At 37.0% G+C, this 72089-nt stretch overlaps 3 protein-coding genes and 2 long non-coding RNA genes across 5 annotated transcripts; 2 read left to right on the top strand and 3 right to left on the bottom strand.

The window, feature by feature from the left end:
* Nucleotides 1-28746: 28746 nt before the first annotated feature.
* On the bottom strand, nt 28747-31919 carry LOC132622437 (uncharacterized). Its single transcript, XR_009575900.1, has 3 exons — nt 31015-31919; nt 30050-30115; nt 28747-29130 (listed from the first exon to the last, which is right to left on the bottom strand). It is a non-coding gene; the product is annotated as an uncharacterized LOC132622437 (long non-coding RNA).
* Nucleotides 31920-34353: 2434 nt separating this feature from the next.
* Nucleotides 34354-38805, bottom strand: LOC132622436 (chitin elicitor receptor kinase 1-like). The gene is made up of 12 exons (XM_060337039.1): nt 37809-38805; nt 37396-37435; nt 37305-37312; nt 37030-37194; nt 36705-36904; nt 36394-36483; nt 35895-35985; nt 35647-35798; nt 35474-35565; nt 35247-35385; nt 35049-35147; nt 34354-34702 (listed from the first exon to the last, which is right to left on the bottom strand). The coding sequence occupies exons 1-12, from the start codon at nt 38431-38433 to the stop codon at nt 34538-34540; spliced, it is 1866 nt and encodes a 621-aa protein (XP_060193022.1). The 5' UTR covers nt 38434-38805; the 3' UTR covers nt 34354-34537.
* A 2865-nt stretch (nt 38806-41670) lies between these two features.
* Nucleotides 41671-47791, bottom strand: LOC132622665 (lysM domain receptor-like kinase 3). Its single transcript, XM_060337314.1, has 12 exons — nt 47170-47791; nt 45917-45950; nt 45806-45813; nt 45359-45517; nt 44824-45023; nt 44304-44393; nt 43624-43717; nt 43363-43514; nt 43192-43283; nt 42327-42465; nt 42151-42249; nt 41671-42074 (listed from the first exon to the last, which is right to left on the bottom strand). The coding sequence occupies exons 1-12, from the start codon at nt 47789-47791 to the stop codon at nt 41910-41912; spliced, it is 1854 nt and encodes a 617-aa protein (XP_060193297.1). The 3' UTR covers nt 41671-41909.
* Nucleotides 47792-49410: 1619 nt separating this feature from the next.
* On the top strand, nt 49411-51722 carry LOC132624066 (chaperonin-like RBCX protein 1, chloroplastic). Its single transcript, XM_060338902.1, has 7 exons — nt 49411-49682; nt 49956-50047; nt 50377-50494; nt 50876-50892; nt 50985-51047; nt 51299-51408; nt 51472-51722. The coding sequence occupies exons 1-6, from the start codon at nt 49535-49537 to the stop codon at nt 51380-51382; spliced, it is 522 nt and encodes a 173-aa protein (XP_060194885.1). The 5' UTR covers nt 49411-49534; the 3' UTR covers nt 51383-51408; nt 51472-51722.
* A 1427-nt stretch (nt 51723-53149) lies between these two features.
* LOC132624807 (uncharacterized) lies at nt 53150-63121 on the top strand. Its single transcript, XR_009576544.1, has 3 exons — nt 53150-53812; nt 55488-55562; nt 62667-63121. It is a non-coding gene; the product is annotated as an uncharacterized LOC132624807 (long non-coding RNA).
* The last annotated feature ends 8968 nt before the right edge of the window (nt 63122-72089 follow it).

Here is a 72089-nt window from a genome sequence, read left to right as displayed (position 1 = left end):
TCATGAATAGTAACTGGTAAAAGTGACCATTTGCAGTTTCTGGACGAAACGGGAACTGCGATTTGAGGAGCGTAAGGCGCCAACCAGGTATGTAAAGCCTACCTCTCATTCTTTTGGCATGTCCTAGACCTACTAGGTAAATTCCAGAATCTCGGGAATAACTCTGCTCCCGGAAATCGAGGTTCAAGTTCGAGCACTATTCATTCAGCGCGATTGAAACCTTTTGGTCCCATTTGGGTAAAAGAACGCTCGTACCTCCATAACTTGTGTTGTTGAGTCCGAAACTCTTCGAAACTTTTGTAAATGACTATATGAAGCCAAAAACCTGCGATTTGTGTCCGCCGCCTCAATTTGACCCGAGGTGGGCCCGCGAGCCCCGAGGCTCCCCTTATCCAGTTTGATTGATTCGTTTGTGTCTGTTTTAATCTGCGACTGTTTGTTTATGACCCAAGGATGCGTTGGAAACTTCCTGTGCCATTAATGCACGTTCTGTACTTGGGATGATGTGAGGATTCCGAAAGAGTGACTCATGAACAGTGTTCTTACGAATTTGACGGCTCGGAACTTCGTAACCTCTATATGCCTACTTTTATCAATCCGATTCCTACTCCGAGCCTCTTGGTGTCAGTGTATACTTATATGTAAATTATATGTTGAGTCGGTAAATTATTTTTGATATGCATATGGTTTCTGCACTACTCTGTTCGTGCTGTCGGCTATGATTTCGTTCGTCGGTACCCGGGCCGACTTTGTGATCGTGCGCACTATGTTATATTCGGGAGTTATGATGTGTTACGGTTTCCGAGGCCTCGCCATAGGGCCGGTTACCGTTTATGGAGTTATGATGTGATATGGCATTTGATATGTTCTGATGATATGATGTGTGTGTGATATGATGTGTCTGGAGATTGTACGGAGATTTGAAAACTTCTGGAGCTATGATGTGTTGTGGCACCAGCGTCGGGGGGTGACCACGTTCCTAAACCCTATACATGATTTGATTTGCATTTGTACGTTCGCCTCCCGCACAGGTTTGCTTTGTTTGCGATAACGGTGTGTTTGTTCCTTCTGACTCCCGCTGTGTTTGTGATTTCTGTACCCTCTGCTTTACATACTCAGTACTTCTCCCGTACTGACCCCCGTTTCTTCGGGGGCTGTGTTTCATGCCCGCAGGTACAGAAGCTCGTCTGGGTGGTCCTCCGATTTAGGCTACTCAGTCTGCTGTGTTGGAGAGCTCCCCTTGATCCGGAGCCTACTTTTGGTACATATCTTTTGTTGTGTCTGTATTCTGTATACTTGGATGAGTGGGTACGGCGGGGCCCTGTCCCGTCCTATGTTCATATGTCTTATGTTCTGTTTGTCTAGAGGCCTGTAGTCAGATTTGTGGGTCGTGGGTCCGGTGTGTTCGCATGTGAGTCAGTTTTGTGTTCTTAAGCGGCCCGTACACTACTATGGCCAAGTCAGCCTCTGATTTTGTATGTATGTGTATGCTTCTGGGGGCGATGTGCATTCCGCCACCCTTCGGATGTGTGTGTGTGAAAATTTGGCGATGTATTTTCCGCCTCTTTTCTGATTTGTGATTTGTTTGATTTGTACGGGCGACTGCTTAGGATAAGTGTTCGGTAGATGTCTGATTACGATGATCTGGGTGTGAGTTCGTTTGGGGTGTCCCAGTAGGGCACCAGTCGCGGCCCACGGGGCTGGGTCGTGACACCAGATAAGCTTCTTATGAAGAGCTTCATCCTTATGCTCTGGTCTCTTCCCACTCCAACCAGTTTGTCACAATAAGCCCTCAAGTGTGTATGAGGGTCGCCTATTCCATTGAACGTATCAAATTTTGGCGGTTTGTAGCCTACGGGTAAATCGACGTCAGGTTGAACACAGAGATCTTCGTATTCTACACTTTTGGTTCCCCTAGCGACTTGAAGGTTTCTCATTGCTTCTTTGAGACTGTGGATCTCTTTTAGCAATATGTTATCTGCCCCTGCCTTTGCATCCTTTTCCATTTCTTCGTATTGATCTACCTCAGGTTGGAACCTGACCGTTACTGGGTTGGTAAAGGCTTGTGTTTCTGCGGCATATACCGGAGGAACATATTGTGAATTAGGGGTGACAAAGTGTGCCCCGTGTATATGCTGGGTTGGATAAGTTTGGACGATGGGGGTGTTTTGGACAAGAGGTGGTGTGTTATAATTGGTGTTTATAGGTAGTTGATTTGGTGGGTTTAGAGGAGTGGTTGTGGGTAGTGGATTAGTGTTGGTGGGTAAAGGAACATAGGGAGTGTGAACTAGCGATTGATTTGGTGGGTTGACGGGTGGTGGATTAGGAGTAGTATAGGTAGTGTAGGTGGGTGGCTGATTTTGTGGAGGAGTATAGTTAGTGTAAGTGGGTGGTTGACTTTGTGGGGGAGTATAGGCGGATGATGGATTTGGTGGATTTGCGGGGGTGATCAGAGGTAAGTTGTTGTTGGTAGGTGCATTGTTTTGGGGAGGAAAATGCTCAGGAACTGGGGATTCGAGTGATGGGAAACGAGGTGGTTCTGGCGCAGTATTTCTAGGTTCAGGAGGTGAATTTTGGAGTGTAATGGATAAATTGGTCAAGTCCCTAACCCGATTTAGTTCTCCACGTAGATTCTCAATTTCTTGAGTCAGGCGGGCGATATGTTCATCCCGTTGAATAGCCGTTCCGTGTTCGGAAGTCTCGGGCGGATCGCTAGAGATCACGATGTTTTCCATACCAGTTGAAATAGACGCGGCCGGATCAGACATGGTAATTTCATTTCCTTGAACAACCCAACTACGTTCAGGCAACGACGACGTCTTTGACCTTGTGATGTAAGGATGGTCGGCCATCGAATGTCAACACGAATCAACTCTCTCTTTTTGGGAATAAGAAAAAAGAAACATAAAGTATAAACGATGTTAGTCTCATGAACATATTTAGGTAAAGTCACGATCACGTAAAGTCAAGTAAGGCATGTAGCAAATAATTCATCAAGTAGAGTCAAACAAGTTGTCAAACAAATGTAAACGATTACATCAAAACAAATAACGCGTCCTAATATGCATGTGACCTCTTTGTGCCAGAGGTGGGCCTAACGTTGTTTGAAGGATAAAGTGTGTCATAATATGTCATCCCGTTGCTTTGATTAATTAAACAGATTCTATTTCTCAAAAAATAAAGTACAAAATAATGTAATATTTATTACATGTCAAATGAATACAACATAAAGTGTTTCCTAATCTAAATAAAGTAAATAAAATTTCTATGCCTAACTTCTAGCTCCATTTGTGATGCCCTTGATCTTCGTCATTTGTTGTACTCCGATGCAAATGCATACCTGTCATAGAAACGTTAGTCATTCCCTCCTTCCTAAAGTTTAATTAATTAGAGTAAATAGTCAATATTTAGGCACAGTTATCCTTCAAATATACACATAAAGTATGGTTGGTGTCACTCGGGGTTGTGAACTCGCTTAGACGTTTGGGTAAAGTCATCTAATGGGCTTAATACACCAAGGGTATTAAACCTCCTACGACATGAAATGTATGCTCTTAATAAAAGGTGTTTGTTTAGCTCTATCCTAGGTTGACTAGGAGTGGGTTTACTAGACGCAAGGTTCCCGAGCGGACAACTCGAGTGAGAAGGCTACGCGGTCCCCGTTATTCGAGCACCCCGCGCATACGCCAACTCTCTTAAAATTTGGATTCTACGAAAGAAATTTGCGGGTGCGCAAAACACACCTCGCGTGTATGTGTGATAGTGTGAGTTTCCAAAAGTGGAAGAAATATGAACGGAATGACAATTTATCAAAGCAGTAACACGTAAACAGTTTATATCGAACAAATAGTTTATATCAAACAAACAATTAATAGCATGTAAAAAACAGTTAACAAACAAATAAAGTAATCAAAATAAGCACACAAAGCCTATTTAAACTAAGTCCGTTATGGTTAGAACCTAGGTAGATTCCCCAGCAGAGTCGCCAAGCTGTCATACCCCCTTTTAACCAGAGTTAAATTAGAGTACGACATATTGGAGATTCCTGTTTTGTTTGTTGTTAAGAGTCGCCACCTAATTATTTATGGTGAATTAGGACACCTAAAGTTTATTAAAGTTATATTTAATGTTAACTCTGTTTAAGGTCTGCGAAACTTAAGATTCTAGGTAAGGGTTCAATTAGTCTAAAGAGAAGGTATTAGGCATCCTTTAAGACCCATTAACAATGGTTAACCGACCGGACTTATGATTAGTTAGGCTAAGTGTAAATATAGTATTATAGGAAAGGAAATAGCTTTGTAAATATGACTAAAGTTGTAGATAACCATGTGAGAATGCTATTTAAAATAAAACTTGTATAAAAATAATGATTTGTATAAAAGAGTATTTCTAATGTTATTTTGTAAACATGACTTATAAATGTCGTCAAGGTTTTAAAACGAAAGTGTAATAGTGTTTTTTAAAATAATACTTGTAGAAAATGTAATAATATGCGTAAAAGAAGATTCTAAATGTTAAATAAGACTCAAAAATATTGCTAAGGCCTTAAATGGAAAATATAGTAATGTTATTCGAAAATAAGATTTGTAGAAAAATAGGATAATTTGCATGAAAGAGGACACTAAGTTTTATTTAAAACTAAAACGTACGAAATACTATTAGTTCAATTATGGCTATTCAAAAGTTGTTTTAACCAATACATGTATCAAGTTTTTGAAAAAAAAAAAAAAATATATATATATATATATATATATATATATATATGTTTATGTGAATGATTTTGAAATCAGACTTAGTATTTTTTTTATTAAACTCGATTGCTTCAATCATACATTTAAAGATAGTCGCATGCTAATCTTAAGCCATTATGTCATGTAAAGAATATCAAACACGCCCCCAACGAAATCATTCAAAACACAGTGTCAAACAAAATAATAAGCGGAGTAAAGAGTTGAAAATTTAATAGAGAAACGGGGATCGCCCTAGGCGAGCCTCAAGCGAATTTCATTGTTTTCTTGATGTGTATGAAATTGAGGAATAAAGACCGTGTTGACTCCATGCACGGGCAATGTATTAAAGCCGAGTCTCAATTTGAAACTCCATTTTGAGTGAGTTCCGAATTAAGACTCCGTTTGCTCCAATGTGTACATGTGAAAGGAAAATATAATAAGGATTAGAGTCGTACGTAACTGTTAAATAAAGAAAAAAACAAATATGATGTTAAACTTCCAAATACACATATTGATAGTAGACATAAAGAAAATCGCAGCAAATTTTGGCTCTTTAAAATCTGCCTGAATACAGCAGTTACTTGGTCGGGGACGCAACAATAAATCAGTCCCAAAATGAGGTGAAAATAGCCTAAAACAAAGTAGAAAAATGGCCAAAAGACGCAGGCAGTAAATCAGTTCCGAAATGGGATGAAAATGGCCTAAAAAGTATAGTGGAGAATGGCCAAAAACGCAGCAGTAACTGCAGCCGCTGTTTGGCTTAAATCAGTCCCCAAAAGTGCAGCAACACTAGGTATAAATTGCAGTAACTGTTTGGTTGTAATTGTGTCCTAAGAATGTGGCATTTTCAGCCACAAAAATGCAGCAATCAGTTGGCTACGATGCAGGCTCCGAGGGCAAGTACAATAGTTTTTTTTTTTTAAACGCAACAACAGATGGCTCAAGAACGTTGCAGCAGTCTATCTTAAAATGGCATACTTTGGTTTAAGTTTTACAAACAGTTCAAAATGACTAGAAAGTCAGGTTTCAGATCAGTCCTTAATATGAGTAGGTCCCAAAACCATAAACCAAGGAGGATGAAGATTAACTCTTTAAATTCGAAATCTAGGAATGGGATTCTAGATTAGCAAGACCATTTATGAGGTTTCAACACACAGTGTGAGAGCATTTTAAACAAGGTTTGAGCATGCAATGCATCCAACAGGGAACTAAATTGCTCATGTGGACATCTCAAGCCTACATAAACCTTGTTTTAGCTATAGGGTTCAACAACTCACTCACTTAGCAAAACAGAAAGGCAAAATTGATCTAGAATGCTTCAATTCTAACCTCAGACCAGTTGTTAATTTTAAACATCTTTATTACTCAGACTTTGAAGATGGGACGAAAAGAAAAAAAAAAGAAAAAGGGCAAGGCAAACACATACATGCCCAGTGTCATTTTTTGACTCACCTATCCCCACCATTTACCATATGCAAACTACTGCCAATCAAACTATCATGTACAACAAATTCAAGCCATCCCTTAAACAGTTTTAAGCATAGAGTGATCATATCGACAATAATCTATCTTTTACTCAGTTGGTATATCAACTACACCAATTTAAAACTTAAGGAAAATACCATAGCCAACTCTAAAAGAAAATAAGTAGGATGTTAAACCATCACTGTTTATTCTTACACAGAGTAGCGAAAAGAAACTAGAAATTCCTGTCATAATCTAGAAAATGAGCTATTCTCCTTCCTTCTTATCTCAACAAAAGAGAAACTTAGGGATAGATATGAATGGTTCGAATCAACACTCTTAATGATCAAATAAGCACATACAAAAAAAAAACTCATGAACCATAAAATGCTAAATCATGTAAACTTTGAAAAAATCTTTTCTGGGAACATATTTGGAAGGTGTGTTAAATACTGACATCTCATTTCCAAATAGGGGGACGAGTAAATTCTTTTGGTTAGAAATTTCAGTCATATTTCATATGCAGTAGTTGAAATAACGAATCAAAATTAAAATGTAGTCCTCTTGATAAGTTACCAGTGACTATTGTTAACTATGCTCAAAACGGTTCTTATCATTGGTGCGATGTATCCTCTACAAATGAATTGACTATTCACATGCATGACAACAGTAACTAACTATGCCCTTCATAGCACGAACATGAACAAGGCTCAATCCGATTCATCTTTACCCTATATTAAAAATCATCACCTGCTTATATTTTTTATATAATGCTATGGCAAACGATCTGCCAAAATCCATATTCTACCATTTATGTGACCATACGTTGACTCTAACATAAACGTGATCTCGTGGTATTTTGAAATGAATACCACTACTCATAGTCGACTAAGTAATTATTAATTCCTTCGAGCGTAGTCAATTTCCTTGACCATTTTTTAGGAGGCTAGAATTTAGAACAAACACGGCCATAAACAGGTTCAGATCCACAGAATCAACAACCAACCACAACCATTGACCGATCACATTTCAGTCCATTAAACCAGAGGTGCTTGAACGACTACACTTCCATTTCTACTAAAATAAAGACGAAGAGAAGACGAATGGGATAACATACTACAAATCGACAATTTAGCATTAAACCTAACTAAATTAATCTAACCAAGTAAAACTAAAACGAAAGTGAAATTACCTTTTTCGAGTGCAGCGAACTGGGCGTCGAGATCTCAAATCTACACTCGAACTCGAACGAACCCGAACCCCGATTAAGGTAACTAAAGTTCCAAAACGAGAAAAAAAAAATAGAGTAATTGTTGGTCGCGGCTAAAGTTCACCGGAAAAGGAAAGATCAAGTGTGGAAGATAGTTTGTATCCCTCAAAACACTGAATCATTCCCAAAAATCTGATCCCCCAAACAGTTTTAATTCTTGTACCTTTATAGAGTGAAGAGAGAGAGGAGCGTATGATAGAGAGACGAAATAGTGGGCGACAGGCGTGGGGAACAGCAGTGAGTGGAGCAGGTAGGGAGAACGTGAGATGTAGGGGTGGAAGAGAAGATGAAGGAGTAGAGAGAGAGTAGTGAAAGAAAGTGGGGCGGGCGGCTCGTTTTAAGGAGAAAAAGAGGGATTAGGTTTCATTATGTTTAAGGAAAAAAAAAACAATTGGGCTGGACCGATAATTTTGGGGTGGATCGGGTAGGAATAGGTAATGGGCCGCTGATGTTGAATGAATAGTGGGCTGAAAATGTGGGTTGGGTATTAAAATGTGGGTTGTTTATTTGGGTAGGGAAATAATATTGTATTTGTGTTTTGGGCCATTAATTGGATGAAAAATATGGATCCTTCTTCCTTTATTTAAATTATTTTTTGGGCTTCTAATTTAATAACTGGTACAATATATACTATGTAAAGACAATTAATAATTAATGTAAAATAAAGATTTTTCAAAGTGTTGTCTTGTAATTAATTTAACGATTCCAAACCCGAAAAAATGAAATGATGACGAATCATTTAAAATTTGTGGTAAAGTAATACTTGTAATGTTGAAAATAAAAGTAGCAAAAATAATAGTAGTGAAAATAAAGTATTTAGTTCGTCAGTAAATTAAGAAACCCGAGTAAATAAAATTAAATAAAGGAGGGACAAAATTGGGTGTCAACATAAATCTTTTGCACTTGATCACACTGGCGGCGGAAATGAAAATGATGCCCCATCACTGCTAGGCCCTGCTCCCGCATTCCCTTATATTTTCCATTTGAGCCCACATCTCGGGAGTGACAACCATGGTCCAAATCTTCCACCATATCCGCCACTGATCATCTTAATCACTGGAATTTGGGGAACGAAACCCATCCTACAAAAAAAAGAAAAAATATGATCTCCAAACTCGACGTGTCATGATTAGGCGTGGATCCTTCTATCATTATCATGTTACACATAATATGTTTGTTGGTCGTTGGGTTATGAAACCCGTCGACAATTTGGTAGGTTTCCCAAATGTGGAGTCGATACCTAGGACCGACCCACCTAACGTTTATGCATGCATGACTTAAATAGAATTGGTGGCATAGCTCTATCTTAAGTTTTCTAAGATTTGACTTACTAGACACAAGGTTCCCGAGCGGACTACTCGAGTGAGAAGGCTACACAGTCACCGAAAATTCGGACACCCCGCGCATATGCCAACTCTCCTAAATTTTGGGATTTTTTGAAAAAATTTGCGGGTGCGCAAAACACACCTCGCGTGTACGTGTGATAGTGTGAGTTTCCAGAAGTGGAGAAAATATGAACGGAATGTTAGTTAAGGAAAGCGATAACAAAAATTCACAGAAAAGAAATAATTAAAGAAAATAACAAAATATCACATAAAATTCTTAAAAGAAACACATAAGAGCATAATAACTTAATTGACCTAAGTTTGCTCTGGTTAAGAACCTAATGATCCCCAGCGGAGTCGCCAAGTTGTTATACTGCATTTTAATCGGGTAAAATCGGAGTACAACATATTGGTGATTCCTAATTATTTAATTTAAGGAGTCGCCACCTAATTATTTTAATGGTGAATTAGGGCACCTAAGTATTAACTAAGGTAAAGCTAAGCTAAACCTCCGTCAATGATCTGCTTAATTAATGTGATTCCAGGTAAGGGTTCTTAGTTATCCTAAAGGGAAGGGATAAGACATCCTCTAAGATCCGTTAACTACGGTTAACTGGTCAAACTTAGGTTAATTATATTAAGACTATAAAAATACAAATATAGCATTTTAATCATTTAAGAAAATAGCTTGTCAATATTATAAAGCTTACAAGTGGAAAATATAAGGATGCTATTTAAATTAAATAAGATAGTAATTTGTAGAAAAGACTTTAGTTATAAGTTAACCTAAAGAAAGCGTGGGATCATGCAACGTTTTTATAAACAATCGAAATAACTCAAGGGCTAGGTATCAATTGATTTTAACGACTTAGAAATATATTGAGTGACCAGATAAGATAGATGAATAGCTAATATGAATTTAAAAATAACTTTATAAGCAGACTCTTTTCTTGGTTAATTTAGGCACTTGGCGGAAATGAAGGCTTCGAAACATTGAAAACTTATTTTTCTTTCAAAAATGCGCTAAAATACTTCACAAAATGAATTAAAATATCTCTATTATTATACCGAAATAACGTCCAAATTAGCTTATCCGATTAAAAGCTCTCTTAGAGTCATAAAATGAACCAAAATATTTTCGTTATTATACCGAAATAACATCCCAATTAGCCTATCCGATTAAAAGCTCTCCTAAAGTCATAAAATGAACCTAAATATTTTCGTTATTATACCGAAATAACATCCCAATTAGCCCACTAAATTAGGTGTTCTAAAGTAGTCAAATAATCACACATAAGAACACAAACAAATTAAGCAGAACATAAGATGCTTTAAATGTAGTAGCCTTTCTTGTCTTCTCTCCTCTTCATATTGATTCTGCCCTGATTGTTTTCCGAGGGGAGAAGGAGAGACCCGAATAAAGAGATTTCATCTCGATCGTCACTGGAATTTGTTTTGGATGATTTTAGTGAACTAGAGACACAAAGTGGAGCAGTGAAGTCGTTTTGATCTAGTGGCGAAATCGAGTCACATTTGAGACTCCTCATAACTCCGGATGTCATGCAAAAGAAGAAAAGAAAAAAAAAAGAATTAGAGTGGTGACATGATCTTATAATATACAAGGTTTTATGATCGACAACCAACATAATAGAGCAGTTTCAATATTCAAGACAAACAAGTGACTTATGTACACATCATGTATATTTGAGTATACTTCGTGTATACACATTCATAAGGATACTTAGAAGGTTAATATTGGAAAGCCTTTGCCCCCGTCTTCCCGATGTTGCACAAGTTCCAAGGGATTTCCATGAATCCCAGGCATGGCTAACATCGGGGAGGGTTCAAGCTTAATCCATAATGACCAATTAATCTCCCCATAAATGTACTAACTAAAGCATACTCTAGATATACACACGTATACATACTTTAAACAAAATGTGCTTGCAACACATGCAGAATTTAAACAAAGATATATACTGGTAATATAGAATATATGCAGGACTAACTAACACATACTTTACTCACACGGAGATGCACAGGATCTGGACTAGGTGTATTTTGCAATAATCAATCATTTAAAGAACTCAAATAAGGCATTTTTGCATATATAGCATGTGCAGAGCTTAAACAATGTATGCTGGGACCATACAAACACATACAGAGCCTAAACATGCCATATTTGCAATATACAAACACATACTGAACTTCAGAAAGGACATTTTTGTAGTATTCAGGTACACACAGAACAAAACAAACAAGCATGCAAGTGTACACCATATACAGAACTCAAATGAGGCATATGGGGAATATTCATGCATATACAGGACCCAACAAAGTTTTCTAGAAATTGATGTCAAAACACAAAGACTTACAGATATGCTTAATGTGCATTTAAATCAGAATATACCAATCTCTCACACATAAGTAAACAAAACAGTCCATTAGATGATCAAATATATAGGAATTAACCAAGCTGACACACTTAACAGATATCTGGGCCAAAGTATAACTTTAAACAGGCATCACATCAGTTTATCTAGCAATGTTTGGAAATAAGGGTTTGCACATTCGAACAGGATTTAACTTCAACAAAATAAGAATATGATTTCGACAGGCTTAGACTTTTAATAGTGCCATACTCAAACCATTTATAGGGTCACTGTCCTATTTAAACTAAACTAAGAACTACATCTAACACAATCCAAATTAAATCACATGCCCAGATGACAAAGGAAACAAAAACTGGACTAAAACAACAAGATTTAGGAATAACAGTGTCTTGACCATGCCATTATTATCAACTCAACTATCTAAACTTCATGCAAAACAGGTTCAACTTAACAAACTGACTATCACATGAATATGCTTAACTGAACCGACTAACTCAACAGAAGAGCCAAACTGGATAAACATCTAACTTGGCTAACCAAACTAAACTAACACTTAAGTGTACTTAAATAAGCTAACTATCATGCTTGACTAATTCAATCTGACATGAACATGCTTGTAAAGACCAACATGTAAGTAGTTTGAACTAAAAAAAAAAAAACTAGACTAAACATGCTCTGTTAAACAGACTGAACCTTCGTGCTTAAAATAGGCAGATTAAGCTAACACAAGTATGTTGTACAAACTAAGCTAAACTAGCATATAAACATAATTAACTTAAACTAAACATCATGCTTGAGCTAACACAAATATGCTTATCCAGACTAAACTAATACATTAACAGATTAAGATGAATCAAGTTGGGCTAGACATGCTTAGCTTAAGCAGGCTTAATTAACTACTTAACAAAGCATATTAAAACTAATACAAGCATGCTAGACAAACTGAGCTTACTGACATAGGTAAAAATTCAACAGGATAGATTAAGATAAAGATAATACTTGAGACATGCTTAACAACCAAACCAAGGCTAACACCTATAAGTGTACTTGATTAGATACAGATTAGACTAAACATCACATAGCCAACATATTTTGGAAAACCAAATTAACTAGCATACATAAACATTATTTAACTACTAAATTAACCCAGAAAAAACATGCTCAGTTACACTAACATACCAGACTAACTAAATCCAAAAAATACTAGAATACAAATAGGTCTTTCTGTTAAGCAAACTAATTAACATGCTCTAATAACAAACTAACACATAATAACTCAAGAAAATAGAAAGAAAAATGCAAAAATAAAAGGTAAGGAAGAATTACGGACCTTCTTCAGGTGCAGCGAAGTGGGGCTTTGAATATTCGATCTACGCTCGATCGCGATCGATGCGTGGATCTTTTCGAGCGCAGTCTTTGTCCCGAATGGAACTGAGAATTTGCTTCCAAGATCCTCGACACACTCAACCACAGTGAAAAAAAAAAAAGAAAAATTAAAATTTAGACCCGATAGAAGTGCCACTGGAAACTGGATTTCTAATTAAAATCAAGACTAAGTTTTAAAGCTTTTAATCAAAAATTTCAGTATCTGAAAAGATATCTCGACACTGGGGGTGCGGTTCTTTATATAGAACCCCGAAAACCCTAAATTTCCTCTTCGTTTTAGTGAGGGGTGAGTAGAAATGGAGGGAAAAATCCCTCCAATGCTGAACAACCAATCACAAGTGAGTATTCAAACTAACAAATGGACAAAACCCATTAAAGGGTTTCAGATCAAAAGCAGAAGGGAGGGAAAGAAAACAAAATAACCTCTTTAACGGCTGAAATTCTGATGGAGGAAGGACGAGATCATTAATTTCTTTCCCTCAAATAACCGCACACGACCTGTAAGAGGCGAAAGACCTCTGCGATCTTTCCATTTTCGTTGAAGAAGAGAGAGAGAAGGAGAAGAGAGAGGCGCCGCTGGGTTTATTTTAGGTTTAGGGTGATGACATAAAGAGATATGGGTCGGGTCGGTTCAAACGGGTGCGGGATGGTGACATTGGGCTGGTCTGGAAAACATTTGTGGCCGATTGGGTTGCGTTATGGATAGCCAATGGGCTGTATTGTTGAAGCCCCCTTGGGATTTTATTTAGGAAAAGATTTTGGGCTCAGTTCTTGGACTGAAAATACCTTTCTTCGTATATTTCTTTAGGCTTCTAAAATTAACGCGTGCTAAAATATTACTTAATATAAAGACATATTTATTATTACTCAAATAAGATTACATAATATCGAAATAATCGCGTGATAATATTTAATGAGTTTAAAAAAAATAAGTAACCAGATAAATGTGATGCATTTGCATAAGATGATAAATAAAAATGTTAAAAGCGATCATGACGATTATAATATTGAATGATGGCAATATAATAATAATAACAATAATAGTAGTAGTAGTAGTAGTAGTAGTAATAATAATAATAATAATAATAATAATAATAATAATAATAATAATAATAATAATAATAATAATAATAATAATGGCGGTAATAATAGTGATAATAACCGATGACTATAGTCGGATAATGGAAAACGACGATATTAATAAAAGTTAATTTGTACTAAAATATTAATCATTATTCTTAAGTCATCAAAATATTAGAAGCGCAAAGAATGTTTCAGAGGAAAGGCGGGACAAAATTGGGTGTCAACACTGATCCTGATCCTCATTCCCCATCTAATTCTGCTCCTGTTACATCGACTGCATCTCTTTTCCCTCCTTCTACATCTTCTTCCAGCCTCCTTTTTCCCTCTCCTCCACGGCTCCACCTGCCACTAACTTTACTGTTGATCCTATTCCTGCTGTTAGATAGTCTTGTAGGTCTCATCATCCTCCTGTTTATCTCAAAGACTTTCATTGTGACCTTCCTCCCTCTGTCTCTTCATCTGCTGTTTCCTTAGCTACTTCCTCTGAAAATCATGTGTTTGAGCCCAATACTTATTCTCAGGCAGCCTCCATTCCTGAGTGGCAACATGCAATGAGTAAGGAATTTCAGGCCCTAAAGGCTAATCATACATGGGCCATAGTTGATCTTCCCTCTGGTAAGAAACCCATTGGGTATAAGAGGGTTTTTAAGGTCAAGTACAAGGCAAATGGTCACATTGAAAGATACAATGCTAGGCTAGTTGTTAGGGGGGACACACAAGTTGAAGGGATAAACTTTCATGAAACATTTTCTCCTGTGGTTAAGATGTCCACTGTTAAGACCCTGGTTGTTGTTGCTATCAAGAAACAGTGGCCTATGTTTCAGTTAGATGTCAACAATGCTTTCTTACATCGAGATTTGGATGAAGAGGTTTTCATAAAGTTGCCACCTGGATATGTTCCTCCTTCCTCACCTTCCTATGCTCATCCTGTTTGCAAACTTCAAAAATCACTTTATGGCTTAATACAAGCCTCTAGGCAATGGTATGCCAACCGTTCTCAAGCCCTTTCTACCAGAGGTTACTCTCATTCTCTGAATGATTATTCTCTTTTTATTTCTAAGGATTCAGTTATGATATTAGTTGTCTATGTTGATGATATTATATTGACTGGTACTGATGTTGATGAGATTTCCTCTCTTAAAACTTTCCTTCATGAGCAAATTCAAAATCAAAGATTTGGGGTACTTGAATTATTTTTTAGGCATTGAGGTCCTTTCTTCCAGTTCCGGTGTATTACTCCATCAGAAGACGTTTGTCCAGGATTTGTTACATGAGTTTCATTTCCCCAATGCCTCTTATGTTCTCTGCCCTCTTGAATTGAATGTCAAACTTAAAGCTCATGAAGGTGATCCTCTTCCAAAGCCTGAGGTTTATAGGTCCTTAGTTGGAAATTTGAATTTTTTTAACTCACACCAGACCAGACATTTGCTTTGTTGTTCAACATCTCAGTCAGTTTATGCAAGCCCCTTGTCTTCCACACATGACTGTTGCACTTCATCTTTTGAGGTATTTGAAAGGCACTTCTGAGCATGGCATTTTCTTCAACAATGGTCCAGAGTTGTCTCTTGCTGCTTATTGTGATAGTGATTGGGCCTCATGCCCTGATTCCAGGAGGTCTGTGACTGGTTACTGTGTTCTTCTTGGGGGCAGCCTTATTGGTTGGAAGGCCAAGAAGCAGTAGATTGTTTCAATGTCTTCTGCTGAAGCTGAGTACAGGGCTATGAGCAAAGTTGTAGTTGATCTTGTTTGGCTTTCTCGACTACTCACTGATTTTGGTTTGTGCTCTTCATCTCCAATTCCCTTGCTCTGTGATAATCAGGTAGCCATTCATATAGCCAAGAATCCTGTATTTCATGAGAGGACCAAGCACATAGAATTGGACTGCCATCTGGTTCGGGCCAAGCTTCATAAGGGTCTCAGTCATCTTTCACATACATCTTCTGCTACTCAACTAGCTGATTTGTTCACTAATGTTCTTCCTGGTGTTGTTCATCATGGTCTTTTACCCAAGTTGGGGATGTTAGCACCCTCCAACTTGACGGGGGGTGTTGGACTTATTCATACTAGCCCAGATTAGTCTTAGTCCACTTGGGCCTTTTCATTTATTTGTACCGGGTCGGCCCAATGTGGTCAGGCCCAGTTGTATTATTGTTTTGTTATCTTTGATATATGTACTAAACAGAAGACGATTTATTCATTCAAGATAATACATTCTCTCTCTTCTTTCTCTCTCTAAACTTTGACCTCGTTCATCAACTTCTTCATTTTGTAAGTTTTTCCGCTGTTAACATAAAAAGATAGAGCAAGTAGAATATGTCTTTCTATCAAAAATATTTTATAAACATATACTTCAAAAATTGTCAACAAATTAGGAGATATTAACTCTCGGGAGAGTTGCATGAAAATAGTTTTTTTTTATCCCACCTGGTGCCCAATTATATTCGGATTCGCACCACGTAGGGCTCATTTCTGGGGGAAACGCTTACTACCAAGGATTTTTTCATACCTAGAGCTCAAACACGAGACCTCTTATTAAGGGAGAACAACCTCATCCACTGCACCACGTCCTTTGGTGCCAGAGTGAAAATGGTTTGAATTGAAATAACAATCTTTTAATTAGTTGGATGGGGCAGTTGGTTTTGCCAATTTAGATAACTTTATTTTATTATCTCAGAAGGCCCACAGGGAATGGAGACATAAAAGTGGAACTGACAGCGTTAGTTGGGGCAGGATGGTGAATGGATAAAAGTCAGGTCCCCTGCAAAGATAAAATAAATGGGAATTTCATAATAGCTATGTAGGAAAAAGCAACAAATTATTGTATAGTTTTAATGCACCTTACAGATATTTGTAAAGAATATTTCGATATTTTCAGTCAGCAGATCAGAGTATGAATATGTATTCATCTTACTTGTTGCTCAATCGTCTCTTGATATAGTACAATCTAAAATTCATATCCATGTCAAGTAATTAACAGGAAATTGTTTTTAGTTTAACTACTTCTCTAAGACTTCTTCTATCATCTCATCTGCCTCTCTATCTTCTCTTCTTTTTTTTTCTCGATTTTATTTTGGCGGTTGAGGAAGTTTAGGCAGCTAGGGATAACAAGGAAATATAAAGACCCAGTTACTTAAAAGTTGTTTTAATTTTCATAGGAATAGTGTAATTTATCTTTTTGACAGTTTATGTTCAGCATGTCAGAATTATCCATCTAACCATGACCTATTTTTTGGTGAAGTATTGGATATATATACAATCTATATATACTACTATAAAGCTAGACATAAACAAGACATCTCTCTATGGCCACTATTCTTATTTATCTTTTTTCTCCTTTTTTACTCCTTTTTTTCTATTTCCCCCCTTCATGTGTTATGATAACAAGACTCAAAAAAATACTCTTTTAATTCTCTTAATTGTATTAAATGTGTTATGCTAAAAATAAAAAATAAAAAATAAAAACTGAAAAGTAATGTCTTTTAACTCTTTCAATTATGCTGCCATTTCAACCGTTTCCTAAATTGATCCTATGTATTCCAAAAACTGATCATTTTAATCACACCTTTTCGGTATCTATTTTTGTAGCTGGAGTCCACAACTTAAATGACTCAAAAAGTGAATTCGCGTAACAAAATAACCCAGTTAAAAAAAGTAATCAACCTACCCTTTGCGCACTAATAGGACTAAACTGTAAATTTACAGTTAAGTCCTATTGCGCACTAAATTAGTGCGCAATAGAGGTTATATTTTTTTTTGTAGAATTTTAAAGTTCTCAAATTCATTTTTTTTCATACTTTGACCAAAGATTAGTCATGTTTTAAAACTCTGAAATATCAATATTTTATATAGAACTTGAAATCTTTTTTTTGTGGATAATAATGTCGGCTCATTACATCGAGTATACCTAAATGTTTGGATCGTCGTTTTAGGGGTTGTAAAGTGCCTCGAAGTAAGTTTTGTTTGTTTGAATCTTGTTATCTTTAGGTTTAAGCAATATGTGGACACTTTTTACGTTTTATAGTGTTCACTAATGCTATTTATCTTGTTTTCTCAAATTGAATTTCCACCATTGAAATTGACATTCAAAACTTCATTACCACGGGATTTCCGGAATATCAATATTTTATATAGAACCTGTTCTGCGAACAATAATGTAGGCTTAATATACATCAAGTATACCTAAACATTTGGTTCATCATTTTAGGGGTTGTAAAGTGCCCGAATTAAGTTTTGTTTGGTGACTTGTTATTGTTAGGTTTATAAGTGTTTTATTTTATTAAGTTTTAAGGCAATTTTATTTTAAGGAGTAGTGGGAGAAAAATAAGTTGTAAATTGATGAAATTTTAAACGGTCATAACTTTGCGCTCGGTTGTCCGTTTGACGCATTTTTTTTTATTTTGCGTATTTTTTTGAGATCTAGCGGGTCAGACTGCTGGCCAGGTTGATTTTCCAAAAAACGTCCATTATCTCATTCAATTTGAATTTCAACACACACCCCCCCCCCCCCCCCCCACCCAAAAAAAAAATCAATTTGAGGAAACAAGCTAAATAGCATTAGTAAACACTATAAAACATAAAAAGTGTCTGCATTTTGCTTAAATGTCAACTTGGCTTGGTGGTCTAGCTACTTGACCACCTTTTTACCTCAACCACTAGGGATCGAACCTTGGTGGAGGGACATGATAAGGTGTAGCCTACGAGGTCGTGGTGGTGGAAGTACGTCTCCTAGTGGGAGAACCTCTCGTAGTAGAAGAGCCTCTCGTACTTAACGTATTATTTTAAATATTTTGGTATTATGTTGTTATTGTAATGAGTTATTTTTGAATTATTCTGAACCTCTCGTCTTGGATGGATTATTTTTTAATATAATATTTTTATTTGTACATTCGAAATAAAGTAATGCCTTGACTAAATAATAAAACACTTAAACCTAAATATAACAAGATTCAAACAAACAAAACTTACTTCGGAGCACTTTACAACCCCCTAAAAGGATGATCCAAACGTTTAGGTATACTCGATGTAATGAGCCAACATTATTGTTCGCAAAAAAAGACATCAAGTTCTACATAAAATATCGATATTTCGGAGTTTTGAAACATGATCAATCTTTGGTCAAACTATGAAAAAAAATGTGAATTTGAGAAACTTTAAAATTGTACAAAAAAAGTAAAATATATATAACCTCTATTGCGCACTAATTTAGTGCGCAGTAGGACTTAACTGTAAATTTACAGTTTGGTCCTATTACGTACTAATTTAGCGCAAAGGATAATTTGGTTACTTTTTTTTTTACTGGATTATTTTGATACCCTGACCCATTTTTTGAGTCATTTAAGTTGCGGGCTCTTTGTAGTTGGTGTAAACAATAGTTCTCATTCCCTCATCTGTATGAACTCCAAAACCATACATGTGTTGAGTTCATGTTACATTCTTCACGCCTAAGAAACTGGTAAGTTACTTTCTCGGTTAGAAAAGTTAAGAGCCTCTGTGAAGTGCTTGCTAAAATTTTTAATTGATTTTTTTTTTCAGTTTTAATTGAGTCAAATTCTACTTAATTAGTTGTTGGACCTTACTAATATGCCTATAAGCAAACGGTAGTACCAATGGATTCTGAATTTTAATTGTATTCTAGATTTGTATTTCCATAATTTTTTCCAGCATTTTCGTTTTGTTTATTAAGTAATTTTAGTTGTTTATATTCTTCAGTATATTTCTTTAAATTTATTTGTTTATGTCTACGGTTCGTTTTGCTTAATATATATGCGCTATATACGAAGTTGAGGAGCTTTGGCTGTAGCAACAGATTTTGTTTTTTGTTGTTCCAGCTTTATTTCCCGTGCTTTTTTTTTTCCCGTAATTTCAAAATTATTTATTTGGTTATTCAATTGTAGCTATTTGTTTTCTTTAGATTTTGTTTTATTACTTCTCTTTTCCTATCCCTATAACTGCTTATTATTTAATATCCTTAATGCTGATTGTTGAAAACATTCCTGGCTGTAATTAATTTGTAATTATGGTGTATTGGTTCCTTTCATATTCCTGACGGTTCATTTTTATTCTTTAATTAAAACTGATTATTTATTCCCTTTTTGAAATATTTTTATGCACAAATACACACACACATATATATGTATGTTTGTATATCTTTGGGTTTTTTCATTTATCTTACAGTAAAAATTTCCCCTTCATAACTGACACATATTTATTTCCATAACCTAAATTTTAATAGTCTCTATAGCTTTCATGTCTATAATTTCTTCAAGGTGATATGTCACTTCTCTATGGTCAGCAATCATATTGTTCTTTTATCTTTTTTTTTATGTTGACATTTTCATCCCCACCCCCCACCCTCCCGCCCCAACCTTCCCTTATTTTGTAATTAATTAATTAACAATATTCTACTGTATTTATTGAGTCTCATTAAATTCTATAACAATGATATTCATTAATGTTGTATAAATTACTGTATTAATTATGAATTATTGTATATATTAATGGACTGAGTTTAATTTTTACTTTTAAACTTATTCTAACGGTTGTGACGGTAGAGTGGTTTAAATTATGTTAACTATCCATTGCATTAGCTAACTAATTATAATATAAAATCAAAAACTAAAATAAAGTTAGTGTATGAGATGATTTTCTGGAGTGGACAAAAGGGTTGATATTTTGGCAACTTTTAATATCCTTTATTTTGCTTAAAAGTTGTCACGACCCAACCCCGTAGGCCGTGACTAGTGCCCGATCTGGGCACCCGAACCCATCTATTAAATATTATCTCAAATTCTATCAACTCATTCTAGTATATGGCGGAAGCCGACAAGGCTTTATTTCAAATTTAGGTAATTTCCAGAAAAATTTCGGCAGAGTTTCCTTTGTTTTACGGACTATCCAATATACCCTGCACGCAGAAAATACCAACGAAAGCCACACAGGGCTAACCAAGCAATATATAAACATATGCGGACCGGCCGCCTCGGCGTATAGGGTCGCCCAAACAACATATGCGGACCGGCCGCCTCGGCGTATGGGATCGCCCAAACGACATGTACATACATCCATACAGAAAGACCCTAACCCACAAACATGTCCACAGACCTCTAAACAGACCGACAGAATCATATGACGGGACAGGGCCCCGCCGTACCCATGAACGAATATATACAAATGCACTAATAAATATATATACCAAAAGTATAAGCTCCGGAAAGAGAGGAGCACTCCGAATAGCAGAAAGGGTGTCCTAAACAGGTGGATCACCAGGCTGTGCGTCTGTACCTGCGGGCATGAAACGCAGCCCCCGGAAAAGGGGGTCAGTACGAAATATGTACTGAGTATGCAAAGCAGAAGGTACAGAAATAAATCTGAATAATAATCGAATCAGATATATAGAAAATAATACATATCAAAATGTTTATTCCCAAAGTATAAATTATGCATAGGGCACTGGAAAATGTGGTCGCCCGCCTGTCGATGGCGCCACAACACAGCATAACACCAGAAAGTTTCAAATCTCCGAATCCCCGTCACACATCACAACACAGCATAACGCCAAACACAGCATAACGCCAAACATAAGTGGAACCCGGCCCTCGAGCAAGGAGCACGGTGAACCATAAACACAGCATAACACCGGAATATATCAAAAAGCGCACGACAACAGAACCGGCCCGGGAACCGGCGAACGATATCATAGTAGGCACGAGCGGAGTAGTGAGGAATCATATGCATAAAATCATTATTATAAATCCGAAGGATAAGTAAAATAGTCATATTTGAAATCGGAGTAATAATTATCACTTTTTGATTCAAAGTTGTCGAATTTACATAAAGGGCGTCGCGGGACCCACGGACGAGTATAGACCCGAACTGAGTCCGCCTATGAAAAACATACCCATTATACATCAAGCAAACTCCTATAAAAATTATTGGAGCGATCCGAGCCTCTATGCGAAAAATATGGCATTCAGAGATTACAAAATTCCTTAAAGCGAACATTTTCCATGCGAATTTCGGAAAGCGATTACTTCAAATACATCATGGTTCATATTTCATAAAAACATACATAAGAGTGCCAAAGAATATATATATATGGATCATAACATGCTCGGATCTCGAATTTGGAGTTCCCTTAAAGCTCCAATCTAGCCTATGTGAAACTAAGGCACGCCAAAAGAAGGAAGGTTGCTTTACATACCTCAAACGCTCTCCAATATGATCCAACTCCAGCTAAGTCCAAACTATGATTCGGGCTGCCCAAGGTCTACAAACAAGCCATAAAATGCCAAACATTAGCTAAAGACTTTTTGGGCATTAAATTCCAATTTCGCCCTTAACTCTACGGAAATTTGGGCGGCATTTCCCCTGTAAATAGGCTACCCCGAGAATTTAACTCGGCCATATCAATCAACAACAACAGCAACAACCAACCTAACAACATCAACAACTAATTCGGAAAGCAATACAACAACAATAGCTTTCTTTTTCCACTATTCAACAACTTACATAAATTCAATTCGACAACTTACCTTCAAGCCAAAATCGACGCTTATACATTCACATACTAACCCATGCCCCTACCAACAATATTTAAGGACATTCTAAGCAATTCATACAACATTTCCAATAATCCAAATTTTTCTCCAGCTACCCGAAACAGCCCCCTAACCGAAACAGCCCCTCTAACTTTTTCTTCATTTACAAATTATGGTTTGTATTCACAATTCACCTTCTAACAATACTATCTCGTCCATATACCAATTACATTAAATATACAAAAGCCCCCAAATCAGTCCGCAACATCTACAACCTCAATTTGAACCAATGAACATTCATTTCCAGCATAAAATTCAAAGCGACGACGATTAAAACATTAAGCGATATTCATTCGCTCATTGTCATATAATGTGAACCATTTCAATCAACACTACACATACACATATATGGATGATTCCCAATTGTTCTTCACCTTACAATGATCATAATCAACTAACTAAACATTAATTCATAATTTCAATCACAACACAACAACACCCATCACACGCCCAACCCTCATACATATGGCATCCACTTCACCATTCTTTATTTCATGATTTTTAACCATAATAAGATACTACAACATGAATATAACCATCATAACACAAGAACAAGATCAAATCTTACCTTTTTATCTTCAACTTCCACAAGCCTAGGGTTTCCACAAGATGAGAAATAGTGGATTGATCGCTCCCACAATGCTTCCACGCTACTTAGGGACCTCAATATAGTTGATTTGTGCCAAAGAAATAATTTTTGGAAGGCTAGAATTGATCTTGATTTTTTTTTTCAACTTGGCCGTGAGGTTGGGGGTTTTCTCCTTCAACTTTTAGATATTTTTTTTTTTTGTGGGAAGTGAGAAAGATGAATACATGGTCATCTTTTAACTAATATGAAGTGCATTGTTGTCCCTTGGCCCACATTAAATGAGTTGGACCACTTAAAAGATGACACCAAATTGTGTGGGCACCACATGGAATTTGTGGATGACTTTCCACTTCTAATTTTATCACTTTTGGTCCCAAATTTTTCCTAATTGATCCATACCAATAAATTCATGCACAACTTATATCTCAAAATAAAATCGAAGGTCAAGAATCCCGACTTTGTATCCCGAAATAATTTTGTCCCTAACTCATCGTAATTAATCCAGATTATTCCACTGTACAAAAATACGGGTTCTAACATCCTCCCCCCCTTAAGAACATTCGTCCGCGAATGTTAGATTTATCTCACGGGTCATACAAACAATTTGGGGGAGTTTCCTTCTCAACTATCACAACCATACATTTATTGATCAAACAACAAAGTCAAATAGAGAATTGGATTACCTGTAGGTTCCGAAAATAAATGAGGATACTTCTTCTTCATATGCTCCTCAGCTTCCCAGGTCATTTCCTCTCGGTTATTGTTCCGCCACAGCACTTTAACAGAAGCCATATCTTTGTTCCGCAACCTTTTTACCTGACGATCCAATATGGCTATAGGCTGCTCCTCATAAGATAGCTCCTCTGTGACTTGAATATCATCTACAGGAAAAACTCTGGAAGGGTCACCAATACACTTACGAAGCATAGAAACATGAAATACCGGGTGTACCGCTCCCAAATCAGCTGGCAGATCTAATTCATAGGCCACCTTGCCTATTGTACGAATAATTTGATACGGCCCAATATATCTCGGACTGAGCTTCCCTTTCTTGCCGAATCTCATAACACCTTTCATAGGCGACACTTTCAGGAACACCCAATCGCCAATCTGAAACTCTAACGGTCGACGTCGTTTATCAGCATAAGATTTCTGTCGACTCTGGGCCGCTAGCAATCTCTCTCGAATAAGTCTCACCTTATCCACGGCCTGCTGGACCACATCTGGACCGATGAACTGAGTCTCACCCACGTCAAACCAACCAATCGGAGATCTGCATTTCCTGCCATACAAAGCCTCATAGGGTGCCATCTGAATACTGGAGTGGTAGCTGTTGTTATATGCAAACTCAACAAGCGGTAAATGGTCGTCCCAGCTACCCCTGAAATCAATAACGCAGGCACGCAACATATCTTCCAATGTCTGAATAGTGCGCTCGGCCTGTCCGTCAGACTGGGGATGGAAGGCTGTACTCAGGCTCACCTGGGTTCCCAATCCTTCCTGAAACGATCTCCAGAACCTAGCTGTAAACTGGGCACCTCTATCGGAAATAACAGACACCGGAACTCCATGAAGTCGTACAATCTCCCTGACATAAAGCCTGGCATAATCCTCAGCTGAATAGGTGGTCCGAACCGGAAGAAAATGGGCTGATTTCGTCAGCCGATCAACAATAACCCAAATAGAATCATACCTCCGTGGAGTGCGAGGTAGACCTGTAATAAAGTCCATATTAATGATCTCCCACTTCCACGTCGGTATCTCCATCTCCTGCAATAGCCCACCGGGCTTCTGGTGCTCAATCTTAACCTGCTGGCAATTTGGACACTGAGCAACGAACTCTGCTATATCTCTTTTCATACCGTCCCACCAATATAGGCATCTGATATCATGGTACATCTTCGTCGACCCTGGGTGAACAGAATATCGGGCGTAATGTGCCTCGCCCATAACCTGTCGCCGCAACCCTGCAACGTCAGGTACACACAATCTGCCTCTGTGAAATAACACTCCATTAGGTGAAATCTCAAACGGAGTCTTCTCCTGTGCCAGCGCTGCGTCTCTGTACTTTGCCAGAATAGGATCCTCATACTGATGCCGCTTAATATCTTCTGTAATAGAGGACTCAGCAATACCTCGAACAGAAACCCCAACATCTCCAGAATCAGCCAAGCGAACTCCAAGACTAGCCAACTGATGAATATCGCGAACCATTTCTTTACTCTCTGATGGCACGTCTACTAGGCTGCCCATAGACTTGCGGCTGAGTGCATCCGCCACAACATTAGCTTTCCCAGGATGGTAGAGAATGTCAACATCATAATCTTTCAGCAACTCTAACCACCTCCGCTGCCGCAAGTTCAGCTCCTTTTGCCTAAAGATGTACTGAAGGCTCTTATGATCTGTATAAATGTCAACGTGAACCCCATATAAATAATATCTCCACATCTTCAAAGCATGAATGACCGCGGCCAGCTCCAAATCGTGAGTAGGATAATTCTTTTCATGTTTTCTGAGCTGCCGGGAAGCATAAGCTATCACCCTGCCGTGCTGCATCAACACACATCCCAAACCAATACCAGAGGCATCACAATAAATCACATACCCATCTGGACCCTCCGGAAGAGTCAGGACTGGAGCCGTAGTCAACTTCTCTTTCAGCAACTGGAAGCTACGCTCGCAAGCATCTGACCACTGAAACTTAGCTCCCTTCTGAGTCAGCCTTGTCAAAGGCGCTGAAATGGAAGCAAACTTCTCCACGAATCTCCGATAATAACCAGCCAATCCCAGAAAGCTACGCACCTCTGTCGGCGTCGTAGGTCTAGGCCAATTCTTTACGGCCTCGATCTTCTGGGTATCCACCCGGACGCCATCAACCCCAATAATATGTCCCAGAAATGCCACTGAAGATAACCAGAATTCACACTTAGAAAATTTAGCATATAATTCCTGGTGCCGAAGTGTGCCAAGTACCGTCCTCAAATGGTCTGCATGCTCTGCTTCTGACCGAGAATAAACCAGAATATCATCGATAAATACGATCACAAACATATCCAAGAACGGTCTGAATACCCGATTCATCAGGTCCATAAATACTGCTGGGGCATTTGTCAGCCCAAAAGACATAACTCTGAACTCATAGTGCCCATATCGGGTCCTGAATGCTGTCTTGGGAATATCAGCCTCTCGTACCCGTACCTGATGGTAACCCGATCGCAGGTCTATCTTCGAGAAGTACCTGGCACCCTGCAGCTGATCAAACAAATCATCAATCCTGGGGAGGGGATATTTATTCTTGATGGTTACCTTATTCAACTGCCGATAATCAATGCACATCCGCAGCGAGCCGTCTTTCTTCCTCACAAATGATACTGGAGCTCCCCAGGGTGACGCACTAGGCCAAATGAAACCCTTCTCCAATAAATCTCTCAGCTGCTCTTTCAATTCTTTTAATTCTGCAGGTGCCATTCTGTACGGAGGAATAGAGATAGGCTGAGTGTCTGGCAACAAATCAATAGCAAACTCTATCTCCCGTTCGGGAGGTAGACCCGGAAGCTCATCTGGGAATACATCTACAAATTCATTAACCACTGGGACTGACTGAAGAGTCGGTGCCTCTGCCTCTAAATCATGAACACGGACCAGATGATAAATATACCCCTTTCTGATCATTTTCTCAGCCTTGAGGTATGAAATAAACTTACCCCTCGGCGATACTGTATTACCTGCCCACTCTATAACTGGCTCCCCTGGGAATTGGAATCGGACTATCTTCTTTTGACAATCAACATTAGCATAGCAAGAAGCTAGCCAATCCATACCCATAATCACGTCAAACTCGATCATATCTAACTCTACCAAATCCGCCTTAGTGCAGCGGCCACAGATAATCACGGAACAATCTCTATAAATCTGACTGGCTATAACAGAATCCCCTACTGGTGTAGCTACCTCAAAAGGCTCTATCGGTTCGGATTCTATCCCAATTTTATCAGCAACGAGTGGAGATATAAATGATAATGTAGAACCAGGATCAATCAATGCATACACATCACGAGAGAAAACCAGTAATATACCTGTGACGACATTAGGCGAAGCCTCCTGGTCCTGTCTGCTGGCTAAGGCATAAATGCGGTTCGAAGGACCGCTAGAACCCGAAGCTCCGCCACGACCCCTGCCGCGGCCTGCTGGTGCTGGAGTACCTCGCCCCGCAGGGCGCATCGCCACCGAGGCTGAAGATGAACCACCGGCTGACCCGGTAGACTGAGCTGAACTGCCTGTACCACCTCTAGCCGGACAGTCTCTCATCTGATGGCCCTGACGGCCGCACACAAAGCATGCACCCGTAGCTCGGAAACACTCTCCCGGGTGCTGTCTCCCACAGTAGGAACACAAAGGTCTGGGTGGCCTCATCTGACTGCTGGAACCTCTGTTCAACTGTGAACCTGAAGCCCTGGAGCTCGGGCCTGCCCCTGAATATCCGACACCCTCAGATCTCCTGCCGGTAAACTGTGGGGGTGTACCCCGGCCTGACGGAGGAGGATGTCTGCCTGACTGCTGCTGCTGAGGCTGTCCGCCTCGAGAATCTCCAGAATAACCTGCGAATCTGGCCCTCTTGGGCGGCCTCCTGTCCCGATCTCTGCTAGAATAATCAGCTCTATGTCGGTCCTCCATACCTATGGCATAAGCCTGTAGTCGGGCAATATCCATGTCTGCCTGCAATGCCACCGCCATACAGCCATCAATCAAATAGCGGTCTAACCCCATCACGTATCTGTGCATCCGATCGGCCATATCTGCTACTATGGCAGGTGCATACCGGGCCAAAGAATCAAACTCCATATTATACTCACGGACGCTCCGACCCCTCTGCTGCAGATGCAAAAATCGGTCAACCCTCGCTCGCCGTAACTCTGGGGGCAAAAAGTGGTGAGTGAAAGCAGTCACGAACTCGTCCCAAGTAGCTGGGGTAGCACCCTCACCCCTGGATAGCTCCCAGGACTCATACCAGTGAGCAGCAACATCCCGTAGTCTATGCGAAGCCAACTCAACAGACTCAGTCTCTGAAGCCCTGACCAAATCTAGTGAGCGCCGCATCCCCCGAATAAAGTCATGGGGGTCCTCGTCGGGCTTAGACCCGTAAAACTCTGGAGGGCCACATAATAGAAACTCTCGAACCCTCAGGCTGTCACGCCTATCGTCATCATCATCATCTCTCCGCCCGCGTCTGCGAGCCTGTCCCGCTACCAGAGTGGTCAATAACTGCACAGCCTCTCTCAGTGTCCTGTCCTCCGCCCCTTGCTGAGGAGCTGGAGGCGCGGGAGCTGAAGCCCCTGGAGCTAATGGTGAAGCTGCTCCAGACTCCTCTGACGATGAAGACGTAGCAGAGTCGGCTGGCCGGGATGTAATATCACGCATCATCTGAGCAAGGGTCCGAGTACCCTTCTGAGCCCGGCTGGTCTCTCCTACTACGCCCTTTTTCTTCTGGGCGGCCGTCGCCTTTTTCGGAGGCATCACTGAAAGAAAAACAACAACAGATCAAAACAGAATCATCCTAATAGCACAGTTCTATCGCACGATCTAAGATCAGAAGAAAAGACAACATCCTAAATGTCCTGTAGCCTCCTGTTTATAGATGTGGTGCACAACACACCGATAAACAAGACTCTACTAGACACGATCTGTGGACACTCCGAGGACAAACCGCTCTGATACCACTTCTGTCACGACTCAACCCCGTAGGCCGTGACTAGTGCCCGATCTGGGCACCCGAACCCATCTATTAAATATTATCTCAAATTCTATCAACTCATTCTAGTATATGGCGGAAGCCGACAAGGCTTTATTTCAAATTTAGGTAATTTCCAGAAAAATTTCGGCAGAGTTTCCTTTGTTTTACGGACTATCCAATATACCCTGCACGCAGAAAATACCAACGAAAGCCACACAGGGCTAACCAAGCAATATATAAACATATGCGGACCGGCCGCCTCGGCGTATAGGGTCGCCCAAACAACATATGCGGACCGGCCGCCTCGGCGTATGGGATCGCCCAAACGACATGTACATACATCCATACAGAAAGACCCTAACCCACAAACATGTCCACAGACCTCTAAACAGACCGACAGAATCATATGACGGGACAGGGCCCCGCCGTACCCATGAACGAATATATACAAATGCACTAATAAATATATATACCAAAAGTATAAGCTCCGGAAAGAGAGGAGCACTCCGAATAGCAGAAAGGGTGTCCTAAACAGGTGGATCACCAGGCTGTGCGTCTGTACCTGCGGGCATGAAACGCAGCCCCCGGAGAAGGGGGTCAGTACGAAATATGTACTGAGTATGCAAAGCAGAAGGTACAGAAATAAATCTGAATAATAATCGAATCAGATATATAGAAAATAATACATATCAAAATGTTTATTCCCAAAGTATAAATTATGCATAGGGCACTGGAAAATGTGGTCGCCCGCCTGTCGATGGCGCCACAACACAGCATAACACCAGAAAGTTTCAAATCTCCGAATCCCCGTCACACATCACAACACAGCATAACGCCAAACACAGCATAACGCCAAACATAAGTGGAACCCGGCCCTCGAGCAAGGAGCACGGTGAACCATAAACACAGCATAACACCGGAATATATCAAAAAGCGCACGACAACAGAACCGGCCCGGGAACCGGCGAACGATATCATAGTAGGCACGAGCGGAGTAGTGAGGAATCATATGCATAAAATCATTATTATAAATCCGAAGGATAAGTAAAATAGTCATATTTGAAATCGGAGTAATAATTATCACTTTTTGATTCAAAGTTGTCGAATTTACATAAAGGGCGTCGCGGGACCCACGGACGAGTATAGACCCGAACTGAGTCCGCCTATGAAAAACATACCCATTATACATCAAGCAAACTCCTATAAAAATTATTGGAGCGATCCGAGCCTCTATGCGAAAAATATGGCATTCAGAGATTACAAAATTCCTTAAAGCGAACATTTTCCATGCGAATTTCGGAAAGCGATTACTTCAAATACATCATGGTTCATATTTCATAAAAACATACATAAGAGTGCCAAAGAATATATATATATGGATCATAACATGCTCGGATCTCGAATTTGGAGTTCCCTTAAAGCTCCAATCTAGCCTATGTGAAACTAAGGCACGCCAAAAGAAGGAAGGTTGCTTTACATACCTCAAACGCTCTCCAATATGATCCAACTCCAGCTAAGTCCAAACTATGATTCGGGCTGCCCAAGGTCTACAAACAAGCCATAAAATGCCAAACATTAGCTAAAGACTTTTTGGGCATTAAATTCCAATTTCGCCCTTAACTCTACGGAAATTTGGGCGGCATTTCCCCTGTAAATAGGCTACCCCGAGAATTTAACTCGGCCATATCAATCAACAACAACAGCAACAACCAACCTAACAACATCAACAACTAATTCGGAAAGCAATACAACAACAATAGCTTTCTTTTTCCACTATTCAACAACTTACATAAATTCAATTCGACAACTTACCTTCAAGCCAAAATCGACGCTTATACATTCACATACTAACCCATGCCCCTACCAACAATATTTAAGGACATTCTAAGCAATTCATACAACATTTCCAATAATCCAAATTTTTCTCCAGCTACCCGAAACAGCCCCCTAACCGAAACAGCCCCTCTAACTTTTTCTTCATTTACAAATTATGGTTTGTATTCACAATTCACCTTCTAACAATACTATCTCGTCCATATACCAATTACATTAAATATACAAAAGCCCCCAAATCAGTCCGCAACATCTACAACCTCAATTTGAACCAATGAACATTCATTTCCAGCATAAAATTCAAAGCGACGACGATTAAAACATTAAGCGATATTCATTCGCTCATTGTCATATAATGTGAACCATTTCAATCAACACTACACATACACATATATGGATGATTCCCAATTGTTCTTCACCTTACAATGATCATAATCAACTAACTAAACATTAATTCATAATTTCAATCACAACACAACAACACCCATCACACGCCCAACCCTCATACATATGGCATCCACTTCACCATTCTTTATTTCATGATTTTTAACCATAATAAGATACTACAACATGAATATAACCATCATAACACAAGAACAAGATCAAATCTTACCTTTTTATCTTCAACTTCCACAAGCCTAGGGTTTCCACAAGATGAGAAATAGTGGATTGATCGCTCCCACAATGCTTCCACGCTACTTAGGGACCTCAATATAGTTGATTTGTGCCAAAGAAATAATTTTTGGAAGGCTAGAATTGATCTTGATTTTTTTTTCAACTTGGCCGTGAGGTTGGGGGTTTTCTCCTTCAACTTTTAGATATTTTTTTTTTTTGTGGGAAGTGAGAAAGATGAATACATGGTCATCTTTTAACTAATATGAAGTGCATTGTTGTCCCTTGGCCCACATTAAATGAGTTGGACCACTTAAAAGATGACACCAAATTGTGTGGGCACCACATGGAATTTGTGGATGACTTTCCACTTCTAATTTTATCACTTTTGGTCCCAAATTTTTCCTAATTGATCCATACCAATAAATTCATGCACAACTTATATCTCAAAATAAAATCGAAGGTCAAGAATCCCGACTTTGTATCCCGAAATAATTTTGTCCCTAACTCATCGTAATTAATCCAGATTATTCCACTGTACAAAAATACGGGTTCTAACAAAAGTATAATGGCTCTTTATCCTCTTTTATTTATTTCATTCATGTAGATTACATTAGGTGAAGAAACCTATCATTTACCATTCATGTATGTTACTTTAGGTGAAAAAACTTATTGCATAGTTATTTTGAATTTTAACCCCCTGTTTGGATGGTGGTTTCCCGTGGTTCATTAATGTATGGTTTTCTAAGAAATCATGTTTGTTTCCATTGTTCTTAAAATTATGTGGTATGGTGTTGTAAACCCGTGGTTCATTTCATGGTTATATAACCATGAAAAGTCTCAATTTTTGAAACCACGGATTTGATGGTTTTTTCGTAGTTACGTATTTCATTTCTCCATTATACCCTCCACCCTCCACCATCCACCCCACCCCCACCCTACCCTTGCCCCACGCTACCACTCACCCCCACCCACCCACCCCCGCCACTCACCCCAACCCTACCCCCGCCCTACCACCCACCCCCACCCCCAACTACCCCACTCCTCTGCCACCCACCCCCACCACCCACTACCCTTCACCACCGCCCAACCCCACCCCACAATAACTCACCCCACCCTCATCCCACACTACCCACCCCTACCCACTACGCCTCACCACCACCTAACCCCACCCCCAAAACCACTCACCCCCACCCTACTACCCACTACCCCCACTCTCATCTCACAATCACCCACCCCTCCCCCACCCACTACCTACTTATTTTTTAAAGTTCCTATTTTATTCTTTACCTGAGTTTTATTAATATATATAAATTATTTCTAATTAAGAGTTAAGGGTATTTTAGTAAACTTACAAGTTATTATACAGTACCATACAGTCAAACCAAACAATACAAATGTTATTAAACCACAACAAACGATACAGTCTATCCAAACATTGTATTCATTAATACAGTACAATACAATACAACACCATACTGTACCATACCATACTGTACAATAATGAACCACGGGAAACAACCATCCAAACAGAGGGTAAGAGTAACAACTAATAGAGAATATATAAAGAAGAAACCAGTATTCACATATTCCGGGAAGATTCTTGAGTCCAGATTTGCAAAACTCTTTTTTGGTTTTTTTTCTTTTTTGATTCTTCTGATTCTACATTTCTTTTTTATCTTCTTTATTAATTGATTTGATTAAATCAAAATATAAATGCTGTTAGATATTGTTACAAAAATCATGGAGAGAAAAATTCTGACACTTGAGAAAACTGCTCAACACTGCTTTATAGATTTGACCCAATTTCTTAATTATTCTCATTGTTGTGTTTATATATGTGTTATGTGCAAGAAAATGAAGTTGCAGCTTAATTTTTCATTCTTTTCCTTAAAAAATTAATTTTAGGCTTGAGTGATAATCTGTTTATACATATGTGACCTTGCAGTTATGTATCCTGATGGGTATTTGAAAATTAAGGACAAGTCAACACATAATTATAAGCAGCGAAGAAAATTTAAACATTACTAGGAATAGGTGTTAGTGTTATTCACACATCTAACGATAAGACGATTACATTAATGCGATCAAATAAATTATAGATGAACCTTTGTATGCTCAAGGACATAAACAAATAAGAAAAGCCAAGTAAGATTGATATTATATGGTGTCAAATATTCTGCTTCGTACTCACGGTAAAGCTTCAAAAAATTTCAATTGGGTAGAATTAGAAAATTTAGTGGGAACTCTAAATTGTGTATCAAATAAAACTTTGTTACTCTTTTTTTTTTTTTTCCAAGTATGTGAACAAACCAAACAAAAGCAAGAATTCAAATGATAATTCTCTTATATATTTTCTTTTCTTTCCCTTTTTAAATAAAGCTTTTATTTTATTGCCATGTCAGTTTTAATTCTTTAGCATTTATAATGTAAAATACTATTTCATTTATAAAAACTAATAGAAGAAAACACTTTTTATAGCCACGCGAAACGCAGTCAAATTTACTAGTATATAACACATCTTAGTAAAGTTGTAATTAGCTGATTTGCATGATAACTATAAGTAACTCCTATCCTTCAGATGACCTAATGATCACAGGTTCGAGGCCATAAAACTAACCATATATACTCTTGTCTAGTAAAGTGCGTACATCATATCCCAATGGGTCGTGGAATTTTCATCAGTTTTCCCTTTTAGGTTATTTTTGCAATTAATGGACCATCTAGACTATATATAGTCTAAAAATCTCTTTAGAGCAAACTGAAAATCTTATTATAAAATGTTTGATTACAGTTCTAAATATGTAAGTGTTGCAGACGTTGGATAATAATATAATATTTTATCTGTAAGATTGAACAATATATGATTATGTATTAGATTCGAGTCTAATTTTATCCGAAAAGATTATTTGAAAGGGCTATATTTGCATAGCTTTTAAAAATAGAGATAAAATTTAAATAGCGACCTAAAAAAGAGATATTTGCATGAATCAGCTCATGATTGATCCTTCTCCAGGCTTTACATGAACACGAAATACTACCGGGACCAAGCTGTCCTTCTAGTAGTCTTATTAAGTTCAGTTAACTTTCCAATTAATAATAATAATAATAAACTGAAACTATCCTGTTTTACACTATTTGTTTGTCATCTTTCCACTATACGGACGTGGGCTACTTTGACAGCTATTACAGAATACTTATGTCCTTATCTTTGTTCATAAAATGACATCTAATAAAGGAGCAAAATATCCAAACCACCCACAACCCACCACCCAAAACAAAAACAAAAAACCTGTGGAAAAGCCCCCCCCCCCCCCCCCCCACCACCACACCGCCCGCTGACACACACACCCCCGTCTCCCCAAAAAAAAAAAAAAAGCACTAAATACCAATTTTAAAATATTGCAAAAGTTCTATATGTGTCATGAGGTTGATGTAAACAAATGTACAAGTGTTACTTCTGTAAACTTCTGGCTCCAATTTCCTTATCAAGAGTAGCCCAATAAACTCCAATTTGGAATTTCTTACCTTCCTAACATGAGATGGGCAAGGCCCTGGTTTTCGTAAATACCAGCAATGTTCCAATCTGCACTTGAGGATGATATAGTCATTAAAGCCACTACTATTGACCTCATACTTGGCCTCAATTGTGGATTTTCATTTGTGCAGGCCTTGGCAAGAAGAGCCACCTGCCAAGTGAAACAAACCTAATTACTTTCATTATCGCGGAAAAAAAGAAGAGGAATTAAGCTGTATAGTCGTTCACCCAACTACTTAATTAAATATAACTGACAGATGTATAATATATGTATGATATGTGTATAATCAGTGTATATTGATGCATACCGGTTATGAAAAATAAACAATAAATCTGGCCTGCTATTTGTGTAAAGATCCAAAAAAAAAAAAAAAAAACGAACTTTCCCCTTAGTGTTGATCAATCAATTCAATGAGTACATGTCAATCTCAATCTAGCTGAAGCGGCTATATGAATCCTGTAACATTAATGCACTCGTAAAGATATTCTTTTATTACCTTCCAGACTGAATCCAGGGGGTAATCATCACCAAGTTTTGGATCTATCAATTTAGATATCCCTTCTCTAGGATCAACCTCATCAAGCACATCCTCAAACTGCAAAAAAAACTCCCAATTTACAGTTAAAGTTTTAGCGTTTTTTGTGGTTCAGATATGAGAATTTAATTAGTGAGTGAAGAAATGATCCAAAAATACCATTGTAACAAGCGCCTTTGATTCAGGAGCAGTTTCACCAGCCCTTATAATAGCTTGTTTAGCAGATATTAATTCATAAAGCACCACCCCAAATGCATATACGTCTACTTTGGGAGAAACGTCACCAAACTGACCATACCTGCACATAATGCAAGTAGAAAATAATAATTTGATCTTGTTCAGAGATATGTAACAAGTACAAATACCATAGGAAAATAGATTCTTACTCTGGGGCCATGTAACCAAAAGTACCAACGACACGAGTGTTCAATGAAACACCTTCAGCTTCTATCAGTTTTGTAAGTCCAAAGTCAGCAACCTGCAAGGCAAAACATTACCTTCAAATGAGTTAATACGCATGGTTTTTGGTTTCATGGTTCTAGTATTGGAACTCCGATACCTTTGCACGGAAGTTTTTGTTGATCAAAATGTTGGCTGATTTAATATCGCGATGGATGTAAACAGGAACAGTGTGTTCATGGATGTACTCTAGGCCTCTAGCTGCATCCAGAGCAATTTGCACCCTGGTAGACCATGGCAATGGTGCCTTACCTGGAAATGAAAAGTACAAGACGGATATGGAACTATGAGACATTTGAAAATTTGGTTGACATGAAGTTTTCGTGCAATGAGAAGGACTGAACTTACTTAAACGCAGGTGTTGGCTTAGGTTTCCATTTTCAACGTATTCGTATACTAAGAACAAAGATCCTTCAATGCAATATCCTATCAAACGTACCTGCAAGGGTTTTAACATGTGAAATATTACCTCATATTCTTTAATGATCTATGAGGCTAATGGATTCTTTATCCGCTAAATCTCAAGTATGGTAGAACTAAATTAATCACCAATCCTAACTTTCCCAATGAGAAGTATCTCATTATCAAGCAAATGGCTCAGAGAACTGAATGAATTGGCATATTGAGTAATGCAAATTCTGAAAAGGAAATTTATCTTATGAAAAAAGAAAATATTCACTCAAATTTTTCAAAATTGCATTAGGGAGAAGTTAAAAGATTGATGAAATTTGTAATCTTCACCATCCATGGTGGCATCTTTCACCATAGTAACTCAGGATAGGTGCCAAAGAGGACTATAATAATCAAGGTATTGCAGATAATATATCAGTATGAGTTATGAATTTACCAAGTTCAAGTGATGAACATTGGTCAAAACCTTCAACTCAGCAAGGAACTCTTTTGTTGCTTGCATATCCATTTTCTTGATAGCGGCTTTCTGTATATTATTGAGACAAAGGAGATTAGCAGCATGAATATAGAAAAACCCAAGCTACTACTTTTGACCAGGAAATAGAAGAAATGCCTGCTGAGTCAAAACAATTATGTGAATGGTGCAATGTGTGACATATTAAAGCAGCTAGAACTAAGTTGATGATCATCAATCTGCGTATCCAAATAATTGTTGATCATTTCTATCTAACAAGAATAAAAACGAACCTCGCCTCTTAACTCTCCATAGTAAACAGATGCAAAACCACCTTGGCCAATCTTGTAGGCTGTGCTGAAGTTGTCAGTGGCACTAGCAAGTTCATCATATGAAAATTCCACAGATTTATCCACGGTGATCCTTGGGGCCTCTGGAGAAGCATCCTTATTAAGAGGACCCCCTTCTGAAGAAGTCTCAAAATTTCCATGACCTGAGTCATTTAAGGAAAATTTCATGGTCTGTAGCTAGTTATAAACTTATTCAAAGGATGAACTACACATTGCTTTCATAAAAAAGTTTAAGTATGCAACAGCAGATTCAAAACAATCAAATTACCAGGAACATGCTTATTGCTACTATGTTTGTAAGGTTCCAAGTGAAGAAACGATTCTTCCTCCGTTTTCCTGCCTCTATAAAAGGTAAGATACAGGCAAACCGCTAAAAGGGCTACAACAGAAACTGCTGCAACCGATATGCCAGCTATTGCTCCACCAGAGATTCCTGGCAAGAAATTAGTTTTAGTAGATTACAATCACATTCAAAGCTATTTTTGATACCTCAGACTTGAAAAGTTGAAAAAGATGCCACTGGAGCACTAAAATAAGGCCAACCTTTTGAGCTGTGGAAAGCAAGAAACCACATTAGCTACCAATACTATAGCATTCCAGAAATAATTAAGAACTCATTGGGGTTGGAGAATACCTTGTAGAAGTCCTTAATGGTGGATAAGTTCCATTTCCATCTGCAACATAGTACATATCAAAAATAGAGATTTAAGATAAAAACTAGTACAATATCAACCAACACTCAGAATTTAACAGCTATTAAAAAACTAGTACAATGTCAGCCGACACTTAGAATTTAACAGATATTAAAGTGACAATCCCAAGTCTTGCACTAAATTTTTCATACATGTCAAATCATCTGAAAACTCAATACGACTGTTTGTAAATATAGTACACAAAATTGTTCCTTCACGTCATAATATACAGTGAGCGTGGTTCCCTTTTAATGCTTCTGCACATCTTACTGTAAAAACTCTTCGGAGTCCGACTAATTGTACTTAAAATATCCAAAGAATATGAGGATAGAAGCCTTGGTAAAGAGTTAATTACCTTTTCCAGGAATGAAAACCAGACCACTGCCCCTGCTGAAATCTGCTTCAGGATTATAGTCTTCCAGCAACTTCTGTGGTAGATTAAACTCATTGGCTACTGTAACCAAATTCTCATTAGGGCGAAGAGGATAAGTTATAAATAGTCCATAATCTTTTGACACACGACTATTCCCACAAGAGCAGTTCACAATAACATTTACTATAGAATTTGCAGGAACATTGTTAGGATCATAACTGTTTAACTCCTGCAAATTTTTAACTGTTGTAAGGTTCGAATAATAAAGCTGGGCGATTCTTGGATAAGTAGTACCAGCCCTGATCTTCACACCAAACTGATGGCCCATGAATTTCCCATCAACACAGCCACATGAGAAGGGAACATTAACTCTGCTTTGGTATCGAATAATATCTGGATTGGTTATCTGAGGGTTATAACTAAGAATATTCTTGATGGTGGTAGACAAAGAATTAGATATGAAAGTGAGGTTTGTACCATTCCATACATAAAATGAAGCTAATGCATCACAATCATCACTGCATTGAGATTTAGCCACCCACAAAATGTTTAGTGCTACTAAAATGCCTAAAACTAACTCAAACCTTCTATTTTCGTGAAAAACCATACTTTCAACTCTATGTGTACTAGCTGTAAAATGGCTTGAGATTGTTGAACTCTTTTAGAATCTTGATGAAAGTTACTGGTGGGAAAATGCTGGTGAGAATGGCTAAAATGCCAATGGATGTATTAAGGTTGTGTTAACATTTTTTGTTCCAAAGGTTATGTTAGTTGACAGCTTCAGTTTTTGACTTTTTAAACATTTTTCAACATGGCCTAGTCCAATATAAAAAAAGAATTAGCTTTGAATCTTGCATTACTTTAAGTGGGAGACAAGAACTTTTGAGCCAAAGGTTGGCATGGGATTTCCTGGAAAAGTAGAAAGAAAATTTTAGCAATATGTTTTTGGGTTCCATTAGTTGACCCTTCAAATCAACGCATCACCATAATTGGTTTATTGGCATTTTATTTATATGCACTTGGCTTTTAGTAGACGTCGGAACGTGCCAAATCTTTTGGCCCTGCCATCTCCCGATTTGATTCTCTCCATTACACTTATATCTATCTCCTCAAGTACATAATTGGATTGACATTTGTCCTATTTATTTATTAAAGGTCTAGATTAAGTTAATTTGATAAGCATCTTAATCATAGTTAAGAGGATAGATTTAGGAAAACACTCTTTAACTTTGGTAAGAAAAGCTATATCTCCACAAATTTGAGTACCAATTAATATCATAATTTTATTTTACATCCAAGTATTAAAATTGTTGAACATCATAAAACCTCACCCCCCCCCCCCCCCCCCCTAAAACTGAAGCTTTTAAAGGAAAAAAAATTGAATCTCATTCTTATTATTAATCAATTCTGCCGTTCAGCATTAGCAAATCTTTATTTTCAATTTGAAAAAAAAGTGTTCATTGAAGTTATATTTGTTTGTTTTTATATGGAGGCGCCTTACTGTTTTGCCCTAAGAAATAATATACTTTTATCATCTTCGCTAGAAATGTTTTTGTAATTGTTGGACATGTTTAGCAATGCTCAGAAAATAGAAAAGATAAAGAACTAAACAAAAGAAAAATTCTATTACTAATGACGCCATAACATAAACATAGGGGGAAAAAGTCCTATGAATTTCAGTTTTTTTTTTTTTTTTACTGGGAGGGTGGGGTTGTGAAGAATTACTGATGTAGTAATGTTGATGTTCAACAAGGATCACTGATACGTAGTTGCTGTTGGAGGTAATTATAAAATGGAATTATTAATGAAGTTTATGGGTACCAAAGTTTGTGGAGATATAGGTTTTCTTACTAAAATTAAAGAGTGTTTTTTCAAAATTTATTCTTTTAATTATGGTTAAGATACTTATCAAATTAATTTAATCTAAGACCTTTAACAAATAAATAGGACAGATTTCACTCATCCAATTATGTACTTGAGAGAATGGAGAGGAGCCAAATCCGCCATCTCCCTATCCTTTCTTTTTCGTGTTTAGTAATTTGGTCACATTTAAGTTATATTACTGACAATGTGAAGATTTTTTACACTACTAGCACAGTTTGAATACTTATACTAGTATATTACTAGAGGAAACAAATACAATACCTGAATACCATGCTTCTTATAAAGACATGCTTGTTCTAGTAGGTCAATTTCTTTTTTTCTTTTTTTCTTTTTTTTTCCGCAGCTTGTCCTTCATTTGGGGTGGTCTTTAATTTTCGCCCTTCAAATTGGTGGTTTTAAATTTTGCCCTTAGCCTAATACCTCGAAGTTGTGGGTTCAAATTCCAGTTCAATAATAAAATAAATTGCAAGGCAAAATTTTATGCAAATTCTGCCTTTACAGCCAAAATTCTGCCTTATCAAAACTCTGACTTGCGAATCCAAACTTTGTCTTGCGATTTTTTTAAAATTTTTGACTGAATGAGAGTTCGATCCAATATCAAGGATTTTTTAACTAAGGGCAAAAGTTAAAGACCACCAATTTAAGGGATAAAAATTAAAGACCACCCAGCGAAGGGCAATCCAAATTACCCGATAAACTTTATAAATCAATGGTGCAAAAAGTCGTGCACTATCAATGCACAGATCTTATAACTTGTTTTAGTGAAGTCCAACCAATCAATTAAGGCTCAAATCTATATTAGTTAGGATCGATGATATGAATTTTCTATATCTCATCATGAACTTTTTGTTCAGTCAACAATACCCACAGGCATGTCCGAGCTAGATGATAGAGAGAGGGGTTCAATTATATCTCTTTCGTTCATAAATTATATGTAAATAGGATTTTTTTTATTTTATTTTTTGGTATAGATATAAACTGTTCACTTCCCTAATATAGGAAAGCTTCTAGCTATAACGTCTTGCATTTTCTTCAAATCATCTTGTTAAAATTTCGGAATTCCACAGAGGTATTGAACACGTAAATGAAGGTGCATATTCTAGTGAATTGAATATTGTAGCTTCATGATATTAAGATTATTTTTAGAGCCAGTCCTCACCTAACGAAAGACTTATCCTTTATGTTGAACCGAGCATACAACGCTCACATAGATGGAGTTAAATTTTGGTAAAATTAATATAGTAAATAAGTTTAACACCTCATGCCATCAAAGTCAAGATTGCATCAACAATGTCATACCAAGAGATAAAACAAAGAAGTAAAAATATTACTCTATTGAAGATTACACCTGGATCAAATATAATAGTATGAACATTTAAAATTAGGACTAGGAACCATCATATTTTATTTGATACTTGCCAGAGGGATAGAATGACACAATCATTTGGGTTTACTTGTTGTTTCTTCTATATTATCTTGTTAATAAAAAAGACAAATAATTTTGACCCGGCTGGTTCAAAGGGATGGAGAAACGTGCACAGGTTGATAACCTACTTATATTACAACCTACAATTGGAAGCTTGCAATAAATTATACATTCTTAAATTTATTTATTTATTTTTAAATTCAGCCAAAGAATGGGAGATGGCTACGAATCACGAAATAATTGTATTAGCATAGACAACCAGTAGGTGGTAATATTTAGGAATGAGGTTGTTCTGATTAGATGAGCGAGAGATTGCCTTAGTTGGTAAGCTATCTATAAAATGATTCATTTGGACTCAAAAGCAAGGCCGATTGCCTTATGAAGACTCGTATCGTATTCGCTAGGGCTCCAAAGAATATTCTCTTAAGTCTTAACTAAGCCACCACCTATGAGTAGCTGGTACACTGTAAACTGAAGGCCCACGAGTCGTGTAGGGATAAACGGGGACCACAGATGATTCCTTGGGGTGGAGGACATAAAGAAAAGGCTGTATAAATGTGATCAATTTCTAATTTTCAAACTTCTTTGAAAAACTTAACCTTTACAAAACAAAGAAAAAGAATAACAGAAAAGTAACGATGAAAGGGGAAAAAATTAAAAAAAGAAGGTAAAATACTCATGAGTATTTATATAAACAGATACTAATTAATACTTTCAAGCACATGAGGTTCCTTAGGCCTTGAGAATGCTTGAATGAACACAAGCGGCTATTGCTACCTTCCTGACATGAGATGGACAAGGCCTTGATTTTCATAAAAGGAGCCAATATCCCAATCTTCAGTAGAGGATGATAGAGTCATTAAAGCTACAACAATGGACCTCATGCTAGGTCTCAACTGAGGATTTTCATGTGTGCAAGCCTTGGCAAGCTGTGCCACCTGCAAGTAAAATAACCAACTAATTTACATAAGTGGCAAACGTTCATGTTTCACATGAATAACAATGATACTCTACCTTGCAGACTGAATCTAATGGATAGTCATCTCCGAGTTTGGAATCAACAACTTTGCATAACCCTTCTCGGGCACTAGTCTGGTTGAGAACTTCCTCAAACTGCAAATAACACAAAACTGTCTTAGTGGTTTAGAGGCTGGAATTTTTATGTAAAACAAGATTGTGACAAGGCATACCAAAGCAACAAGTCCTTTCGATTCGGTTATAACTTCATTCGTCTTGACAATAGCTTCTTTAGCAGATATTAGCTCATATAGTACTACTCCAAAAGCATAGACGTCAACTTTAGGGGAAACATCACCATACTGAGCATACCTGTTTGCAAGGCCCATTTAAACAGGAACTACAAAATATAATAATAAGGAAAACCCAACACACAAACAAATTAGAAAATTTCGTATCTACAACTATGCTATGTGAACCACAGTGCTTAATATCAGTATTTCTAGGTGACGAAATATGGAAACATAAGATGACATAAGTTAAACAGTTTCCCTCCTCATTGTCTCGTGTTCGAACCTGACAATTTATTGAACCTCACCACTTCTTATAGAACAGAATTTAGCGCCAATGGTATTGTTTCAGAGTAGCACCACGTCTTGACTCAGTTAGCAGCAATATCTTGAAAGATACAGTTTTTCTCAAAGGCAAATTTGAACAGTTTTGCAGGAAATGACTGCCAACTCCTTCAACTTCAATATTCTACCATTGATGACCTATGATAACGTAAATTTTACAAAACTACTCAACTTTCATGCCTTCTCTCAGATAATGTATATGCTAAATCAATCAGGATATGCTGAAACAACTGCATACAATAATGACCTGCCAGACTGATCAAAATAGAGGAAAAGGAGAGAAATATGGGGGTTTTGCATTTAATTGCTACTACGGAGGTTCTGAATACCATCTTAGTAACCGCTAGATATTTTAGCAGATAGAACATAGAAGTATTATTGATGACATTTGCAGACATCATCATATTATAGAGAATCTCGAAAACATAGGTATTTAAAAGACCACGTGGAATCAGACGCTTACTCTGGAGGCATGTAACCAAAAGTACCCACAAGGCGTGTATGAAAAGAGGTACTTCCAACTTCAGTTAGCTTTGTAAGTCCAAAGTCTGCTACCTGCAAAAGATCAAGATCTTTCAATGCAATTATATGCCAAGAGTTTGATCTTTAGTTTAAAGATCACAATTTTCACAACCTTTGCACGGAAGTCTTTGTCAATCAAAATATTAGCAGATTTAATATCACTGTGGATGTATAGAGGAACAGTATGCTCATGGATGTATTCGAGTCCTCTAGCTGCATCAAGAGCAATTTGCACCCTAGTAGACCACGATAACGGATTCTGGCCTTGAAAGTCAAAGGTCGAGATGGATTTAGAAGAGTGAGAAAAATGCAGCACGGTGACTATAGTAACATGGTTTACAGCATTTCAAAGAAGTAATAGAATATTACTTACCTGATCCACGCAAGTGTTCACCAAGGTTTCCATTTTCAATGTATTCGTAAACTAAGAATAAAGACCCTTCAACACAATATCCAATCAAGCGTACCTGCAATGGGTTTTAAAAATAAAAATGTCATCTCATGGTCTCAATCAGAGCAAGTATTTTTTTTATCTTTAAACTTGGCAGAGAAAGTTCTGTATCTTGCTCGCTTTTCAAGGGACTGCTGCAAAAAGGCACGCATGAAATTAATGAACTATATTCTGATTATTGCACAGAAGATATTTGCGTGATGCAGGCTCCCAAGGAGGCATTCTGGTGATTATCATATGTAACTTCCATTCCTTTTCTATTTCTTAAACATGGATAGAAAGAATAAAACCCAAGTATAGTTAATTGACATATGGACCAAAGTCCTAAGTTACTGGGACGGCACCATGTTCTAATAGCTTGACGCAATAGAGCGACGTCACCAGGCATTTCTGCATTTTGATTAATAGAGAGTGTGGAATATGAGCTGAATTCAAATGTTGATTACAGAAAATTTTGTAGCTTGTAGGAAATAGAAGCATGTTTGAACTTCAAACCTTGAACCAGCTGTCGGGCTTTCTTTAGAGGAAACACAAGCACAAAGAAAATAATACCAATACAAGAAATGCTGATATTCTCAATCATTATAAGAGTATTAGCTTACCAAGTTCAAGTGATGAATATGTGTTAAGACTTTCAACTCAGCAAAGAATTCTTTGGATGCTTGCATATCCATTTTCTTAATTGCTGCTCTCTGCATTCAAGTCAGAAGAAGACCTAAGCTAAAGAAAGGCAAAAGATACATTATCTTCTGATTCAAATGTGTTTTATTCCGTTGAATCAATGAACAATGTTTCATTCAGTGGCTACATCTACGATTAGCAGCCTCCATGACCTATTTAGATATGTTGCTCTGGTTATAGCTAAACAACCATATTTTATAACTTATGCTACTTTGCATGTATAAACCTCGGATGTTTTACTAATCATAAATTGATCTTCTTCATTTATATTTCAAGATCTTTAAGCTGCACTATTCTCCATGCTCACTGTTACTACGCCCTACGTTGTTAGCCCTATACTGGTATTATGAACGAGAAGACATTGGCAAATCAAAGTAGATACCGACAAGTAGGAGTATTTAAGTGTTTATTCCAAATATTATGACAAGAATACCCACAAACCTCGCCTTTTAACATTCCATAAAAGACTAATCCAAAGCCACCTTGACCAATCTTATTTTCCATGCTGAAGTTATTTGTAGCCTTAGCGAGTTCCTCATATGAAAATTCCACTGATTTATCCACTGTGATCCCTGTCGGCCTTGGAGAAATAACACCAAATAAAGGACCTGATTCTGTAAATTTCTCCAAATTTGGAGGACCTGATGCATTAAGATTTCATTAAACCATACTGAATACCAGGCTTTGAAGACAGTGGTTCATCAATTGTTATTATTATTCTTTGGCGGGCACATTTGGCTTAACTTATCTATAAATGCTTTCAAGCAAAATATGCAGCAGGAGACATATTTTAGGCTTACTTACAGTTAGCCTGATGATTACTCATGGAAAAAACAAGAGAAACAAGAAACATGAAACTGGAGAAAGTATTGCTGCATCAGTAGTTAAGGAAATTTTGTTAATCAATCTACTTTAAGAAGAAAGTATTATCTTTTCGTTGGGGAAAGGATACATCACTATAAAATAAATTACTCACGGAAGTGCTCATTGAAGTGTTCATCAGATGATCCTTGGAGAAATGATTCCTCCTCTATTTGCTTGCTCCTATAAAATAAAAAATAAAGGCAAACTGCAAAGAAGCTAGCCCCAAAAATTGCTGCCACTGTTATGCCAGCAATGGCTCCAGGTGAAAGTCCTAACAAAATGGCATCATTTAGTAAGCGATGGTAACAATTTACAGTTTGAGGGGGTAATTAGGGGACCAGTTAGGACCAATTATTGTTTGAGGGAGTAACGATTATAGATAAGCCTATTACAAGGTGATTAGGACCCAGTATAGTTTACAGGGGATCTGAATAAAACGTGCCAAGTTTAGGGGGGTCTTTAGGTATTCTGCTTAACAAAATCTATTACTATCGAACTTCATGTTTGAACTCAAAAGTTGAGACATATATCATCAGAGCAGTAGCGAAATAGAGCCAACCTCTTGACCTGCAAAATCAATAAGCCAGGTATTATATTAGATAACTATCATAGAGAGATCAAAACTGAGCAGATATCAAAAGAATAGTACTCCATTAAGTTTGGACAATACCTCGTCTTCAAGGGTGGAAAATTTCCATGTGAATCTGAAATGGAAGTTTAAAGGAAGACGGGGTAAGAACAAAATATACTAAGTCATCAGTCTGCCAAATTCAACAAATGAGAATTTCTACCAGTTCCTAGGACATAATGGGGTACATGAAAGTATCAACTTTCTTTTCAAAGGAATGCATTAAATATCCTGCCATAGATTTATTTGTCTCCAGATCAAATCTTTGGAAAAAAAATACTTTGAAACTTTTGCAAAAAAACACAACTTACAATATCCATTCACTGTATGACCCTCATAATCTGGCTCTATTACCACTTGTTTGCTTCTTTAGGGCACATTTAATACTTACTTTCATCTCTTTTTATACTTATGAGGTATTGTGTGTTTTGGCCTGATAGGTCTCACATATTTGTCTACTAAAAACACACACACAATAAAGATCTAACTTTTGAGCTCCTTGTTCTTAATTAGATTTAAGATACTATATACTCTTCATTTCAGCCGGGACTCGTGATTGTAATCGATTAGTACTCACGATTCACCCACAAATACATCTTTATTATAACTGGTTTTAATTTCTTGATCAAGCACTTGAATATGCTAAACCTCATTTTAAAGTTTAAACAGACAAATTACCTTTTCAAGCTGTTCAATTAGTTCCCTGATTAAGTAGATAACTTATGAATAACTCATACGCTAGCAAATGTTATTTGGGTTATTTTTCTCTCTCTGAATCGTTGGGATAAACGGTTATATCTCCCGCCACCTAATCCAACTGGATCGCGAAATGAATGGGCCGGGTATTGTCCAACGGATCTTTACATATTTCAGGCCCACTCTGAAGTTTCCTTTTTTTTTTCTTTTTCTTTTTTTAATTTTAGTTTAAGAAAAAATTTGAGGTTCATGGAATCATGGTGCTTATCTTTTGTTTGTTTTTCTTTTCTTCAAAATTTTATGGCAAGGAAACAGATACTAACAAATTGAATCTAGAGTGGATATGCTGATTGATGAACTTTGAAAGAGAATAAAATATATTAAAGTAGATGTTAAATTTTATTGGTTCAGTTGCCACTTACTATAGTCAAAATACGTAATGAGTTTATTCAAAAATTTCTTATAATAACGGTGCATATAATTTAAAACTTGATTTCTTGTGGTAGTCCAACTTGAAATAATAACGTTAAAGGTATAGACTAATCCTCAATTCAAACAAACAACAACAACCAAAAAACAAAAATAATCTGCTCACTAACCTCTTGCCGGCACAAACGCTATTCCTAACCCGGAACCAAAATCCAAACCCGGATTGAACTTCTCCAGCAACTCAGCTGGCACACCGGACGCCACAGCCACCGTCGTTAAGTTCTCTCCCCCACGAAGAGGGTACGTGGCGAACAACCCATAATCATCAGACACTTCTCCATTGCCACACGAGCAATTCACGGTCACATTGATCATGGCATAATCCGGTATATTAGTCGGGTCATAATTGTTGACCCGTTTGAGCCAATGCTCCGTTGTAAGATTTGCAAAAGCCATAGTAGCAATTCTTTTGTACGTATCACCAAACACAGTTTTGTATACAAAAGTATGTCCTAAAAAATCACCATTTATGCAATCACAAGAAAATGGGACATTAATCCTCGTGTCACTAGTGATACTATCTTGGTTTGTAATTTCAGGATTGTATTTAAGAATGTCTGGAATTGTCAGGTTGAATATTTGACTGACATAAGTTAAATTAGATCGTGGCCAAATATGGTACGAAGCTATAGCCATGTCACAACCATTGCCACATGACTTGGCTTCACCACTGAAAATGAAAAGAAAAAAACTAAGACTAATGAGGCTAATGGTTTTTGCTCTAATGCTCATTATTATGAGAAGATTATAGGAGAGAGAGAAGAAAAGGGAGTAGTTATAGTCTAATGATATAACAAAATGTTGAAGGCATATTTTCAGTTGTCATGTATGCCGTCTTCAAAAAAATATTACTACTATCTCGGTTTGTTCTTTTGCCATTTTGCTGTGTCTTAATACTTGGTGAATATTCTAACATTATTGAAGAAGATATAAAATATCCAATTGCAAACTCTCTGTCCCAATATTCTATTTTGGATTCTTGGAATGTGAAAATATGCTTCCTGACAGGACGTACGTGTGAATTTTTGTTGTTGGTGCGGCCAAGCAGAAGAATGAAAAAGACTCCTCTTTCTTTCCTTTTAAGTTTTTTTCTTTTCCATTTTGTGTGTGTTTGTTCTTCCATGCGTATATATAAGCACTGAGTTAAGACAGTGGATTTTGAAATATATATCTAACACTACTTGTTTTTTTTTTTTTTCCTCTATATATATTTCAACTATGAAACACTTGGTTTAACCGAATTCTTGATAAATGCACTCTCACTTAGGGGTGGGCGTTCGGTTTGGCTATTTCGGGTTCGGTTTTTTTAAGGTGGACACCGAACACTGAACCAAATTAGTTCGGTTCGGTTCGGTTCTTTCGGTTCGGTTTCGGTTTTTTCAATTCGATTTTTTTGATATAATATTAGAAGCGATTTCATTGACACTAATTTATATTCTCAAAAGCAATAAAACATAAAACTGATAAATTGAAATCAAAATCAAACAAACAGGATACACAAGAACAGAAAACTATAATCATGATATAGGATTACTAGGTGTTATATACATACCGTAAAAATAATTAAGAAAACACATAAAGGACATACATTAATCCTAAAGACACATCCTAGTTACCTTTCTTTGTTAAGGATATTTGATTTTTTCAATTGAAGTGGAAAATTAGGGATACAAATGCAAAAGAGGACTTATTACAATTGGGTTTTTTTTGCTTTAAACTTAATGGGCCTGGACTATTTTAATTTTTTTTTAGTAATGTATTAAATTTCGGTGCGCGTTCGGTTTTTTGGTTCGGTTTTATCAAACTTCGGTTCGGCTATTTCGGTTTCGGTTTTGTTACGGTGGACACCAAACACCGAACCAAACTAGTTCGGCTCGGTTCAGTTTGTTGAAGTTTCGGTTCAGTTTTTCGGTTTTCGGTATTTATGCCCAGCCCTACTCTCAATTCACACGATAGAAGGTTTCTCTTGTTTTAAGGCAATTCAATAATTTATTTATAGAAGAAAATTACTATTTCACTTGTATGCACAATATAATTTTGAATGAAAAAAATTTACTTAAACTCCTTGGACCATGTAACTCTTCCCCTACATGTTATGCTCCTCAGGACCAATAACTCAAAAAATCGATATAGAGAGACAAATACTCAGTTGATAACGTTGACTTTGCTTTCACTTAAAGTCAGTAAGACCTCTTATCTCTTGGTTCTAGTTTATTAACATGGCAAAAAATATGGCTTATGCATTGGATAGAGTGGGATCCACAATTCATGAACCAACAAAAATTTTAGTAGCAGACTTCCTTTTCACATTGAGATATTTATGCACTGGACCAGAGATATTTCTATCTTTTTTTCCCTCATTTTCTTTTTTTCTAGGATTTTCTTCATTATGACCGCTGCCTATTGAAAATCAACTCATTCAACATTTTAATACTCTGTGTTTACCAAACAAACAGCCTAGCACAACTGGTATCAATGGAGTACTCAACAGCAATCGTGTTTTCGCAGCTCTCATTATTCCCCTCAACACTTCAAACAGAAACCAGAGCTTACACGTTCAAGCTATGGAAGCAGAGAACTTGCCAATCTACACGTTTCCAGTGTCACAAGATGTATGTCCCTGGTGTGTAATCACTACTACCTTTCCTTCTCCTACAATTTCAGATTTAAGTGTTTGTATTTTGGTACGGCGGTGTTTGAGTTATTGATGTGTATTTGTTACCTGCTGGCACAAATATTAAGTAACTCTGTCTATCCTAGCGTTTTTGTTTCTATTTAGATTTAAATTCTAATCTCCGGTGAATTTTACTCACTTTGTTGACCTCTAAGATACACTTTGGGGCTCGTATATAAGCTTCTATCTGTAGTACATGAGATATATGTTTGGCTTATGCAGGATTCGGGACATCACCGGAATCCACAGCAGCCCAACATCTGCACCATTTCTTCAATTATATTGCTGTTAAAATTGTTGCTGCGCAGCTTCAGGTTCATTATCTCCTACTTAGCAAATAGTTGTAGAAAAATGCATCTCATAAGCATGTCTTAAAAGGATGTTGAACAAAGATGTATTATAGGTCTTTTCCTTTAGAGTTTAACTTCTATATATACATAGACAGTCAGATTAACTAACAGAACTGCATGTAAGTGTCTATTAAAAGTAAGATTGATAACCTGAAAAATAAGGCAGGTTTTGTTACAATAGGTTAAAATGCACTAACAGTAATTAAAAAAAAAAACGCTCACAGCTGTATAAGTTAAATCCTCTTAAAATTAGTTAATCTGTAGTCTGTATTAACTATATTTTCACATGGCAGAGCTACAATCCTGAGGCGTATGAGGAGCTGAGAGAGTTTCTGGATAAATACTCATTGAATGATGGGGATAAGTTTTGCGCAGATTTGATGAGGGAATCCCCCAGACATAAAAATCTAGGTACATACATAGACTATTTCCAGATTCACTGGCAAATATGTAAACCTTAATTCTTCTCTAAGAGGTTTGCTCACTAGGATAGTAGGATTCTTGTTGTCCCTGTCAAAGAGTTAGTAGTACTATAATTTATAGAGTTCAGAGGATCTTTTCTTAGATATTCAAATTCAAAGACATCCCAAAAGAGTGCACATCCAAGTCTGATTCTGTAATTAATGAATTGGTACTTTATCAACTCTAGCTCAATTCTGATACCATGTTGTATTGTGCGATCAATATCATCTAAAAGTTTAGATTGTTTTTGATCTTCAACAGAAGTTCTGACTTTTTTTATACTAATGTTTACTTGAATCTGTGGGGACATTCGTTGGCTTCTTCGTCCAGCTTTGCGCATTTTAGAGGTTGGTTTACTCTCTAGCCTTTTTTCTTTTCCCTCGTTTAGTGAATCAATTTAATCATGACATCAACCTGAATTAGATATATCTTCATAAAGGTTCGATCAGCATACTGTAAGGAAGATTTTGAATGGGATAATTTGAAGCGCCTCGCATCAAAGGTAAAGATTGTTGATTTATCTTCTATCCATCCACTAACTGTGTAGGTGAATTTTGGGCAATAGTTGCAAATTAAGTATATGTTATAGCAGGTTACTTGTCAAGTTGCTAATTACATTAATTATGGGTTTTCTTTAATGAGTTTCAATGTATAGAAGTTAAACCAGAAAGAGTCTTACTTCTGCCTCATCGATAAACCTATCTGCAACTTGTTTCGTGTTTTAGTTGTAGTTACTGACTTGGAATTTTGCAGATGGTGGATGATTCTAATAAAAAGATTATGATGGATTACATCGTGGATACTAGCTGCACGGTAGAAGGAAAGCAAATTTGCTAGAAAAACTCCTTAAAATTCTTGATCAGGGTGTATTATATGGTACTGTAACTTGTATTTAAAAGACAGATTTCTAAGGTTTACAATAGGACCCCAAGATGAAGCGAACCAAAATCACAATATAATATCCTTGTAGATTCTTGATGAGGGTGTGTTATGTGTCGGATGAACCAAATCCTCGCTGGATTTTATTTTTCCGTTACATGGGGCTAAACTGAAAATATGAACTTGTAGTTTACACTACTCTAATAGTCAATATGGATGTGTGATGGTGTACAATGCTCCAATTGTCAACATGACCAATGAGTCAAGAGAATGAATATAGAGCCTTTTTGGATGAGCTTATTTTAAGCAATTTATAAACTGCAAACAGCTTATAAGCTAAAAAAAAATAAGTTAGGGTAGCCCAATTTTTTATTTTTTATTTTGCTTATAAGTTGTTTTAAGTAAGCTAAGTCAAACATGCCCAATTATTTTTTTGAGCTTATTTTAAGCACAAAATGACTTTAAGCTGGCCAGCCAAACACTCAAAAAAGCTGAAAACAGCTTATAAGCAACTTAAAGCCAATCCAAACGGGCTCATACATGTGTTTTCACTTCATATTCCTGTATACTAGTATCATCTGGCCGAGCTCGGACCCAAACTACATTAAAATTTATATTTACAATCTTATTTGTGTGTTTTTTTTGCTATTCTTGCCTTCTATTTTATTTTTGTAACACTATATTAGTTATAATAGTTCAATAATTTCTCAATGTTTCTGAAATAATGAATCACATAAAAGTTTTTGTAAGTTAGAAAACAACATTTTTTTTTAGAGTATTTTTAGACTTCCTTTTTATTTTCAAACAAATGTATGCATTTAAAATTAAATAAATAAACGTCTTGATATGATGAAATACTTTTGTAGATGTTCGTTCAAATTAAATCATACAAGGAACTGAAAAGTTAATGAATTTATTTGTTTTTCTTACTTTAATCTTTTCTTTTTCCATAAAAAAGTATGTTAAGAAATGATGTATTTTTTATTTTTTCTTAATTTAATCTATTTTTAAAGAGATTTATATTGTAATTTCTTAAGCGTGTATGTAATTAATTTTTTCAAATATTTTTAGCTATATATTAAAATAATTTTTAATTTAGTAGTTAAGCATATACTAAGGTAGAAAGAGAATGCCACGATAATTTTTTTACTTTTCTATAATAAGTTTTATAGGAAAATTTTAATAATCATTTCCACATAGGAGATAGACAACAAACTTTTTGATCAATTTTAAATTTGATTGCATAAATAGTTTTTTTTTTTTTGTAGTGTCACACCTTTTCCACAGCATCACTCCTTGTAGCATCATTAAAAAAGCCCATTAAGTTATTCAAATTTACCAAAATAGGTGAGAACTTGCAAGGTAATTAAAGTTCCAATTAGAGGTAAAATGAATTAAAAAAACATTAAATTTGGTTAAAAAAAATAGATTTTTGTAGTGTCACTATCACCTTTTACACGTCATCACTCTTTGTAGTATTAAAAAGCCCATAAGTTATTCAAATTTTCCAAAATAGGTGATAACATTTAAGGTAATAAAAAAATCAATTGAAGGTAAAATGGACAAAAAAAAATCATGTGAGGACTACAAAAGTTGGGGATTCTCCCTTATATATAGTAGTACTTTCACGTTTTGGCCTATAGCCTTCTAATATGTTGTTTCTTCATTTAGCTGCAAAATTCAGCCTAGTTGTGAGCAGATATATATATATATGTGTGTGTAATCTTCTCTATGTGTACATCTTAAATCTTGGTAATAAAATTTGGACAATGCTAAATGTTTACGGTATAAATAAAACTATATATACATATACCAGCTCAATCTATATATCTATCTATATAAAAGGAGGACATAAGTTCGGTTACGTGGCCAAGAATCCTATTTATCTTTTTTCTTCTTTTTTTTTTATTTTTTTTTTATTTTTCCCTTTGTAAAACTTATTCTTTAAACACAAATTAAAGCCTTTTAGGGAAACGTTTCGGGAAACAAAGGCTCGTTTCGGAAAAAGATTAAATGCACCGTTTACTTCACTTAATTGCAGAATTCCAAAAGTTTCTTACTGAACCATCGTTTCCGGAACAACAATCGTGATTCATACCCTTTGAGTTTGTGCAAGAGGAGGTATAAGTTTGTGCAAGAGGACTTGAGCAACAAGAGTCCTCTTGATTGCATCGTTCCAAAAGCCCTCTTTGTAAATATGTTCTTCTTCTCCGATCATATATTGCTAAAATTGCAAGAGACAATTGCTTTATGTTTGGGAAAGATTGTCTAGACAAAACCGTATTGGTCGAATCAAAATTGTAAAACTACACTACTGTTTTGTCACATATATTCATTGCAAGTCAAGTCGATACAATCACTTGGATGGTGCTTTGCTGCAACTTCATGGTAATTTATCAATTTACTTAAATTTTATATAGTCTTGCGAGTTTTTAATACATTTTAGTAATAACATAATGATATGATATTCTTATTTACTAATCTACTGTAGGCCTTCTAAATAGATGAAAATGAAAATTTCCCATATCCAATTTTAATTGTTGAAGACCGAGATCATATTGTGTAACGACCCATTTGGTCGTCTAGCAATTTTAGACCTAATATTCCTAAAAGATCCTTTCCGTGGCCCTATTTTGGTGTTTATAGCTTGCGGTGATGGGTGACTCGGTCATTTAATTGACGTGTAATTTTTTGTATATATACTTACTTAATGTGTGTGAATAGTTTATTCATAGGAATATTATTTGCACCCATATAAGGTATAAGTTGGTAAATTTATTATTTGATGGAGTGGGTAAATTTTTAAAGTAGACAAAGTGATTAAGGGAATAAATGAATTAAGGAAGCTACTGTGATAAATAATCAGATTAGGCTCACACAACTTCTCCTTAGTGGCCCATCCGTGGAAGACCTGCTACATAGAGTCCAAATTCATTAACTGCATAGAAAAGAAAGAAGCCTAGGAGCAGTTGAAAAATAAAAGACTACGCACAAACTCTACACAACAAGAGAAAACATAACCAATTGCACGTAAATTATTCAACCCAATTCTCGTGACCATGGAATTAAATTGTTGTACTAGTAGTAGTTTAAAAAAAAGTAATCATTAGGTTGATGAGTAGGCTACACGTTTGGCTGAAAACCAATTGCATGTAAATTATTCAACCCAATTCTCGTGACCATGGAATTAAATTGTTGTACTAGTAGTAGTTTAAAAAAAGTAATCATTAGGTTGATGAGTAGGCTACACGTTTGGCTGAAAATTGAGAAAATAGTAGTGGAATGTTGCAATTATTACGGGTAGTACGTGTATGCAGTGTATTATTGTGGAAAGATACTATTTTAATATTATTTAGGGGATTGAATTCATGTAGTAAGTATATGCAGTGTACTATTGTGGAGAAATATTATTTTAATATTATTTAGGGGAGTGAATTCATGTAGTACGTATATGCAATGTACCATTGTGGAGAAATATTATTTTAATACTATTTAGGGGATTGAATTCATTATCTACCTTGGGTTCTACTGGTTTCAAAATTTTGCGGAGGGAGTAATAATTTTGGAGTTCTACTGGTTTCAAAATTTTACGGAGGGAGTAATAATTTTGGATAAATAATGGATAGTAATTATGAGGTAGTAATGACTAATGATTATGGTTTCATGTATAATGACTTAAGGGTCGATAAATAATGTTCTTAAAAATTGTCTCTGGTTTCACGAACACTGCTCTCAAAATTGCTTATGGTTTCGTCTTCGATCATAGATATTAGGTTAGCAAGTTCCATTTTCTTTTTCTTTTTTTTTTATATATATTTTGGATATAAGTAATTGAATATTCGGGTATTGGATTCTATGTACACCTTTAAACTTTAAACTCGTGGTATTTGCGTCATGGAAAGTGAGATGTTAATCCTATATTAAGATTTTGGGGTAATTGAACGTTTCGAGTCCTAGTCCTAAATATATATATATATATATATATATATATGAGAATTTATGAATTGTGAGTCTATTTGTGGATAGAATTGTAATTTATTAACATAGAATATTTAATCGCTAGATTTTGATCGTTCGGAAGCGTTCCGGAAGGGTAAAGCTCAAGTTTGATTGTTCGTGGCTCTCGTTCGGCTTCGAGGTAGGTTATGGCATACCTTTTTGGTTAGACTTCGATTAGCGAAACATATGTATAGTTAGATACTGTCGAAAAAAGCATGTGCGCTTTCGGGTATGAAGTTGGGATGGACTAGGCTGGTATTGTTGACTGATTTGTTGGCTTGTAGCCTTATATGGTTGTGTTGTGACTGGATTGGAAGTGATGATAAGGAAGAGAGTACACAAGGCCCGAGGTCCTTACCAGGATCGTGAGAGTACACGAGGCCCGAGGTTCTTACCGGGATCGTGAGAGTAAACGAGGCCCGAGGTCTTTATCGGGTTCATGAGAGTGGTATATGGACTTCCGGGGGCCCTATGGGTCATGGTTGTTGGGCGACGATCTACACCGCCATAGCATGTGTGTACGGGCATTACATTGCATTGTATTGTATTGTATTGCCTTGCGTTACGTATTCATTCTTCATATCATCCTTTTATGCCTTGGATTCTGTATATGTCTTTCTATATTTGGATTGATATAGTGGATTGTGATTTCTACTTGTACTTGATTGCGAGCATGTCTATCCTTCAGTTTCTTCCTGTGTATATGTTAGCTAATTGTTGTCGGCCTATGATACCTACTAGTACTTGTGTTTGTACAGACCCTACCTTGCTGCATTCTTTTTGAGTGTAGAGTACGAGATCGGTATCAGACCTCGACATTGATCCCGAGGCCATCTGCGGAGTTTGTTAGGGTGAGCTTATTGGACGAGTTCGCCACCCCTGGGACTCCTTCTTTACTACTCGTCTTACTTTGATCCTTAGACAATATTTCTAGTTTTGAGACTCATGTGTTATTCAGACACGTTGATCAGTGGCTCTTGTACTATTTCTAACCATTTTCCTTGGGTGGTATTTAGAATTGGGAATCCCGCACTTGGTATTTATAATATATGTTAGACTCTTCATTAATTTCGCTTTATTTAGTAATTATTGTTGTATAACTGATTAAGGGAAGGGTTCTCCTACCGAGGTGGGATATAGTAGGTGTCCGCACGACTTAGTGGCATTTGGATCGTGACAAGTTGGTATCAGAGCCTAGGTTACCCGGTCTATAAGTACAAGAGCATGCCTAGTAGAGTCTTGTGGATGGGTATAAAGCATTTAGGAAACCTCAATTTTCTTGATTCTTTCGTGCTACTTTATTCTGATTGGTATCTGGAACACTTGAATTATCTGATTCCTCTCTATTCTCTCTCAAATGGTGATGAATACACAAGCTGGTCATGCGAGGGATGTTGATCCCGAGCCTGCTGTTGTGGTCGGCACTCTAGGTAGAGGTTGAGGACGAGCTAGGGGTCGTAGCCGTGCCAGAGGTCGCGGTGCTGCACTAGCCAGGGACAGGGCTCCTGCAGCTGGACAGAGACGGGTGCCCTTGCTATCTCCTGAGCGTGAGCCCGAGGTTGAGGAGCAGGATGGGAGAGGCTTGGGGCCAGCCCAGACTCACCCCGAGTATATGTCAAACCCAGCGGTTCAGGATACGTTGGCCCGTATTATTCTTCATTTGGAGGGCCAGCGGACTGCTGGGGGTGCTGCTACTGGAGGTTCTCACACTCAGGCGGGTCTGCACACTCCGGAGCAGGGACGGACTCTTGGGATGCAGCCTGCTGCTGCTATGGCCCCGCATATGGATGGATTTCGTGCCCCCGAGGGCATTCCGAGGCTAGTTGCTTTACAGACATTGACTCATCGTGATCAGGAGCTCATTTGGAGGTTCTTGAAGATTAAGCCGCCCAGGTTTCACGGCGCCCGGGGTAAGGACGCATACGAGTTTATTATAGATATACATGAATGTCTATACCAGATGGGTATTGTGGAGACCCATGGAGTTGACTACACTACTTTCTAGCTTCGCGATGATACGAAGACTTGGTGGAGGTATTATGTGGAGAGTAGGCCAGTTGGTTCGCCTCCTCTTGCTTGGGCTCAGTTCCATCAAGTTATTCTTGACAAGTATGTACCTTTCCCTTTGAGAGAGCAGCGTAAGGAGGAGTTTACTCACCTTCAAGAGAGGGGGATGTCTGTAGCCGAGTATGAGGCTAGGTTTCTGTTTTTGGCGAGGTATGCTACCCATATGATTCCGACGGATGAAGAGAGGGTCCGTAGATTTGTGAATGGACTCTCTCTTGATATTCATGTTCACTGTCTTCAGCACATGACTCCTGAGGTTTCTTAGCAGAAGGTTGTTGATCATGCCATTAGTATTGAGGCTGCCCAGGTCTGAGCTCAGGGAGGATCGAGTAAGAAGAAGGCCCGTTATTAGGGGCGGTATAGTGTCTCTTCTAGTTACCGCGGTGGGGGTCAGTCTTCGAGGTCCTATCATTCGGTCCCCAGTCGTCCGGTGCAGTCAGCTTTGCAGACTTTTTCTAGTGGTCATCCCAGGCAGGGTGGATACGGGGCTGGCCAGTCTCAGGGAGGTTCATCTTCTAGGTCAGTTGCCCGTGAGAGCCCTTCCGGATCTTCAGCCTCCATTCATCAATCTTCCGATCCTAGGGTTTGCTGGGGTTGTGGCGATTCGGGCACATTTCTAGATTTTTCCCTCGTGTTAGATAGAGTGGAGCTCAGCAGGGTTTCAGGTTTCAGACTCCGAGGACTCCAGCTTCTACTGGTACCGGGGGTGGTTCTTCAGCGAGAGGCGGCGCTCAGTCAAGTCGCGGTGGTTTTCAGTCATCGAAAGGAGGACACCAGTCTGGGAGAGGTGGTATTCATGGCTCCAAAGGTGGGCCACAGTTTGTTCAGAGCGACCGGGGTGGCGCGCAGTGTTATGCTTTTTCGGGTAGACCAGAAGCAGAGGCTTTAGATGCTATGATCTCAGGTGCTATTTCTGTTCGTCGTCGGCCGGCTTCGGTTTTATTTGATCCAAAGTCTACTTATTCATATGTGTCTACTTATCACTCTGTGGGTTGGGATTTGACTTGTGACCATCTTGACCTGCCTATATATGTGGCTACTCCGGTTGGGGATTCCGTGTTGGTTGATAGAGTCTATCGAAATTGTCTAGTTACCTTCATGGGGTATAACACGTGGGTAGATTTGATGATCCTGGACATTTTAGACTTTGACATTATATTGGGCATGACTTGGTTATCTCCATATCACACCATCTTGGATTGTCATTCCAAGACTGTTACTTTGGCCATGCTTGGGATTCCTAGATTAGAGTGGAGGGGTACTCCTAGCCCTGCCCCGAGAAAGATTATTTCCTACCTTCGTGCGAAGAAGCTGGTGGATAAGGGTTGCTTAGCTTACTTAGCGCATGTTCGTGATACTAGTGCAGATTCCCTGTCTCTTGAGTTTGTGCCAGTGGTTTATGAGTTTGCGGAGGTGTTTCCTGCCGATTTGCCAGGTATAGAGCCCGATCGTGATATTCATTTTTGTATAGATTTGGAGTCGGGCACTCGTCCTATCTCTATTGCACCTTATAGGATGGCGCCGGCTGAGTTGAGAGAATTGAAGGAGCAACTTCAGGATCTTCTGAACAAGGGATTCATTAGACCGAGTGTCTCCCCTTGGGGTGCTTCTGTGCTATTTGTGAAGAAGAAAGATGGTACCATGAGGATGTGTATTGACTACCGACAGCTGAACAAGGTGACCATTAGCAACAAGTACCCTATTCCTCGTATCGATGATCTATTTGACCACCTTCAGGGTGCTTCTGTGTTTTCAAAGATTGACTTGAGATCGGGCTACCATCAGTTGAAGATTCGGGCCAAAGATATTCCCAAGACGACCTTTAGGACTCGTTATGGTCACTACGAGTTCCTTGTGATGTCTTTCGGGCTTACGAATGCCCCGGCAGCTTTTATGACTTTGATGAATGGCATTTTCAATCCATACTTAGACTCCTTCGTTATTGTCTTCATTGATCACATTCTGGTGTACTCAAAGAGTCGGGAGGAGCATGAGCAGCACTTGAGGATTGTCCTTGGTTTGTTGAAAGAAAAGGAGCTTTATGCAAAAAAAATTAAGTGTGAATTTTGGATGGAGTCGGTGGCATTCTTGGGCCATGTTGTGACGAAGGAGGGAATCATAGTTGATCCTAAAAAGATCAAGGCAGTTAGAGATTGACCGAGGCCCACGACCGTGACTGAGATTCGTAGCTTTGTGGGGTTAGCTAGTTATTATCGTCGGTTCGTGAAAGGGTTTGCTGCTATTGCGTCACCTATGACAAGATTAACCCAGAAGGAGGTTCCTTTCCAGTGGTCTGATGGTTCCGAGGAGAGCTTTCAAAAGCTGAGGCTTTGTTGACTGCGGCTCCGATTTTGGCACTGCCCGTAGAGGGGAAGGAGTACTCTGTTTATTGTGATGCATCCCGTATTGGTTTAGGTGTTGTGTTGATGCAGGAGGGAAAGTTCATCGCCTATGCCTCGAGACAGTTGAAGATTCATGAGAGAAACTACCCTACGCATGATTTAGAGTTGTTGGCAGTGGTCTTTGCCTTGAAGATCTAGAGGCATTATTTATATGGGGTCCGTTGTGAGGTGTTCACTGATCATCGTAGTTTGCAGCATGTGTTTACTCAGAGAGATCTAAATTTCAGGCAAGGTAGATGGATGGAGCTCCTGAAAGATTATGATATTACCATACTTTACCATCCGGGTAAGGTGAATGTGGTGGCAGATGCCTTGAGTCATAAAGCGGTGAGTATGGGTAGCTTGGCGAGATTTGCAGTGTCTGAGCGTCCCTTAGCCATAGAGGTTCATACTCTGGCTAACCGTCTTGTCCGATTGGATCTTTCACATTTGGGTCGGGTATTTGCTTGTCTTGAGGCGAGATCGTCTCTCTTGGAAGAGATTAGGACTAGACAGTTTGAGGATCCTCAGTTATGTAAGATTTGTGACAAGGTGTTGCGAGGCGAGGCCGAAGAGGTTGTGCTCGATGGTGAGGGGGTTCTGAGGATGAAGGGACGGCTATGTGTTCCTCGAGTCGGTGATTTCATTCACGTGATACTGAAGGAGGTTCATAGCTCCCGTTATTCTATTCATCCAGGTGCTACCAAGATGTATTGTGATTTGAGGCAACACTATTGGTGGGGTCGAATGAAGCGTGATGTTGCAGATTTTGTGGTTCGATGTGGAAATTGTCAACAGGATAAGTATGAGCACCAGAGACCTGGTGGCGTGCTTCAGAGGATGCCTATTTCCGAGTGGAAGTGGGAGAGGATAGCCATAGACTTTGTTGTGGGTCTTCCGAAGACCTTAGGCAAGTTTGACTCCATATGGGTCATTGTGGATAGGTTGACCAAGTCTGCACACTTCATCCCGGTTCTGGTTACTTATAATGCGGAGAGGTTGGCCAAGATCTACATTCGTGAGATAGTGCGGTTGCACGGGGTTCTTATTTCTATTAATCTTCGATCGAGGCACTCAATTTACTTTCCATTTCTGGCAGACCTTGCAGGCAGAATTGGGTACTCAGTTGGATCTTAGTACTGCATTTCATCCCCAGACTGACGGACAGTCCAAAAGGACTATCCAGGTGCTTGAGGACATGTTGAGAGCTTGTGTTATCGATTTCGGTGGTCATTGGGACTAATTTTTGCCTTTGGCTGAGTTCGCGTACAACAATAGTTACCATTCCAGTATCTACATGGCACCGTTTGAGGCCTTGTATGGGAGGAGGTGTCGTTCTCCTATCAGGTGGTTTGATGCTTTTGAGGTTCGACCATGGGGTACAGATCTGTTGAGAGAATCATTGGATAAAGTGAAGCTTATTCAGGAAAAGTTTCAGGCAGCCCAAAATAGACAAAAGATGTATGCGGATCGGAAGGTCCGAGATATGGCGTTTATGGTGGGGGAGCAAGTCTTGTTGAAGGTTTCACCCATGAAGGGTATCATGAGATTTGGGAAGAGGGGTAAGTTGAGTCCCAGGTATATCGGCCCATTTAAGATCCTTCGTCGTATTGGCGAGGTTGCATATGAGCTGGCCTTGCCACCACGCCTGTCGGGTGTCCATCCAATTTTTCATGTTTCTATGTTGAAGAAGTACCATTCAGACGGGTCTTATATCATTCACTGGGTCTCGGTGTTGTTAGATGAGAATCTGTCATATGAGGAAGAGCCTATAGCAATATTAGATAGGCAGGCTAGAAAGTTACGGACCAAAGAAATAGCCTCTGTGAAAGTTCAATGGAAGGATCGTCCGGTGGAGGAAGCTACTTGGGAGACTGAGGCAGAAATGTGGAGTAGATACCCTCAGTTATTTGGCGGTTCAGGTATTACCTCTCACCAAGTTTTTTTTGTTCGCTCGAGGACGAACGATTGCTTGATTGGTATCTGATGTAATGACCCATTAGGTCGTCTAGCAATTTTAGACCTAATATTCCTAAAAGATCCTTCATGTGGCCCTATTTTGGTGTTTATAGCTTGCGGTGATGGGTGACTCGGTCATTTAATTGACGGGTAAATTTTTGTATATATACTTACTTAATGTGTGTGAATAGTTTATTCATAGGAATATTATTTGCACCCATATAAGGTATAAGTTGGCAAATATATTATCTGATGGAGTGGGTAAATTTTTAAAGTAGACAAAGTGGTTAAGAGAATAAATGAATTAAGGAAGCTACTGTGATAAATAATCAGATTAGGCCCACACAACTTCTCCTTAGTGGCCCATCCGTGGAAGACCTACTACATAGAGTCTAAATTCATTAACTGCATAGAAAAGAAAGAAGCCTAGGAGCAGTTGAAAAATAAAAGACTGCGCACAAACTCTGCACAACAAGGGAAAACATAACCAATTGCAGGTAAATTGTTCAACTCAATTCCCGTGACCTTGGAATTAAACTGTTGTACTAGTAGTATTTTAAAAAAAGTAATCATTAGGTTGATGAATATATGTCTTGCATTGTATTGCCTTGCGTTGCATATTCATTCTTCATATCATCCTTTTATGCCTTGGATTCTGTATATGTCTTTCTATATTTGGACTGATATAGTGGATTGTGATTTCTACTTGTACTTGATTGTGAGCACGTCTATCCTTCAGTTTCTCCCTCTGTATATGTTAGCTAATTGTTGTCGGCCTATGATACCTATCAGTACTTGTGTTTGTACTGACCCTACCTTGTTGCATTCTTTTTTAGTGCAGAGTACGAGATCGGTACCACTTCTGCACCTCGACATTGATCCCAAGGCTATCTGCGGAGTTTGATAGGGTGAGCTTATTGGACGAGTCCGCCACCCTTGGGACTCCTTCTTTACTACTCATCTTACTTTGATCCTTAGACAATATTTCTAGTTTTGAGACTCATGTATTATTCAGACACGTAGATCAGTGGCTCTTGTACTATTTCTGACCATTTTCCTTGGGTGGTATTTAGAATTGGGAATTCCGCACTTGGTATTTATAATATATGTTAGACTCTTCATTAATTTCTCTTTATTTAGTAATTATTGTTGTATAACTGATTAAGGGAAGGGTTCTCCTACCGAGGTGGGATATGGTAGGCACCCGTATGACTTAGCGGCATTTGGGTCGTGACATATTGAGATGTTGAAGATGGAGATATTGTTTAAAGACGAGAGACGGAAGACAATTTTTAAGGTTCTTGATGTAACGTTATAATCGTAAAAAAGTTACAAATACAACTCCATGTTGTGTTTTATATCTTTTTCGTCTTTATGTAAAGTCGCATCTTTATGTACAAAAAGAACATTGAAGAGGAATGTGGAATTTTCCTGTGTTGTTTTTTCTTAATTATACTCCACATAAATGCAAAGACAGGAATTAATTGATCAACGAAGAAAATAATGAATAATGAAGACAAAAGGTGAATTGTTGTAGAATGTTAAGCTGTAAAATCTGGTTATTTCATTCATTATGATATATCACTTAATTTTTAGTAGCTATTCTGTTTCCCAAACACTATGTAACTCTTTGAAAACATAGAAGAGATTCTTACAATATATTTATATGGCTTTGATTTTATTTTTCCCCTTAATTCTTCTCTATTGTTGTTGTTGTTATTAGATTAGAATGAAAAAACAGATAAAAATATAAAAGAAGTCTTAAAATAAATTTATGAAAATGTTAAATTAGATTTATTTAGATCTGAAGTCTAAAATACTTTTTAAATAAACAAATGATTAAAATATTCATTTATACTTATACTTCTTGATTTATCTAATTTAAAGATCTGCTAATGGAAAACTAGTTCATGTAAGTCTATTTCTAATACAAAATAGCTTTATTTAATCAAATATATAACATTAATTATTGTATGCTTGTATATAAACCAGTAAATTTACAAAAGTGTTAATTACACACTTAATTTACAACAATATTCTTTATATACTAACATCGCAGGTTGTACCGCGCGAAGTGCGGACTATTTTAGTAATATATTTATATAGATGAAGCTTGGACGTATCTTCCTGTAGATATGACTAAGCATTAGTAGGGGTTTACATGAACCGAGTTGGTTCGGATTTTTTAAACACCAAACCAAACCAATTGCGTCGGGTTTTTAAAATTATACACCAAACCAAACCAATAAAATTCGGGTTTTTCAACCTCGGGTTTTCTCGGGTTATTCGGTTTTCTCGGATTTTTCGGTTTTTTTTTTTCGGAATAGTCTTGATACAATACATATAACTTTTACTTCAAATATTTCTGTCCTAGTAAGATACAACTATATAATTAAGGTGTTTCTTAAGAAAATAACACAAAATGTGAGAAGAATGATAACATTGTATTAAAATATTCAACAAAAACTAATAAAATCGGTTAAAATAAATATTGCTAATTAACAAGCCATAAAGAAAATGACCATAATCTAAAAATACTAAGTCATGCTAAAATAAGCACGGCTAATAAGTATTAGTTACATGAAAAAGAAAAAAAACTTAAGTTATGTATTTTCACAGTCTAAACTAATTATGCAAAACTAAATAATAGATATCCAACATTATTATCATTCTTATTGGTAAATTGAATTTATTTTGTTAGCGTTAGTGTTGAGCTGGTTTTGGTTTGAACTTTATTTGAGTTACAAATATCCATAGGATATAAAACTTATTGACATTCAAAATTCTAAGTTCAAGCTTGAATAATATGATCATAATAAAAAAAACTACGAAAAAATAAAAGAATATCTATAAATTCTATTACAAATAAATATTTTTATGTATAAAATATTTTAAAAATTGAATACATGTAATGTCGGGTTGGTTTGGTTCGGTTTGACTTTTTTTAGTTAAAACCAAACCAAACCAATTATGATCGGGTTTTTTTTTTCAACACCAAACCACTAGTCGGGTTTTTTTCTCGGTTTGACTCGATTTATCGGTTTGGTGCGATTTGTCGGTTTACTTTGTACACCCCTAAGCATTAGTATCATTTTTGTCCAACCTGAAACGTATTGATACATCTAAAATCTTTGCCATTGAACTCCCCTAGAGTTCTGCAAAATTAAAGAATATTGGAGAAAAAAGAAAAGAGATGGAATTTATATAATTATATTTACCAAACAGTCTTTAGATTAACATATACAGTATGCCTCTCAACTATAAATACAAGTACATAAGACGTATATATTTGCCAAATTGTATATCCATCATTAACACATACTTAATGATGCATTTTGATAAATCATCATATAACGATTAAGTAATTCTTCCTACATAATATACCTAAACTATTACTATCGATTTAACTAGATATTTATATTGATTGAAAATCTTAATGTGCTTTGTGATTTTTATATTTTAATTAATTAAATTAAAATTTTGATTAAAGTCTTTCATAAAAAATATTGAAATAATTTTGCTATTTACATAATGCTAAATTCGCAAGACTCGTATTTTTTTATTTGCTTAAAATCCTAGACCTAGCGTGTAGGAAAAGAGAACAAAAATATTGGGAACTCAAAATGAATCCCCAAATCCCATTTCGGTAATAATCTTATACCTACTGTATAAATAGGATAGACTAATATAGTTCCCTAGTATCATTAAACTCCATTTCTAAACTTCCTTTGACCTTTGTATTCCTTTTCCGAAAACCTTACAAAGTCGCAGAGAATTCTTTTTCTTCTTCAAGAAACATGTCTGAAGATCAAAAATATTGTTCCTATTTCGGTACTCATAATATTCCACATCAAACTAGTGGAAAAATTATAAATGAAGTGCAGCCAACACGGGCTACGGCTCGAATGAGTGTGAATAATAGCTACGTTCGTTACACAATTCAAGTGCCACATGCATGGATCCGTGACGATGATATCTATAGTGATGAAATTGATGAAGAAGAAATATATGTAGATGGGAAATCTATCTATATATCTATATAAAGAAGAGCACTAGGCATCTCTTATTGATGAGGAAATAGATTTATCTATTTTTTCAAAATTTTGGAGTTTCCCTTCTATTTTCTTAAAACAAAAAACCAACACTATTATTTTTTTTTTAAAAAAAAAAAAAACAGTAACTCCGAAGAGTCGCAAACGAAAAAAAATACACAGCCGTTCGGAATGGGTGTCGACATACCAATTAATATGAAACTGGTTTCCTCTTTCTCCAACCTTTATCATCTGACCAACTTATCTGATCAAAAGAAATCAAGTCACAATAAGTTTGCTATTTCTTACTCTAGCAAAAATATTATCATCATTACGTCAACTTGAAGAACAGGTTTGCTTTTGCTTGCTTTTCTTTTTCCCTTTTCTTTGTTTTGCGTTTTTACTCTTTATTTTCCTCCTATCCATTTTCTTCCCTTGATTTCATCATTGGTTTTTGCAGTTGCAGGTTCTTTCTTATACTTTTCCTTATTGTGGCATTACTATTGATTCTTTGGATAGTTATGGCTCCAAATTGAGGGTTGCCACAAAATAACTTCAGTCTTCTTTTTTCCACTTAAGTTTCGAAAAGGATACCACGGAGATAATAAGGTATCGCCAAAACATAATAACTATTTTCCTTTCCTCTTTTTCCAGAAAAAGTTCTATTCTTTACCTATTTGTAGTCTTTTAATTGTCTAAGCAATTTCTTGGCTCATTTTACTCACGATTGTGATCGTTAGTGATTTACTAACATTTTTTGCTTCTGAATTAATTACCTAATGGACGATTATTTATTTTATTTAAGGCATTTTGGAGTATTTCTTTTGAAAAAGAAAATGCCGGAAGAATTTACATGATTGTTTAGTATGTACGCTCCATTTATCTTCTTTATTATTATTATTGTGTTTTGCCTTTGACGTTGCTTTGTTCTCTTTCTTCTTTGTCCTTTTCTTTTCATTTACTTTTTACTTACTCAGATGACACTCATTTGCTTCGTGAATTTGCAGACCTAATCTTCTTCTTCTTCTTTTAAATAATCGTGGTGTCTGAATCAACTTTCATGCATCTCGACTAATTTCATGGGATACCTGCCATTTACCACCATCAACAGGTACTAGGCATTAATTTTAAATATTATTTTAAAATTACATTCTTTATAGCCTTTTTTGTCTTTTAGTCAACTTAGTGTAGTTTCTTTTTCATTTTTTGTTTTCAATAAAAAAATTAATAAATTAGCATCTCTTCTTCAAAAATAATTGACGAACTGATGATTATTTGTTTTGTTTTAGGCATTTCGAAGTTCTGACAACTTTGAAAAAAGATGGTTGAAAGAATTCAGGCGATTATGCTTTATTTCATGTATATACATTTTATCTTCTGATATATGACTAATAAGAATTTAAATACTTTAATTTGAGTTCGTTTATTATTTCTAGATCTCCTTGAATCTTTCTTAATTACATAAAAGTTAAAAAGCTTCCTTGATATAATAGTATAATTAACTAGACGTTCCTTAATTAGAGGTACGTACCTGCTAAATAAACAAAATTAATAAACCAACATATCAATGAACCCAAACGTATGTTATTTATGGGCATTTTCATTTTCATAAAAGTAAAAAGAGAGGTATAGTATCTAAATACGTTATTAGCTTATTGAATTTTTCGTAATATTCATTAATGATTTTTATGATCACGCGAAGCGCGAGCAATTTTACTAGTTAGAAAATAATACTGAAGAGTTTGTGGATCTTGACATGTCTTGAACGTATTTTCAAGACTACATTATGCTACTGAATTTAGGGGTGTATAAAGAAAACCGACAAACCGTACCAAATCGATAATCCGAGTCAAACCCAGAAGAAAAAAAAAACCCGACTAGTGGTTTGGTTTGAGTTAGTTTGATATTGGAAAAAAAAATCGACCATAATTGATTTGGTATGGTTTGGTTTTAACTAAAAGAAGTTAAACCGAACCAAACCAACTCGACATAATATATAATTTTAGAAATATTTTATACATAAAAATATTTATTTGTAATGTAATTTATAAATATTTCTCAATTTTTTTTATAGTTTTTGTATTTTCACATATTATTTCAAGCTTGGACTTAGAATTTTGAATGGTGCAATAAATTTTATAGCCAATAGATGTTAGTGGCTTAAATAAAACCAAATCAATACTTGTGCTAACGAAATAAATTCAATTTTAACACAAGGCGTAACAATAATATTAAATATCTAGTCTTAGTTTTGCATTGGTTTAGACATGTAAACAAGCTTGTTTTGCAACAAAGTTGACTTGGTGATTTAATTTTCTTATCTTACATTGTATGTGCAGCATATATTTGGCTGCTGTTTTGAGTACTAAGAGCCCGTTTGGATGGACTTATTTTAAGTGACTTTTAAGCATAAGTTAGGAATTGTAGCTTTTGGCTTTTGACTTATTTTGGTCATTTTGACTTAAAAACAAGTTTCTTCATCCAAATACTACAAAATGGCTTAAAAGCTGTTTTGACTTAAAAACACTTAAAATAAGTCAATCCAAACGGGCTCTAAATAACAAATTGACATACAAAATGTCAAAATCAATATACCTCTTATGGAAAATTTCCCTATTTTATAGTAGTAAATTATAATTTCCAAACTTCTAGTCTCTGAAAAATGAACCTCCTCACTGGACAAATTTTAATGTCACATAGAATGATGCTCGGACTTGCAAAGTGAAGCATAACTCTGCAGAAGAAAGTATGATAATCATGTGATAAAAAAAAAAAAAAATGTTGGCATACTCATAACATCAAAGGATTATCCAAAGCCTAATCTAGCAGTTTCAACTTTCAACATGTTCATTAGAAAAGTTTTTCAGTTTTGGCGGGTATACGCTTAGGCCCAACTTCCGTTTCATTGCACGTTATATCCTTCAAATGGGCTGGTCTTTAATTTTGTTGCCCTTGAAATGGGCTGGTTTTTAATTTCTTGGCCTTTAAAATAGAACTTATGGGGCAATTTGCAGGATTGGCCTACGCCTAGGGTGGTCTTTAATTTTTGAGGCGGTCTTTAACTTTTTCCCTTCGCTAAAAATCTCTTGGTTTCGGATTCGAATCCCAGTTCAGTCAAAAATTTTAAAAAAAAAATCGCAAGGTAGAGTTTGGATTCGCAAGGCAAAGTGGCCTTAAGCCAGAATTTGCAAAATTCTACCTTGCGCATCCAAACATCTGTCGTGCGATTTTTTTATTTTTATTTTTTTTATTGAGCTGGGGTTCAAACCCACAACCTTGGGATATTAGGCGAGGGACAAAACTTAAAGACCACCAATTTGAAGGGCAAAAATTAAAGACCACCCCAAATGAAGGACATCCGCGCAAAAATGGAACTTATGTCTCGCGGAACTTAAATATTTTAGGGCATGGAATAACTTATGGGATATTATGATGCAAAAATAGATTTTGTTTTGCGCGGAATGTCCATCAAAGGCACTAGTCTTTAATTTTTGTCCCTATCCCTCAAATTGTTGGTCTTTATTTTTTACCCTTTGCCTAAAAACCCATGGGTTCTGGGTTCGAACCCTCGCTCAGCCAAATTTTTTTTAAAAAAATCGCAAGACAGAGTTTTGAATTCAAAAATAGAGTTTGAACCTTATAAGTTTGGACAAAAGTCGGCCTTAAGGCTTAACTTTTGTCCGAATAGGCCTAATTTTGGGCAAAAGTTAGGCCTTAAGGCAGAGTTTTGCCTTAAGGCTTAACTTTTTTCCCGAATAGGCCTAATTTTGTTACAAACCTCTGCCTTGCGATTTTTTTTTTTTTTACTGAACCGGGGTTTGAACCCAGAACCTCGGGGTATTAGACGAAGGGAAAAAATTAAAGACCAACAATTTGAGGTGCAAAAATTAAAGACCGGTGCCTTTGAAGGGAAATCGTGCAATGCCCCACGAAAAAATTGTTTAAAGACCGGCATAAAATGGGGACAAAAGTGCAAATGACCCGGATCCTAATCCGTGCAAATCACTCCAATAAAAGCTTCTTTTGGGCCTTTTATCCTAGGGTCATTTGCACTTTTGTCCCTGTTTTGTGATGGTCTTTCATTTTTGGCCCTCATAACAAATAACTTTTTGTAGAGCATAAGTTTATATTTTTACATCATAATATCCCACAAATTATATCCCGCACCCTTAAAGAGCTTATGTCTCGCTCGACATAAATTCAATTTTGAAGGCCAAAAACCAGAAACCAGCCCATTTGAAGAGCACAAAATTTAAGACCAAGCCACATTTAGAAGCACAAACCGTGCAATTTCTTCCTAGATTAATTCTATTTATCTAACACATCTTGACCCGTCCAACTAAATATGTAAAAAATGTCTAATTTTGTATTCGTATTAAGAAATTCACTAAATATGTACAAAAAATAAATTCATAATTCAATTACTAACACTTGACGAGACTATCCTAAAATCTAAAACCCATAAAATTTAAATTTCGAATCCACCCATGATTATTCCAAGATCGATAAACAGTCCATGATGTATGATATATATGAGTCCACTTTGGCCTTTTTCACGTCCTGATTTGGTTGGTTTCATTTTGCTCTAGGTGATTGCTTTGCAATGCATGTATATTAATCACTTGGCCGTAATACTGTGGAACATGGCTAGCTAATTGGTTTCACTTTTATTGTACGTGATTGCTGTTTTTCAGGTGATATGGAATGCTTAGCATAATTGTGCATGGAATCATTATACTTTCTATAGCATAATTATGCATGGAATCATTATACTTTCTAAGCATGATAAATTATAGGATCATCCTTTTTTATAGTACTTAATTTTGCTAGTGAAAGTCAATCCAGCTAAAATTGATCAATTAATGGCCCTACGTACATCCACCAACCTAATTGAAACGTCTAACAACTCACAACCAAACAAAGAGGTTTGTCTTCTTCAACGCCTCTAACCTCTTCTATTTTTTTACAGAGAATATGATGAAGTTGACAAAAGAAAGATTCAGTCCCTATTCTTAGATAGAGCTTAAATTGTGTGCATACGTTTTTTTACACTATTAAATAAAATTGACCTATAATAATAGGTTCTAACTCTTCGTATCAAATTAACCTGGCAAAGTAATCCAAAAGACAAGGTGAAAACATGCTTGAGTTAAATTGCAATTCTTCAAACTATATATGTATAATCCTTTTAAAAACATGTTACCACTAGTTTGTAATTTTTGGATAAGTGCACGAGAAAGGCATAGATATAGTTTTGGTCACAGGGATACATATTGGTCCTATAAATTTTGGAGTGCGTAAAATTATATTGTATGATCAGCATGGATTAGAATCCAAGAATTGTGTGTTCAGCTTAATGTTTCCTTTAAAATCTTTAACTAGAATATCTAACTTTGAACAAACGCCAGACCTCCTAATTAATGTACGTATCACAACAACAATATAACAACTAAATTTTACTTCTAATTAGCTGGTATTATTTGACTACCCTACACACACACATAAATGTTTTGGTGTACTTTTTAATTTCTTGTAAATGCTTTATCTCCATGACAAAGTAGTGGAAAGAGGACAGTGGTAAATGCTGAAGGGAGAAAAGGGATTCTTTTACTGCTGGCCGCCAGACCAATGTGTCTAAAAAACCAGCTCATATATTAATATTTCCAGCTGAATAATGGAGCTCATGTGGTCATTTTTGTCTGCAAGGAAAATTGGATTTTTTTTGTTTGTGGTTGAGCAAAGCGACAAATTTAGTGGATGTCTGACCCATAAACTCCACTTCTCGTACATTTCATCTGTTGCTGTAAAATTGGAGGAACAGGAAAAAACAGAGCTTTGATTGTGTATTCATTGTTCTCAAATTTTTTTTGCTCGTACTGTACATGCTATGTGTTTACGGTTATGCATATATAACTTTAAACTCTTCTTTAAAAATATAGATAATTAAAAGAAATTTAATCATTTCAACAAAAATTTGAATTTTCATGTTGGAGCGTGTGACCATTTCATCTATAAAAGCTTAAGCTCCTAGAGCGAGCACACTTAATTATATTCTCAACATCACTACCCGCTAGGGTTGGGCATGGTACAGTAGATACCGATTATCATACCGAAACCGAAATTTTTTATACCACGGTTTCGGTATTATGATATTTGATACTATATTTGGTATGCATTTTTAAAAAGTTTGGTATTCGGTATGGTATTCGGTATTCATAACGAAAATAC

This window comes from Lycium barbarum, chromosome 12, assembly GCF_019175385.1.
Source record: "Lycium barbarum isolate Lr01 chromosome 12, ASM1917538v2, whole genome shotgun sequence".
Classification (NCBI taxonomy): domain Eukaryota; kingdom Viridiplantae; phylum Streptophyta; class Magnoliopsida; order Solanales; family Solanaceae; genus Lycium; species Lycium barbarum.
Note: the sequence above shows the minus strand (reverse complement) of the source record. Positions and strands in the feature narration are given on the sequence as shown.

What these genes read in the sequence shown, in the direction of transcription:
- LOC132622665 (XM_060337314.1), bottom strand. Translation starts at nt 47,791, where the DNA reads ATGAGCATTAGAGCAAAAACCATTAGCCTCATTAGTCTTAGTTTTTTT. An exon ending in ATATTCATCACTTGAACTTG is followed by an intron (nt 43,718 to 44,303) that starts GTAAGCTAATAC and finishes AACCCATTGCAG; the next exon opens with GTACGCTTGATTGGATATTG. An exon ending in CATTAGATTCAGTCTGCAAG is followed by an intron (nt 42,075 to 42,150) that starts GTAGAGTATCAT and finishes TTTTACTTGCAG; the next exon opens with GTGGCACAGCTTGCCAAGGC.
- LOC132624066 (XM_060338902.1), top strand. Translation starts at nt 49,535, where the DNA reads ATGGAGTACTCAACAGCAATCGTGTTTTCGCAGCTCTCATTATTCCCC. An exon ending in TCACAAGATGTATGTCCCTG is followed by an intron (nt 49,683 to 49,955) that starts GTGTGTAATCAC and finishes TGGCTTATGCAG; the next exon opens with GATTCGGGACATCACCGGAA. An exon ending in TGAAGCGCCTCGCATCAAAG is followed by an intron (nt 51,048 to 51,298) that starts GTAAAGATTGTT and finishes GGAATTTTGCAG; the next exon opens with ATGGTGGATGATTCTAATAA.
- LOC132622436 (XM_060337039.1), bottom strand. Translation starts at nt 38,433, where the DNA reads ATGGTTTTTCACGAAAATAGAAGGTTTGAGTTAGTTTTAGGCATTTTA. An exon ending in ATGGAGAGTTAAGAGGCGAG is followed by an intron (nt 36,484 to 36,704) that starts GTTCGTTTTTAT and finishes AATAATATACAG; the next exon opens with AAAGCCGCTATCAAGAAAAT. An exon ending in CCCTGGATTCAGTCTGGAAG is followed by an intron (nt 34,703 to 35,048) that starts GTAATAAAAGAA and finishes TTCACTTGGCAG; the next exon opens with GTGGCTCTTCTTGCCAAGGC.